Here is a 72,089-nt window from a genome sequence, read left to right on the forward strand (position 1 = left end):
TACCTCGCACAGAGACGGGGGTGGTGCTGTTACCGTGGATTGTGGACAGCATAAGGACATCCCTCTTGTCCTTATACCTGACCAGCAACAGGCTTCCACTGGTAAGGGCACGGGTCTCACCCCTGGGGATGGGTACCTGGAGGGGGTGGGCAGGGAGGCCGCGTTGATTTTTCCGCACGGTCCCACAAGCGAACGTGGATCTGGCGGCAAGGGACCTGAACAAGGGAATGCTGGTATAAAAGTTGTCCACGTACAAGTGGTAACCCTTATCCAGCAGTGGGTACATAAGGTCCCACACGAGTTTCCCGGTAACACCCAGAGTGGGGGGACATTCTGGTGGTTGAATCCGGGAATCTCGCCCCTCGTACACACGAAATTTGTAAGTGTACCCTGAGGTACTCTCACAAATTTTGTATAGCTTCACGCCATACCTCGCCCGCTTTGTGGGAATGTATTGGCGGAAACTGAGTCTCCCCTTGAACGCAACGAGAGACTCATCAACCGCGACCTCCCTTCCAGGTACGTAGGCCTCCATGAATTTGGCCCCAAAGTGATTGATGACCGGCCGTATCTTGTACAGCCGGTCATAGGCAGGATCACTTCGGGGGGGACATGCTGCATTATCGGAATAATGCAGACATTTCCGGATGGCCTCAAACCGGGAGCGTGTCATGGCCGTACTGTACAGTGGGGTCTGGTAGAGTATGTCCCCACTCCAGTATTGCCTGACACTGGGTTTTTGCACTAGACCCATATGCAGCACGAGGCCCCAAAATGTCCTCATCTCGGCTGCACTGACCGGCGTCCAGCCACCGGGTCTAGCCAAAAATGAGCCCGGGTTTTGAGCGACGAACTGTTGGGCGTACAGATTCGTCTGCTCCACCATCAGATTCACCAGTGGGTTACTGAAAAAAAAACTAAAAAAGTCCATTTCAGTAAACCCCACTGTGGGAATCTGGATTCCTGGATTGCCAGCAAAATCCGGAATCTCGGGCTCAAAGTCCACTGGGGGACACCAGCTAAGTTCATCGGCAGGGGGCTCCGATGGGCTTATTTGGTGGGCCGGGAAACCAGTACGAACCCCAGGGCGGCTCGTACTAGGGTGGGCCACAGGATCCCTAGCATGTGGGGCCCCTGGCTCCGCCTGGCGGCGTCTCCGCTGCCTTGGTGGCTCATCGTCATCCGATGATGATGAGGAGGATGCGGATGACAAAAGGAACGTGGGGTCATCCTCATCCTCACTGGGGCTCTCGGAGTCGGAGGCAATCTGGGCGTATGCCTCCTCCACCGAGAACATCCGGCGGGCCATGGGTGTGTGTGTGTGCGTGTGTATGTGCGTGCTTGTAAACCTTTATTCTATGTGCGTGTGTGTGGGGGCACGGGTGTTCACGTACTAAAAAGTCCAGGCAAAAAAAATGGGCAAATGTTAGAAAAAAAAAAAAAAGTTCAAACTTGCTGATCAGCGGTTCAACGCTGATCAGCGGTCGGTGGGGTGGTGGGGCGGGCGATGCGCTAACAGTGGCCGGACGCTAAGAGTGCCGGACAGTCAGCGCACGCAGAAAAAAAAAAAAGTGGTGGAGGGGGAAGGGTCTGGTGGGGGGGGGGGGGGGGGGGTTGGTGGGTGGATTGGGGGGGCTGGTGGGGGGGGGGGGGCTGGTGGTGGGGGGGATGCGGGGGGGCAAGTGGCAGGGGGGGTCTGGGGTCTGAAAGCTGAAACAAAAAAGTTTAGAATAAATGTGCTTTTTTTTTTTTTTTTTTTTTCTAACTTTTCCCTTCTTTCCCTGCCTAACGGTGCCTCTCCCTCACTGACCCTAACCTACCTGGGTGGCGATGGGTGCAGGAGGGTGATGGATGGCGATTAGGGGGACACAGGAGCTGGTGCTGGACGATGCTGCACGGTCAGGGTGCTGGACAGGAAGAGGAGGGGAGAGAGGAGCGCAGGAAGTTTGAATCTCGCGCCTCTCTCCCCTGCACCAATCAGCACCCTGGACAGCGGCATTCAGCACCAGGGCCAGCACCGCCTCTCCAAATCCTCGGACTGCGATAGGTGGTGTATAATTACGCCACCGATCGCAGTCTTTTTCCGGTTCATCGGGTCACAGGACACCCGAATGGACCGGAAACGCAGAAAACCGCAGGTCTGAATTGACCTGCGGTTTTCTGCGATCGTCGATGCGGGGGGGTCAAATGACCCCCCCCTGCATTGTTACAGGATGCCGGCTGAATGATTTCAGCCGGCATCCCGTTCCGATTAACCCCCGCGGCGCCGGCATCGCTATTTAAAGCCATGACGTACCGGTACGTCATGTGTCCTTAAGGACTCGGGAAACATGCCGTACCGGTACGTCATGTGTCCTTAAGGGGTTAAAGGGGTTTTTCAGTTGAATGGAACTGAGCTGCACATAGACCATATGACCAGTGTATAGACTTCACTGGCCTAGTGAAAGGTTGGGGCACCCACCAGAGTGCCATGGCCTCTTTAAACAGCTAATCAGTGGTGTGCCTGGAGTCAGACCCCCACTGATCAGATATTGATGACCTATTCTTAGGATAAAAGATCATGAATATTGTACCCCCAGAAAAAAAAACTTTAAAGGAGTTATCTGGGACTGTAGGCTAGGCCAGGTCATCAGTATGTGATTGTTGGGGGCACCCGCCAACCAGCTGATGTCATGGGTTGTGGGGCTTGGGCGAGGTCTTCTGTCTCTTCCTCGGCATGTGACTTTACATCCTATTCCAAAGCAAAATGTGAAATCGGCAACATTTCTGCTCCAACTTGACACCCTGGAAATGCCAGGAAAGGTCACTCAGCCAATCAGTGGCTGAGGTGGAACATTGCTAAGGCCAGTGATTGGCTGAGCAGGCCTCTCTTGGCATTTTTGGTGTGTTGAGCCAGCACAGGTAGTGGAAAGCAGCAGGGACCAGACAGTGGGGGGGGGGGGGGGGGAAATCGGTGTTAGGCCTCTTGCACACAACCGTATGTCTTTTTCAGTATGTTGTTGCGATCCGCAAAAAATACGGATGACATCCGCTTGCATTACGTTTTTGGCGGAACGGAACATCTGGCCCCTAATAAAACAGTACTATCCTTGTCTGTTATGCGGACAATAGGACATGTTCTATCTTTGAATGGAACGGAAATAGAAGGCATACATTTTTTTGGCGGATCCATTGAAATGAATGGTTCCATGTACGGAACGCAAAAAACGGAACGTAAACTGAAAAAAAAAACGTTTATGTGCAAGAGGCCTAAGTAAGTAATATTGTGGTATGTTTAATACTGTCTGGCCCCTTTTTTAGGCTATGTACACTTGGCTTTGCAACGTTTCTACGTTTTTAAAGGGGTTCTGCAGTTATTTTAAACTGATGATCTATCCTCTGGATAGTAACATAGTACATAAGGAGTAAAAAAAAAAGACATTTGTCCATCCAGTTCGACCTGTTATCCTGCAAGTTGATCCAGAGGAATGCAAAAAAAAAAAAAACTGTGAGGTAGAAGCCAATTTTCCCCACTTTAGGGGAATAAAAAATTCCCTCCCGACTCCAATCAGGCAATCAGAATAACTCCCTGGATCATCAGCATCTGATCAATGGGGGTCCGACACTCGGGACCCCCCGCCGATCAGCTGTTGGAGAAGGCAGCGGCGCTTTAGGAGCACTGCGGCCTTCTAATTTTTTACCGCAGGCCCAGTGACGTCACGACTAGTATCAACTGACCTGGGCGGGGCTAAGCTCCATTCAAGTGAACAGAACTCAGCCGCGCCCAGGCAAGTTGATACTAGTCGTAACCTCACTGGGCCTGCGATAAAAAATTAGAAGGCCGCGGCGCTCCTAAAGCGCCGCTGCCTTCTCCAACAGCTGGTCGGCGGGGGTCCCGGGTGTCGGACCCCCACCGATCAGATGCTGATGATCTATCCAGAGGAAATTCGCTTCCTGACGAATTACTTAATCACAAGTGCATTTCTTTGTAAGTAGTGGGTGCAACGACTGGAAGCGGCGATTGGGCCGCCTCGCCATTGAACCCCTCAGGTGCCACGTTCATTGCTGATCACGGCATCTGGAATAAAAAATTCTGGCTTTCAGGAGTTAATCGGTTAAAAAATAATAATACTCACCTTATCCATTCCAGCACAAAGAGGTCATCGCGGCTATCTTAATTGAAGACACATCTCTGCGCACAAGATTTCACACGGTATCTTCGGTATGGCCATGGCGGCCTCTTTGCGCTCAAATAGATGAAGTGAGTGTGATTTTTTTAATTTTTTTTTTTGTACCGCCATTTCAGTGAAAATCTATTTCATTACCATGAAGCATGAGGAAATTTGGCTTTGCGGCAAATCAAATTTTCTCTGAAATTCGGATGGAAGTCCACTTATGTATACTTCGATTCGCTCAACACTATTTTTAAGACCTAAGAATGGTAAAAATAATATTTCTTCTAATAATTTTTTTTATTGTTAATATTTTTTCTATCACATAAATGTTTAAGGCTAGAACAGATATACTCTATAGCTTTGAAGCGCTTTGCAATGTTTTGTATGAACCACCACAGTGTCATCTAGTGGATGACTGCGTGTACTACAGAAGCACAAGATCTATGCCCATGTCACATTTTGATTGCTGAGAACGTCCGATAGTGACTGGCATAGCATTAATCCATTATACTAATGAAAGTGACAATCTAACATCTGCAGAATTGACGGTTTGTGCCCTGTGCCCGGAGCACAGAGAAAAGCCAGGACGGACATTGCCAGCACATGATGCCAGTCAGTTAGGAGCCGGGGTTAAAGCAGTGTTAAACATGGTTTATCAATATGCCGCCATAAGCAGCGCTATATGTATATCACGTGCAGCTCTCATACCTTCTAATGAAACAACTAGTGGCGACTCATGGGCATAGTTCACACGTCGGTGATTGTGAGCCAAAACCAGGAGTGGAGCCTACACAGACATAGGGGGGAATTTATAAAAAAATTTTTGGGGGGGGGGAGGGGGACAGGCTTGACAGTGACTCACCATGCACCCCGATGCAGCCACTGACCCACACGCGCCTCTCTCCTCTGTTGCCCCTCAGTCTGCAGTGCAGTCCCCAGCCGAGCCTGAATGGAACTGAGGCAAAGTCATATTTATCAGATCTGTGTCACCATATATTATACATCCTGTGCCCCCAGCTCCCATATAGTGCCCAATATATACAGGGCCCCCATATATACTAGGGCTGCACGATTTGAGGAAAATGTGAAATTGCGATTAGGGAGGTAAATATTGAGATTTCAATATATGATTGCGATATAATAAACAAATTGTAAAATTCCACAATTTTTTCACATCAATCCCCCAACATTTCTCCCTCTCCTTTTTACATAATCCCCTCTGTCACCTTTCTCCCCCTTAGGCCTCATGCACACGACCATTCCGTTTTTTTCGGTCCGCAAATTGCGGATCCCCAAAACAGGGATGCCGCCCAAGTGCCTTCCACAATTTGCAGAATGGAACAGGCGGCCCATTGTAGAAATGCCTATTCTTGTCCGCAAAACGGACAAGAATAGGACATGTTCTATAATTTTTGCGGGGCCACGGAACGGAGAAACAGATGCGGACAGCACACAAAATGCTGTCCGCATCTTTTGCAGCCCCATTGAGGTGAATGGGTCCGCATCCGAGCCGTAATAACTGGGGCTTGGATGCGGACCCGAACAACGGTCGTGTGCATGAGGCCTTAATGTCACATTTCTCCTCCTCCATGTCAAATCACCTATGTGGGGGGGGGGCCAGAGGGGGCCACGGCCCCCCCTACATAACGCTGTGCCCCCCCCAACTAAAATGCCCCCCGAAGTGAGCCGCCGCAGTCGAGCACAGGGAGATGAGCGCTTCCATTGCGCTCATCTCCATAGTCATCTGCCTGTGCTGCGGCGGGGCAGGGGAGGGAGAGGCGTGTCCATTCTCCTTCCTCTGATAGGCTGCCGGCCTAGTGCCTGCAGCCTATCAGAGGCCTGCGCAGGTGGCGCGATGACGTCATCGCACCGCCTGAGCCATACAGCGCGGGACACAGGCCGGAAGAGGCCTGCATCGCATCGCTGACATGGAGGTAAGTATAAGTGTTTTTTGGGTTTTTTTTGCAATAGTTTTACAGGCACATTGGGGGGGCTTATTACTAGCACATTGGGGGGGCTTATTACTCACACATGATGGGGGGGCTTATTACTGGCACATGATGGGGGGGCTTATTACTGGCACATGATGGGGGGGCTTATTACTAGCACATTGGGAGGGCTTATTACTGGCACATGATGGGGGGCTTATTACTGGCACATGATGGGGGGCTTATTACTGGCACCTGATGGGGGGGCTTATTACTAGCACATTGGAGGGGCTTATTACTAGCACATTGGGGGGGCTTATTACTGGCACATGATGGGGGGGCTTATTACTGGCACGTGATGGGGGGCTTATTACTGGCACATGATGGGGGGGCTTATTACTGGCACGTGATGGGGGGCTTATTACTGGCACGTGATGGGGGGCTTATTACTGGCACGTGATGGGGGGCTTATTACTGGCACGTGATGGGGGGGCTTATTACTGGCACGTGATGGGGGGCTTATTACTGGCACGTGATGGGGGGCTTATTACTGGCACGTGATGGGGGGCTTATTACTGGCACGTGATGGGGGCTTATTACTGGCACATGATGGGGGGGCTTATTACTAGCACATTGGGAGGGCTTATTACTGGCACATGATGGGGGGGCTTATTACTGGCACATGATGGGGGGGCTTATTACTAGCACATTGGGAGGGCTTATTACTGGCACATGATGGGGGGCTTATTACTGGCACCTGATGGGGGGGCTTATTACTAGCACATTGGAGGGGCTTATTACTAGCACATTGGGGGGGCTTATTACTGGCACATGATGGGGGGGCTTATTACTGGCACATGATGGGGGGGGGCTTATTACTGGCACATGATGGGGGGGGCTTATTACTGGCACATGATGGGGGGGCTTATTACTGGCACATGATGGGGGGCTTATTACTGGCACGTGATGGGGGGGCTTATTACTGGCACGTGATGGGGGGCTTATTACTGGCACGTGATGGGGGGCTTATTACTGGCACGTGATGGGGGGCTTATTACTGGCACGTGATGGGGGCTTATTACTGGCACGTGATGGGGGCTTATTACTGGCACGTGATGGGCGCTTATTACTGGCACGTGATGGGCGCTTATTACTGGCACGTGAAGGGGGGCTTATTACTGGCACGTGATGGGGGCTTATTACTGGCACATGATGGGGGGCTTATTACTGGCACATGATGGGGGGCTTATTACTGGCACGTGATGGGGGCTGGGCTCTTATTACTGGCACGTGATGGGGGCTGGGCTCTTATTACTGGCACATTGGGGGGCTCTTGTTACTGGCACGTTATTGGGGGCACTTATTACTGGCACGTTATTGAGGGCACTTATTACTGGCACATGATTGGGGGCACTATAGGGGCATCTACTGAGGCCACAAAGAAGGGGTATTTTATATGGGGGGCTCTGTACAGTAGCATTTTATACTGGGACACATTATGGTGGGTACTATGGGGAAGGGGGAGAGGAGTACTATGGAGTCATCTACGGGGGGCACTAAGAAGGGGTATTTTATACTTGCAAATTATGGGGGACACTGAGGGCATCTACTGGGGCACGATATATGCGGCATTTTATACTGGTACATTATGGGGGCACTAGGAGGAAGGGGGGAGAGGAGCACTATGGGGGCATTTACTGAGGGCACTATATAGGGGTATTTTATACTGCACATTATGGGGGAAATTAGCTCAACTGGGGGCATTACAAAGGGGTATTTTTTGCACTGTCACATTATAAGGAGAATTATCACTACTGGGGGGGCATTAAGGTGGGCTTTATTACTCCCCCATGGTATGACCCCCTAGTAGCAGCACCAGCCTCTCCCTGCTCTGCTATCCCTCTGCCCTTTCTCCAAATCCTTATTATGAAATCTTTCTCATTAGGATAAAACACAACATCAGCTCCGCCGAGCCCCCGGCCAAAGTGTTGAAGTGGTGTCCGAGATCCCCAAGGGCCAAGCCAAGTAACAGTAAGTTTTCATGTGAAATATGTTTATGTTATACACATATAGCATACACTGTGCCACACAATATACAGTATACCTCTACACTGTCCCACACAATGTACAGTATACCTCTACACTGTGCTACATAATGTACAGTATACCTCTACACTGTGCCACACAATATACAGTATACCTCTACATTGTGCCACACAATGTACAGTTATATCAGTCTATCACATAAATGTTTGAGGCTAGAACAGATAAACTCTATAGCTTTGAAGTGCTTTGCAATGTTTTGTATGAACCACCACAGTGTCATCTAGTGGATGACTGCGTGTACTACAGAAGCACAAGGTCTATGCCCATGTCACATTTTGATTGCTGTAAAACTGGCACATGATGGGGGGGCTTATTACTGGCACATGATGGAGGGGCTTATTACTGGCACATGATGGGGGGCTTATTACTGGCACGTGATGGGGTCTTATTACTGGCACGTGATGGGGGTCTTATTACTGGCACCTGATGGGGGCCTTATTACTGGCACTTGATGGGGGGGCTTATTACTGGCACTTGATGGGGGGGCTTATTACTGGCACGTGATGGGGGGCTTATTACTGGCACGTGATGGGGGGCTTATTACTGGCACGTGATGGGGGGCTTATTACTGGCACGTGATGGGGGGCTTATTACTGGCACGTGATGGGGGCTTATTACTGGCACGTGATGGGGGGCTTATTACTGGCACGTGATGGGGGGCTTATTACTGGCACGTGATGGGGGGCTTATTACTGGCACGTGATGGGGGGCTTATTACTGGCACGTGATGGGGGCTTATTACTGGCACGTGATGGGGGCTTATTACTGGCACGTGAAGGGGGGCTTATTACTGGCACGTGATGGGGGCTTATTACTGGCACATGATGGGGGGCTTATTACTGGCACATGATGGGGGGCTTATTACTGGCACATGATGGGGGGCTTATTACTGGCACGTGATGGGGGCTGGGCTCTTATTACTGGCACGTGATGGGGGCTGGGCTCTTATTACTGGCACGTGATGGGGGCTGGGCTCTTATTACTGGCACATTGGGGGGCTCTTGTTACTGGCACGTTATTGGGGGCACTTATTACTGGCACATTATTGAGGGCACTTATTACTGGCACATGATTGGGGGCACTATAGGGGCATCTACTGAGGCCACAAAGAAGGGGTATTTTATATGGGGGGCTCTGTACAGTAGCATTTTATACTGGGACAAATTATGGTGGGTACTATGGGGAAGGGGGGAGAGGAGTACTATGGAGTCATCTACGGGGGGCACTAAGAAGGGGTATTTTATACTTGCAAATTATGGGGGACACTGAGGGCATCTACTGGGGCACGATATATGCAGCATTTTATACTGGTACATTATGGGGGCACTAGGAGGAAGGGGGGAGAGGAGCACTATGGGGGCATTTACTGAGGGCACTATATAGGGGTATTTTATACTGCACATTATGGGGGACATTAGCTCAACTAGGGGCATTACAAGGGGGTATTTTTTGCACTGTCACATTATAAGGAGAATTATTACTACTGGGGGGGCATTAAGGTGGGCTTTATTACTCCCCCATGGTATGACCCCCTAGTAGCAGCACCAGCCTCTCCCTGCTCTGCTATCCCTCTGCCCTTTCTCCAAATCCTTATCATGAAATCTTTCTCATTAGGATAAAACACAATATTAGCTCCGCCGAGCCCCCGGCCAAAGTGTTGAAGTGGTGTCCGAGATCCCCAAGGGCCAAGCCAAGTAACTGTAAGTTTTCATGTGAAATATGTTTATGTTATACACATATAGCATACACTGTCCCACACAATGTACAGTATACCTCTACACTGGGCCACACAATGTACAGTATACCTCTACACTGTGCTACATAATGTACAGTATACCTCTACACTGGGCCACACAATGTACAGTATACCTCTACACTGTGCCACACAGTATACCTCTACACTGTGCCACACAGTATACCTCTACACTGTGCCACACAATGTACAGTATACCTCTACACTGTGCCACACAATGTACAGTATACCTCTACACTGTGCCACACAATATACAGTATACCTCTACACTGTGCCACACAATGTACAGTATACCTCTACACTGTGCCACACAATGTACAGTATATCTCTACACTGTGCCACACAATGTACAGTATACCTCTACACTGTGCCACACAATATACAGTATACCTCTACACTGTGCCACACAATGTACAGTATATCTCTACACTGTGCCACACAATATACAGTATACCTCTACACTGTGCCACACAATATACAGTATACCTCTACACTGTGCCACACAATATACAGTATACCTCTACACTGTGCCACACAATGTACAGTATACCTCTACACTGTGCCACACAATGTACAGTATATCTCTACACTGTGCCACACAATGTACAGTATACCTCTACACTGTGCCACACAATGTACAGTACACCTCTACACTGTGCCACACAATATACAGTATACCTCTACACTGTGCCACACAATTTACAGTATACCTCTACACTGTGCCACACAATGTACAGTATATCTCTACACTGTGCCACACAATGTACAGTATACCTCTACACTGTGCCACACAATATACAGTATACCTCTACACTGTGCCACACAATGTACAGTATATCTCTACACTGTGCCACACAATATACAGTATACCTCTACACTGTGCCACACAATGTACAGTATATCTCTACACTGTGCCACACAATATACAGTATACCTCTACACTGTGCCACACAATGTACAGTATACCTCTACACTGTGCCACACAATATACAGTATACCTCTACACTGTGCCACACAATGTACAGTATACCTCTACACTGTGTAGTCTGTTCTAGAAGCACCCTTGTTATGTGGCGGCGGACAGAAAATAATCTGGAAGTGCCCCTCCCGAGACCAGGCTCTGGATCCGCCACTGGTCTGGACCGCTCTCAGGAGTGTACATTTCTTCTAAACTGTAATCCGTATCCTCCGACCTGCAGAAATCAGCGCTCGCTCGGTAACAACTAACAGGCAGTACCTGTAGGCTGTAGCCTGGCCCTGTTACCGAAGCTAGCCGAGTGGTGTAAGGTTAAGGTACTAGTAGAGATGAGCGGCCGCTGAATCCTGATTTAAAATTAAAGTTACTGCAGGATATGGATTACAGTTTAGAAATGTCAAATGTACACTCCTGTGAGAGGCAGGGAGGGGGATCTGTGGATGACACTGTTATGGAGGGGGAAATAGGGATGACACTGTCATGGGGGGGATCTGTGGATGACACATATAGCATAAGATGCTATATACGGTATGTGTCATCCACAGATCCCCCTCCCTATAAAAGTGTCATCCACAGGCAACTAGGACATGTTGAAATCTGAGCGATTGTTTTTTTTTTTTTTAAACCACAGACAGCAGGACTTTTCTTCCCTGTTGAGGTTTTAGGTATTGGGTAAAGTATCGCAGCATTTCTAAGCGTACTTGTGTAAATGTATCGTTGTTATAGCTGCCCCCCCTACTTTTGTCCTGGCCCCCAGTGTGCCCCCCCCCCAAAATTTGAAAGCTAGAGACGCCACTGCCTATGTCACATCAGCCCTCCATGTCACATGTCTCCCCCTCCTTTTTAGTTTACATCACCCCCTTCGTGTCACATCGTGATAACATCATTACCCCCTATTGTGTCACATTTCTTCCCCCGACCGGCCCTGGACCCATCCCCATGTCACAGACTACAGACATTGTCCCCCCTTCCATCATGTCACGGTCAGCCCCCACCCCCATTAATGATTGCTGTTTGTACAATAATTATTTTAAAACACATTTCCACTGTGCGCTCATCACCTACCCACCTGTCCTGCTGCTACGGCAGTCGGCAATCTGGCTGTGTGTGAGTCAGACTCACAGACACAGCTCCAGTCCCTGCTGCCGTCCGCCACCGCGCCACTCGCCAGTCACATCCCCCTGGCCTGGCCCCGTGACCGTGTTGCCGGGCCCGTGCCGATCTGTGAGTGGGAGAGAGAGGGACAGAGACTTGGGTCAAAAGTAATGACTGTCCCTCCAAAAGAGGGACACTTGGAAGGTCTGTCATATGATGTGATCCCTCTCAGACTGCTCCAAGACTTCTCACCGGACTGTCAGCTACATATAATGGAACCCTCCAGGCAGAGCCGATACATGTTATTTCCAGTGTATGAGGAGGGGGTGTGTAGGGTAGTGCGGTATTTTCCATGTTTACATGCACTCTGGCGCCATTACAGTGGCCGTGCAGTGTAATTACAGCTGCTTTGTCCCACGCGAGGTACAAATGCTCAGGTCTCTTTAAACGGAGCGGCTGGGGTGCCGGGAGTCGGACCCCCACCGATCTGATATTGATGACCTATTCTGAGGAAACATCATCAATATGGGAAACCAGCCAACCCCTTTCAGTGCACACCAGAGATCCAAAAAAAAAAAAAACACCTGTAGCAAACAAAACTGTGCCCTGCGTTTCGTATTTCCCATACACCTTCATCTATCATCTGGAACTGATACTTTAACCCCCAAAAAATGTGCCAAAAAAGCAAGTGCAAAAAAACGCCACTAAAACAGCAAAAGTTCACTAAAAAGCCAATAAAAACCTATGCAGAACCCACCCTTATAGGCTAAACTCCTTTTTGGGTCCAGTTGTGAAAACTCGTCTAGCAGTAAAACGCTGTGTTGTCCTTAGCCACCATTAGGCTAGGGCAGCGCGACACATAGGGCACAACTACACTGCAACATGTGTCGCGCAACACGTGCCACATTGATGTCGCGCAACAATTTTTATAATGATAGTCTATGGTGTCATACTGCAACGTGCGACAGTCGCAGAAAAATCCATCTTGGATGGATTTTTTGCTACTGTTGTGTCGCAGTGCGACACCATAGACTATCATTATAAAAATTGTCGCACGACATTGGCCTAGTTTACACCTCAGTGATTATCACCAGGTGCAGGTCAAAAATAAAAAACAGGGGCAAATCTTTATCCCTTGGGGCACAGAGCGTTTTTTTACGCAGACACTGTCTTAGTTTCCGCCATAACAGGTGTATGCCTCATCATAAATTAGGTGCATCTATGGCAGTCCTTGCCCCTGGCAAAAAATGTCCTCCTCCGCCTTACTATCTTATAGAGGGTGTGCCCTTTTCTTTCTTTGATGTCAGCTGCAGATTAGACAGGTGGCAATTTTCTTCTCACTGGTACAGACAAGAAGAGGGTAAGAAAGTATAATGCAGCTAATGACCGATGCGTTTCCTAGCGCACCATTTACATGCCACCGGCCTGAGGCGCCGCACGCCATAATGGTGGATGGAAATGAAAGTGACGGAAGAGGAGCGCTGCCATAATGCAAACCTGTTTCTGTCTCATTAGATATGTCTGCCGCTCCCTTCCCAGCTCTGCACTTGTCATAGCTTAAAATAGATGTTTACCAAGCGGTTTCTAAGTGCAGGCGAGGCGGGCGGCAGGAGAGGGATTATAATTAAGCCACACGAAAACAGGCTGCATGTTAACCCCACATGCCGGTGCGCACTGTGAGCCTCCGTTACAGAAAGGTAAGTGCTCATCCCTATATTATCCAGCTAAATGGTATTAGGAGAATGGACATGTTCTGTTCTGCTAATCACACACAGATGTAGCCGCTCTGAATGTATCAGATGCAGTAGTGCGGAGTTTGTCATTTGGCACAACTTGTCCTATCATAATGTGCTGTTGTCTGTGGTTTTATGTGGGACTGAAACCACATCCATACAATGCAGCCCTAAAGAGTTAAATGACAAATAAAGCTGCAGTTTTTATACTTTATCCTAAACTCCTGATACATTTTTATCATGCTTTTAACTACTTTATTCATTAAAAAGCGGGAGCACTAATCAGGTGCAATCCCTCCAAGACCGTCCGTACTAGGTCCCACAGCACTACGGACTATGGTGAAGGGTAATGGGCCCGCGTTTATTCACCCCAACAGCCTTCACCATACTCTGGAGCAGGGATCGGCAACCTGCGGCGCGCCAGCTGTTGTGAAACTACAATTCCCAGCATGATCCATTTATTTCTATGAGAGTTCTAAGAAGAGAGGAGTAAATATGCATGCTGGGAGTTGTAGTTTCATAACCGCTGGAGTGCCGGAGGTTGCCTACCCCTGCTCTGGAGTGCGGCCTCTTTTCTGAAAATTGATACTTTATTCTTCAGCTTCTTATTTTATGAATTAATGGCTAATTAAGGGTTCATGCACAGAACCATGATGGCTGACCGAGGCTCCCCTGACCCAACCTGACTGTATCCTAGTGATCTGTATCTGATCACCTCCTCATGTGCGTACACAGAAATAGCCCCCTGATCAGATAGAGACTGACTGTATGATAAACTACTATGATGCAGTCAGTTCGCGTCAGGGGGCAGTCACGGTCAGCCCGGGAGATGCGGCCGACACATGGATCGTGCTTGCTTAAGCCTCATTCACACGTCAGTGTTTCATGGACGTGTGGTGCATGTGTTCTCCACGGACAGCACACGTCGCCATTCATTATAATGTGTGTTTTCAGTTTTTTATCACGCTCGTGAAAAACGCATCAAAACGCATTGCACCCGCGCGTAAAAAACTGAATGCAATCGCAGACAAAGGCCTCATGCACACGGCCGTGACGTGTTTTGCAGTCCGCAAACCGCGGATCCGCAAAAAACGGAAGCCGTCCGTGTTGCCTTCCGCAATTTGCGGAACGAAACGGACGCCGGCAATATAAATGCCTATTCTTGTCCGCAAAGCGCAGACAAGAATAGGACATGTTATATTTTTTTAGCGGGCGCGCAGAACGGAGCCACGGATGCGGACAGCACACGGAGTGCTGTCCGCATCTTTTGCGGCCCCATTGAAGTGAATGGGTCCGCATCCGAGCCTCCAAAACGGCGGCTCGGATGCGGGCCCAAACAACGGTCGTGTGCATGAGGCCATAACTGAATGAACTTGCTTGCAAAATGGTGCGAGTTTCCCTGAACGCACCCTGAACGCATCCGGACACAATCCGTATCGTTTGTGTGAAAGGGGCCTAAGGCGTGACGGATTGGCTAATAGGGCCACAAAAGTCATTTTAAGGACTGGTATAGGTGTGCTATCGATAGGTGTGATACACAGAGGGGTGCGATATCCTTATAATATACTTTTATAATGAGTCAAAAACACATAGATAGATCTATATAGTGATCACCTGGAAGTCAGGGGCCTAGGGGCTAGGGGCTTACTAGGGCCATTTTTATATAGGGTTAGGTTCCGGACGAGGTCGCTCTTATCAGAGCAGGTGGTCTGTGGTTAGGCTATCAGGGCCAGAATAGCACCCCCCTGTAGGGCAATATCAGGGACAGTTTTTTGCCCACCCTGTCCTTCAATACCACATCATCATCTAGCCCAGGGATAGATGTTTTTTGCTTTCCCTCCGGGATTCATGGATGTGCACTGGAACCCCCCGGATTGTGGTAGGACATATGGTTTCTGATTTAGTGCCGCCGAGCAATTGTTATTGCCTACCACATCTATGCTTTTTGCTTAAAGGGGTTCTGCACTTTGTTTTAACTGATGATCTATCCTCTGGATAGATCATCAGCATCTGATCGGCGGGGGTCCAACACCCAGGATTCCTGCTGTCCGACACCCGGGATCAGCTGTCCGACACCCAGGACCCCCGCCGATCAGCTGTTTGAGAAGTCAGCGGCGCTCCAGCAGCGCCGCGGCCTTCTTACTGTTTACCGCTGGCCCAGTGACGTCACGACTAGTATCAACTAGCGTGGGCGGGGCTAAGCTCTGTTCACTTGAATGGAGCTTAGCCCCGCCCACGCTAGTTGATACTAGTCGTGACGTCACTGGGCCGGCGGTAAACAGTGAGAAGGCGGCGCCGCTGCTGGAGAGCCACAGCCTTCTCGAACAGCTGATCGGCGGGGGTCCCAGGTGTCGGACCCCCGCCGATCAGATGCTGGTGATCTATCCAGAGGATAGATCATCAGTTAAAACAAAGTGCAGAACCCCTTTAACTTTAATAATTTAATTTATTTTCACTTTGAGGGATATCTTTTCTATTCACACGTCCACAAAATGGGTCCGCATCAGTTACGCAATTTTGCGGAACGGGTGCAGACCCATTCATGTTCAATAGGGCTGGAATGTGCTATCCGCATTTGCGGATCCGCACTTCCGCATCTGTGTTTCCGTTTCCGCAGAAAATAGAACATGTCCTATTCTTCAATTGCAGACAAGATTAGGCATTTTCTATTATAGTGCCGGCGATGTGCGGTCCGCAAATTGCGGAATGCACATTGCCAGTGTCCGTGTTTTGCGGATCCACAAAACACTTACGGACGTGTGAATGGACCCTCATAGTAACATTATTAAAGGTTACGTTTTATCTTTATGTATATTCTAATGGATTGCTTTCCTTGTACAATGTTATAATATACTTTCTATGTTAGAAAGTATATTATAGTGCATTTGTATTGTGCGGCAGTTGTGTGTGGTTCTGCTGCGATACTGCAGGTATATAGAGGGACAAGCGTTATTGGAACAAATAATTTCTACTGGTGTGATATACTAGTCCCCCCCCAAAAAACTGATTGAAGCGGGGTGTTATATACCAATATACTTTCTTTATAGTGCATTTGGGTACTGTATAGTGCATTTGCGCATGCGTACGCGAAAATTATATTGCCGATATTTCGCATTAAAAAAATAATAAATGGAGATCGCAAATTCGAATAATACATCTGGTGTCACTGTCCATGTTGTGGGACTATTTGTGCACTTCTAGTAATTATTTCTGTTCAGATGTTCGTCCATCACTACCTGTGAGGCATTAGAACAGCACAAGAAGCCGCAATGACATCACTGCAACCTCCTGCACTGGGTCTCGCATGATGACGTGTTCCCGTGAGAGCAGGAGTGGTGATGTCATTGGGACCGCATGCATCAGGACTCAGCAACACAAGCCACAGATAAAACTGTGGTCTGCATTGCAGACAGCGGCGGGGAAATCGGGAGTGAGGTGAGTTTTTTTATTTATATTTTTTACTAAATGTCCGCACTGCTGGGGGCACCAAAAAAGGGGGGAAGGAGATCATTATATATCTGGCACTACTGGGAAGGAATGGAGGAGCATTATATACATGCTGACACTATGGGGGGGAGCATTATATATTGGAACTAGTGGGAGGCACTACACAGGTACATTAGAGCCACTGGGAGCACTATGGTTAATTATTACTACTAGGGTGCTGCCGATCAGCTGTTTGAGGAGACGGCATGCATACATGTCCTCTCCCTTCTCTCTCTTCCTGCTCACCGTTGTATGTCTTTGGGACAGCAGCCGTGAACAGCTGATCGGTGGGGGTGTTAGTTGTCAGACTTTTTAGCACATAATTACAAGATTTGGGGCCCCACTTTTGATTTTGCCCAGGGCCACATTTTGTCTAAAACCGGCCCTGGGTGGGTGAGGGGATGGGCCAACAGGCCCGTCTCATTTACCATTTTCTACAACTGTTTTAGGCATATAAAATAGTCTAAATGTAAGACAGCAAGGAAGCTGTCTTACATTTAGAAGCGGCGGTGGATCCCCCGAAATTATAAAGGGGACGGAGCCTCTACATAATTTGGGGGCAAAGACTTAGGCCTTATGCACATGTTGTGCGGCCGATCCGTGCATTGGGGACCGCAATTTGTGGTCCCCAATGCACGGGCAACATCCATGCGGTGGCTGGGACGGATCGAGACCCATTCAACTTGAATGGGTCCGTGATCCGTCCGCACCTCATCTCCCGGATTGTGGACCCATTTAAAGAGGACCTTTCATCTGGCAAAAAATTGTAAACAAAGTATCATGATCTGTATGGCGGCGCCCAGGGATCTCACTGCACTTGCTATTATCCCAGGGCACCGCTCCGTTCTCCCGCTATGCCCTCCGGTATGTTCGGTCACTTGGTTATAGTAGGAGGAGACTGCCCTTGTTCTCAGAGATGAACCCGGACATCCCTCCATCTTCACCCAGGCAGCCCCCATAACAGGAGCATCGGAGCAGTTCATGCTCCGATGCTCTCCTCTTCCCTGTGCTAAATCGCGAAGAGCAAAGGCATTTTTTGGAGATACGGTGACGTACAGGGGCTCTCCATGGGGCTGCCAGGAAGCCCGGTGACCTCACCGGCACTGATGGGCGGTATTTAGCGCTAACCTAGCCAGTAAAACGGCTAAGGCAGTGCTAAAGCCCGCCCATCAGAGCCGGTGACGTCACCAAACACACTGCCGGGCGGAAGATAAACAAAAGAGCCCTTGCCCTGCGCGATTTAGCATGAGATGCTCCGATGCTAGCCTCAGGGGGGCTGCCTGGGTGAAAATAAGGGTATGTTCGGGTTCAGCTCTGAACCCGGACAACCCCTTTAATGTCTTCAACTCAGTGGTGCCCAACACATCTATAAGAAACTATGAAACAAAGATATTTAAAATTCTACTGAAGCTGTTCCTTCAGGTGAAACAACGGGTTAACATGTTGGCTTGGTGCACCCTACTGCATCGAAATCCCTTTCCCCCATCAGAGCCAGTATACCAATCCGACTGAGGGTTACATTTCATTTAAGCTTCTATCCGTATAAGGCCTCATGCACACGACCGTTGTGTGCACCCGTGGCCGTTGTGCCGTTTTCCGTTTTTTTTCGCGGACCCATTGACTTTCAATGGGTCCGTGGAAAAATCGGAAAATGCACCGTTTTGCAGCCGCATCCGTGATCCGTGTTTCCTGGCCGTGAAAAAATTATGACCTGTCCTATTTTTTTCACGGCCAACGGTTCACGGACCCATTCAAGTCAATGGGTCCGTGAAAGAACACGGATGCACACAAGATTGGCATCCGTGTCCGTGATCCGTGGCCGTAGTTTAGTTTTTATACAGACGGATCCGAAGATCCGTCTGCATAAAAGCTTTTTCAAAGCTGAGTTTTCACTTCGTGAAAACTCAGAACCGACAGTATATTCTAACACAGAAGCGTTCCCATGGTGATGGGGACGCTTTTAGTTAGAATACACTACAAACTGTGTACAAGACTGCCCCCTGCTGCCTGGCAGCACCCGATCTCTTACAGGGGGCCGTGATCAGCACAATTAACCCCTTCAGGTGCGGCACCTGAAAGGGTTAATTGTACTATCATATCCCCCTGTAAGAGATCAGGGCTGCCAGGCAGCAGGGGGCAGACCCTCCCCCCCCCCTCCCCAGTTTGAATATCATTGGTGGCCAGTGCGGCCCCCCCCCCCCCTCCCCCTATTGTAATAATTCGTTGGTGGCACAGTGTGCGCCCCCCCCCCCCTTCCTCCCTCTATTGTAATAAATCGTTGGTGGCACAGTGTGCGCCCCCCATTGCCCCCCCCCCCCCCTCTATAGCATTAACAACGTTGGTGGCCAGTGTGCAGCCTCCCATCTCCCCCCCCCCCTCCCCCCCATCATCATTGGTGGCAGCGGAGTTCCGATCGGAGTCCCAGTTTATTCGCTGGGCCTCCGATCGGTAACCATGGCAACCAGGACGCTACTACAGTCCTCGTTGCCATGGTTACTTAGCAATAGTACAATAGTAGAAGATTAATACTTACCTGCTGCTGCGATGTTCGTGTCCGGCCGGGAGCTCCACCTACTGGTAAGTGACAGTGACAGGTCTGTGCGGCGCATTGCTAAATGAACCGTCACTTACCAGTAGGAGGAGCTCCCGGCCGAACACGAACATCACAGCTCCCAGGTAAGTATGAATCTTGTACTATTGCTAGTAACCCGCTGCCACCAATGATCGGGGGGGGGGGGGGGGGGGCGCAAGATGGGAGGCCGCACACTGGCCACCAATGTTGAAAATGCTATAGAGGGAGGGGGGCCAATGATTGCCACCAACGATTTATTACAATAGAGGGAGGAAGGGGGGGGGGGGGGCGCACACTGTGCCACCAACGAATTATTACAATAGAGGGAGGAAGGGGGGGGAGGAAGGGGGGGGGGGCGGGGGGGGGGGGGGGCACACTGTGCCACCAACGAATTATTACAATAGAGGGAGGAAGGGGGGGGGAGGCGGGGGGGGGCACACTGTGCCACCAACGAATTATTACAATAGAGGGAGGAAGGGGGGGCGCACACTGTGCCACCAACGATTTATTACAATGGAGGAAGGGGGGGGGGGGCCGCACTGGCCACCAATGATATTCAAACTGGGGAGGGGGGGGGGGGGGGGTCTGCCCCCTGCTGCCTGGCAGCCCTGATCTCTTACAGGGGGATATGATAGTACAATTAACCCCTTCAGGTGCGGCACCTGAGGGGTTAATTGTGCTGATCACGGCCCCCTGTAAGAGATCGGATGCTGCTAGGCAGCAGGGGGCAGTCATGTACACAGTTTGTAGTATATTCTAACTAGAAGCGTCCCCATCACCATGGGAACGCCTCTGTGTTAGAATATACTGTCGGAAATGAGGTTTCACCATCTAACTCATATCCGACAGTATATTCTAACATAGAGGCGTTCCCATGGTGATGGGGACGCTTCAAGTTAAAATATACCATCGGATTGGAGAAAACTCCGATCTGATGGTATAAAAGGGACTCCGGACTTTACATTGAAAGTCAATGGGGACGGATCCGTTTGAAATGGCACCATATTGTGTCAACGTCAAACGGATCCGTCCCCATTGACTTGCATTGTAATTCAGGACGGATCCGTTTGGCTCCGCACGGCCAGGCGGACACCAAAATGACTTTTTTTTCATGTCCGTGGATCCGCCAAAAATCAAGGAAGACCCACGGACGAAAAAACGGTCACGGATCACGGACCTACGGACCCTGTTTTTGCGGACCGTGAAAAAAAACGTTCGTGTGCATGAGGCCTTATTTTGTTGAATACTGGTGGCCCAGTGGATAAAGAAAATCCAGCCCTAAGTCGCCATGCAAAACACGGAGATAAGAAATACATATTATTTCTTTATAAAGTAACGCTTTATTGAGCAGAACCCTTAGGACGTTCAGTGCACAATAACTCGGCTGCTCCACAAAACTAGTAAAGAGATAGGCTGAGATGAGGCATAGCAGTTGGACAGGATGCAGAGATTGCCCTGCAGTTGTGCACCGCCTAGGCTTGCTCTGGCTATAATTAAACCCAGTCGGTGGCTGGTTGCCATCGCTGCGTGTCACTCCCTTATTATTTGGGAAAGCACCTGTTACCAGGAAGATTAGCACTGCTGTGTGATGCAGATAAGTGAGCTTTTAAGTATCGTTCTTTTCAGTGAAATGCATTGTCACCGAGATCACGTACAGCGGGGAGGAACGTAATTAAGAGAACAAATGGAAAATTTGTGGTTAGAAAATAACAGTTTACAGACTTGTCTTGGATTGCTGTGTGGGAAACCAAACTATATCCAAGAGGTTGCTTTCTGCTGACCTCGCATGGAATTGTAAGGAAGGAGCCCAAAGTACTTCCTTAAAGAGAACATGTCCCTGTGAAATGCAGAGCACTCTGCAGGCAGCATGTTATACACTGTATAGAGCAGGAGGAGCTGCGCAGAATGATATATCGTTTTGTGAGAAAAGATCCAGCAAAACTTAAACTCCAGCAAAAAATGTCGGACTTTCTGAGCTCAGTTTTACACGGGGCCATCTTAGGCTGGGTTCACATCACGTTTAGCTTTCCATTCTTCTAATCTGTCAGAGAGAAGAAAAAAAAAAACACAGGATCCTGTAAAAAAATTAATAAAATAAAAAAAGGGATCTTGTTGCATCGGTTGTCATCCGTTTGAACAATTTCAATCTCGGATCTGTTTTTTAGACAAAAAAGGACTTTTTTCTGTCAAAAATCATCTCGGACGTAAATGGCTCAAACTGATGACAACTGATGCATCGGGATCCTGTTTTTTTTCCCTCTCTCTCTTCTTCTGATGGATCAGAAGAACGGAATGCTAAACGGTGATGTGAATGCACCCTTATCAGTGACTGACAGCTATCTCTGTATGTACACCTATCAGTAACGGATAAGCAGGCCCCATATACAACTGAGCTCAGAAAGAGAAAAGATCTAAATGTAGAAATTACATTACTGAATCTTTTCCCATAAAAATATCATTCTGCTCAGCTCCTCCTTCTCTATAACTGCACTGCATTTCACGGTGACAGGTTCTCTTTAATTCAAGCCCACTGACACCTTCAAAGTAAAATAATGATATTCCCGATCGTCTTTCAGAGCTCATTCAGACGGCTGTAAGTGATTTGCGGTCTGCAAATTGCGGATCTGAAAAACACGGATACCAGCCGCGTGCGTTCTGCATTTTGCAGAACGCAGAGCGCCAGCGCTATATAGAAATTCCTATTCTTATAGGACATGCTCTATATTATTTGCGGGCCCGCGGAACGGAACTATGGAGGCAGACAGCACACTGTGTGTTGTGCGCATCTTTTGCGGACATTGCGGCCCTATTAAATGAATGGGTTGAACCCGTCCCGCAAAATGGCAGCGCGACAGAAGAGCCCTTAGGCTGATTTCACATAAGCTTGTCCAAGTTAAAATAAAACTGTCTAAAAGGCAGGCAAGGGGTTAAAATATTCAAACCCCCACCACATCAGCACCACTACGATCTTCCCAGTCAGGCTTTGTTTACATGGCTGCAGCTGTGACGTGCCCGTATACCGCATGTTACTGCCTCCACTGTATACGGCTGAGGCCTGTGACGTCATCGCTGCTGCTTAGTGGAGTATCAGATCGGAAACGGTGGCATGGAGGGGGTTTAAACTGATGAGTATAACTTGTTTTATTAATTTAACCCCTTCCTGCCGCATATTTTAACTCACACAGCCGCTTCAAATACCTGTGCCTTTTGGTGTCTGCATTATGGTTGCAAAGCACGGCCCAGCCTCAAGCCTAATGACCCATACTAACGGCACTGTATGGATCTGCAGGATGATGTTGTTAGATCAGGTCATTACCAGAGCAAAAATGTGTCCGTAATAAGCTTGTGAAAAACTGGCCCAATAGACGGTCTAACAAGGTCCACTGGGATCTGCGACCTCAGTACAGGTGGCTAAGTGTGTTATTTCTGTAAAGAATAAATCAAGGCAACTGGACTTACTGTAGATTTCTTGAAAACTTTTCACTCGTTCTTCCAATGAGCTTTCTCAATTCAGGAGTGACTGTACAAGAATTCTCTGGGAATAAATATGTAACTGAATCAACATCTGGTAATTATACCCAGCATGGGGTCAAAGGTGTTGATTCCATTATCCTAATTGGAGTCAGTAGGTAATAATGACCTCCCAGAAAAAGGTGTCAAGACAGCATTGTATGTGGCAGACAAACCCCCCCCCCCCCCCCCCCCCCCCCGCCTCTATTCAAGCTTGGCTTCTCCATTTTTACGTAGATGGCCTCATTCCCACCCAGAAAACTCTTGTACAGTCACTCAGAATTGAGAAAGCTCGTTCGTTGGAAGAACGAGTGAAACGTTTTCAAGAAATCTACAGTACGTCCAGTTGCCTTGATTTATTCTTTACAGATAGACCATGACCTGGATAAATGAGAACCTTCACAGACATAAGTGTGTTATTATTACACTGGTGTGAACCCCGCCATAGACTGCATGTAAGGATGGTGCTGTCACACGGCTGAGGGTTTCCTGGAGAGGGGGGCATAAGGTGCACTCTGAGTAGCACCCCATTCTCATCAAATTAGCAATTGGAAAGGGGCACACATATTGTTCTTGTACAGACACCAGCTGGTACTGTATAGCTTGGCATCGCAGATCATTTATGGCCATTAGGGCATATATTAAGCCTTGTTCACATGCACCCTGCCCTCCAGAGGGAACTAATGACACAACAGATCTTATACTTTCCTATGCCATGTTTCTCTGTGCACCTGTCCAACATCTGCAAGTGGGACCAAGTGCATTACTTTGATATTAGTTGTCATGCTGTGTTCTTATGCCATTGCAGTGAGCCCAGGAGAGGAGGAAAGGATAGGAGTGACAGCAGCAAGAATGGTGGTCATAGTACTCTCTGTCACTCCCCTGAGCCATGCACTGATGGAAAGGGCGCACCTGTTATTCCCTTTGGGGGCCCTCTCTGGTTATGGGATCCTCCTGTCTCATGTTGGTTTAGATGGCCTTGAAGTTGACCATGTTTAGGTGCAAGGCAGGATCCCTTGGTGCACCGTAGCGGTGCAGAAAATAATGATCCACAGAGGTCATACATGTCACTGACACTCCGGACACATGCCGCATACATCACTAAGGCTACTTTCAGACCAGCATTAGAAGACATCTGGCAGGTTGTTCCAACATAGAACTTTCTGCTAGAGTTTTCCGTATCCGGCATAGCCGGATAGTGCCGCCTGCCTGCTGGACCCCGTTGACTATAATGCGAACTGCCGGAGATCCATGGCATGCAGCAACTTTTGTCCAGCCAAATCCCAGCATATATGCCAGGGAGTTTCTGAATCTCTGCCAGTTCCCATTAGTCAATAACGTCATCGGGCAGTTGGCACTTTTAGGCTATGACGGATCCAGAGAACTCTGGCAGGCTGTTCTCTTCTGGACATACCGAACGCTGGTGTAAGACTAGCCTAACACACTGGATTCATGCCACACACATCCTCCTTCTTGTGCACATCTCAACACATTACTGTCCTTCTCCACATTGCTGAATCCAAAGCTGAAATACATTTTGCAAGGATCGAGAGACACCTAAATGAATACATGACCCTTTAGGTCAGGCAACTACAACTCCCAGAATCCTCCTTTCACATTTGTAGGAGTTACAAGAACAGCCAAGTAAGTGTGCATGCTGGGAGTTGTAGTTTCATAGCATCTGGAGTGCCGAAGGTTCATGATCTGTGCTTTAGGTAATGTCCCGGTGTTTAGCTGTATTTTACTTTCATGTTATAGTGCATTATGGGGCTGATATTATAGCTTATTCCCATGCAAGCTTTGACCATGTTCTAGGCTTGTGATGGTTGACCTTCGGCACTCCAGCTGTGGTAAAACTACAACTCCCAAGATGCACACTAGCTTGGCTGTTCTCAGAACTCCATAGAAATGAATGAAGCATGCTGGGAGTCGTAGTTTCACCACAGCTGGAGTGCCGGAGGTTAACCATCATTGGCCTAGGCATTACATGATAACTCTATTAACCACTTCCCGCAACTGTAACGCCGAAAGGCGTCATTGCGGCAGCTCCCCCAGGCTACGCTAACGCCAATTGGCGTCATCTCGCGTGAGCCGAGATTTCCTGTGAACGCGCGCACACAGGCGCGCGCGCTCACAGGAACGGAAGGTAAGAGAATTGATCTCCAGCCTGCCAGCGGCGATCGTTCGCTGGCAGGCTGGAGATGTGATTTTTTTAACCCCTAACAGGTATATTAGACGCTGTTTTGATAACAGCGTCTAATATACCTGCTACCTGGTCCTCTGGTGGTCCCCTTTGTTTGGATCAACCACCAGAGGACACAGGTAGCTCAGTAAAGTAGCACCAAGCACCACTACACTACACTACACCCCCCCCCGTCACTTATTAACCCCTTATTAGCCCCTGATCACCCCATATAGACTCCCTGATCACCCCCCTGTCATTGATTACCCCCCTGTCATTGATCACCCCCCTGTAAAGCTCAATTCAGACGTCCGCATGATTTTTACGGATCCACTGATAGATGGATCGGATCCGCAAAACGCACACGGACGTCTGAATGGAGCCTTACAGGGGCGTGATCAATGACTGTGGTGATCACCCCATATAGACTCCCTGATTACCCCCCTGTCATTGATTACCCCCCTGTCATTGATAACCCCCTGTAAAGCTCCATTCAGACGTCCGCATGATTTTTACGGATCCACTGATAGATGGATCGGATCCGCAAAACGCATACGGACGTCTGAATGGAGCCTTACAGGGGCATGATCAATGACTGTGGTGATCACCCCATATAGACTCCCTGATCACCCCCCTGTCATTGATCACCCCCCCTGTCATTGATCACCCCCCCTGTCATTGATCACCCCCCTGTCATTGATCACCCCCCTGTCATTGATCACCCCTCTGTAAGGCTCCATTCAGACATTTTTTTGGCCCAAGTTAGCGGAAATTATTATTTTTTTCTTACAAAGTCTCATATTCCACTAACTTGTGTCAAAAAATTTAATCTCACATGAACTCACCATACCCCTCACGGAATCCAAATGCGTAAAATTTTTTAGACATTTAGATTCCAGACTTCTTCTCACGCTTTAGGGCCCCTAGAATGCCAGGGCAGTATAAATACCCCACATGTGACCCCATTTCGGAAAGAAGACACCCCCAGGTATTCCGTGAGGGGCATATTGAGTCCATGAAAGATAAAAAATTTTGTCCCAAGTTAGCAGAAAGGGAGACTTTGTGAGAAAAAAAAAAATATCAATTTCCGCTAACTTGTGCCAAAAAAATTTTTTTTCGATGAACTCGCCATGCCCCTCATTGAATACCTTGGGGTGTCTTCTTTCCAAAATGGGGTCACATGTGGGGTATTTATACTGCCCTGGCATTCTAGGGGCCCCAAAGCGTGAGAAGAAGTCTGGTATCCAAATGTCTAAAAATGCCCTCCTAAAAGGAATTTGGGCACCTTTGCGCATCTAGGCTGCAAAAAAAGTGTCACACATCTGGTATCGCCGTACTCAGGAGAAGTTGGGGAATGTGTTTTGGGGTGTCATTTTACATATACCCATGCTGGGTGAGAGAAATATCTTGGTCAAATGCCAACTTTGTATAAAAAAAATGGGAAAAGTTGTCTTTTGCCAAGATATTTCTCTCACCCAGCATGGGTATATGTAAAATGACACCCCAAAACACATTCTCCAACTTCTCCTGAATACGGCGATACCACATGTGTGACACTTTTTTGCAGCCTAGGTGGGCAAAGGGGCCCATATTCCAAAGAGCACCTTTAGGATTTCACAGGTCATTTACCTACTTACCACAAATTAGGGCCCCTGGAAAATGCCAGGGCAGTATAACTACCCCACAAGTGACCCCATTTTGGAAAGAAGACACCCCAAGGTATTCCGTGAGGGGCATGGCGAGTTCCTAGAATTTTTTGTCACAAGTTGGTGGAAAATGATGATTTTATTTTATTTTTTCTTACAAAGTCTCATATTCCACTAACTTGTGACAAAAAATAAAAACTTCCATGAACTCACTATGCCCATCAGCGAATACCTTGGGGTGTCTTCTTTCCAAAATGGGGTCACTTGTGGGGTAGTTATACTGCCCTGGCATTCTAGGGGCCCAAATGTGTGGTAAGGAGTTTGAAATCAAATTCTGTAAAAAATGACCAGTGAAATCCGAAAGGTGCTCTTTGGAATATGGGCCCCTTTGCCCACCTAGGCTGCAAAAAAGTGTCACACATGTGGTATCTCCGTATTCAGGAGAAGTTGGGGAATGTGTTTTGGGGTGTCATTTTACATATACCCATGCTGGGTGAGAGAAATATCTTGGCAAAAGACAACTTTTCCCATTTTTTTATACAAAGTTGTCTTTTGCCAAGATATAATAATGTATTAGTATATTGCCCCCTCTGTATTATTAGAATATTGGCCCCACCGAGCGACCTCCCCTCCCCCCCATGCTACACTTCTTCTTCAGAATCCCTCCTCGAAGGTGCAAGTACTGCAAATACTTGCATTAGGCTTGTCAATAAAAGAAAAAAAAGAAGAGACCACTGTGGTACTCAGCAGAAGTGGCTAAAATCATTAAAAACAAAAAGATAGCATTTAGTAATTATATTTAAAAAAAAAGAGGATGACAGGCAAATTTATAAGATTAGGCAGAGAGAGGCCAAGCAAGTTATAAGAGCTTCTAAAGCGCAGGCAGAAGAGAAATTAGCTCAGTCAGTGAAAAAAGGCGATAAGGCATTCTTCAGATACATAAATGAAAAAAGGAAACTAAAACAAGGAATTACTAAATTAAAAACAAAAGAAGGAAGGTATATGGAAGAAGATAAAGAACTAGCTGACTGCCTCAATGAATACTTCTGTTCAGTTTTTACAAAGGAAAATAAAGGAGAAGGACCTCAGTTGCCTGCAGCCTCAAATCCCGCGCCTGCGCCGTACCGGTCGTCATTTGGCGCAGGCGCTCTGAGAGAAGGACGGCCGCTCCTTCCTCAGTGAGCCTGCGCCGATGACGTCAGCCATACACCCAGAAGAGAAGACCTCTCTTCCGGGTGTAGGGCTGATCTCATCGGCGCAGGCGCACTGAGGAAGGAGCGGCCGTCCTTCTCTCAGAGCGCCTGCGCCAAATGACGACCGGTACGGCGCAGGCGCGGGATTTGAGGCTGCAGGCAGGGCCAGCAAGAGGAGGAGAGCGCTCGCTGGCCCTGTCAATCAAGTGGAGGAGGGGGCATATTTTCAAACTGAGGATGCGGCGGCTACCAGCAAGTCCGCCCAACTTGCTGGTAGTGAAGAAATTTACATATAATAAAAGTAAGTTTTTTACTGTAATTACTGCACAGCTCGAGGTAAGAGGGGCATATATGGAATCTGCTTACATTAACAAATATAATAAGTCAAAAACTGGGGGTTGGGGGGTGACAGAAGCCCTTTAAAAGCAATCTTCTTTACATTGCACTTCTCTAGCTGACTTCGACGTAAGCATCCAGTCATGGGGTGCAAATCTTTCTCTCTGCGATGCAACCTTAGGGTGGTCCCTAAATGTCAGACTATGCTCTGCACCTTTTGTGAACAGGTTGCTGCACTTACAATGTACGCATCTACAGTATAATCTGCGGGATGTGGATATTCTTTATATGTAGAGGCACCGGAAGAAAGTGCCTGAACAAATATGGAGTAGAGCCAATTTGTCCTCTTTAGACACTTTGGGGGTCATTTATTTAGAAATATACGCCACAAGTGCGCAGATTTTGTCACAAAGGGGTGTTGCTGCAAAATTTTTGACTTTTCCCCACAGGCGCCATTTTCCAAGGTGGTGGAAAAAAGGGGAGTGGCGTGGGCGGGGAAGAGGACGGGCGGTCGGCAAGTCTCATTCATCATTTTCTATGTCAGTTATAGAGTGGAAAATGGTCTTAAACTACACCAGCAAGGGAGCTGGCATACACAATGTAGAATGGCCAGCGGTACCAAGCGGCAAAGTTATGTAAAGGCCTGCGCCTCTATATAACTTTGACGCATCCGCTGCCAGCGCATGGGGATTAAAACCGATGTATAAATCGCCAGTCTTAATAAATGACCCCTTTTATCTCTACAGAGCTTCTACTCTGCACCTCGCTCTCTTTTCTGGACTGTTTTTCCAGGTAAAGTTCTTTCTGGCCTTGCCCTGGCTGTTACCTAGGTCCAGTGGTGGCTTATGTGTCAGTACTACATTTTGCATCTTCCCTCACAGCTGTCCGGACGCTAAATCACATTTAAAGTGTTCTAAACTAGTCCTTACCTATGGCGAAGGTAAACAGCGCCACCTAGTGGTTGGAGGATGTAAATAGGGACTATGAATACCTTGTGCACAGAAATGCAAGAAATACATTAGTTGCATGAAAACATAGCTCTACAGCCCTTTTGCAGTGTACCTCTGCACTAATCTCGGCTGGGTCAGTCAAACTGTATCTTCCTGACTAAACATGATGGCAGGGGACAAAATATCACACCCACAAGTGTTACATAAAATATATTCCACCACATAACATCCAGAAAAAACTGTAGTCCCAACTATAATGGAAAGGAGTTGTTCTCCACTACTTTACATAGCAATATTAAAAAAAAAATGCTAACAAAAAGAGATTTCAAGCTATTTCAGCATTTTTAGAGCAATTTTTTTTAGTGGGTGATAAAATGCCTAGATGTAACCCTAACCTAATAGTTCAAGGAATTCTCTTGTCCCTCTCATGTAAATAAAGTCTATAGTTCAGTCAAAAGCAAGGAGAATGGTGCTCTAGGAGCTGCTTCCTGGGCTTCTGCAGCAGTACACCAAAGGATCTGACAGGGTCATAGGGATAGATAGGTTGTGAGCATCAACCACATCCCAGGCTGATGGATGTGCTAGCAAAACAAAGCAGCAGCAGTGACAGGGTTTTTTAATTATTAGCATTAGTGCAGCGTACTCAAGTTGTGTGCAGTAGGTGTTTCTGGGTGATGTAGTGCAATATACACTAACCTGGTACAGCTGACTCTCTGCAAGGGCAGGTATAGGTAGAAATAGTTCGTGACGCCAGTGCCAAGTAAACGGTGGCACGCCGTTTGCGGATGCAGGAATAATTTGAGGAAACGTGGTGTTAAAACAGAACTTCAACTTTTAGTAGTTTGCAGGCAGAGACAATATTGGAAACGCAGTTCCTCAGCATACAGTCGATTTTGCAATTCGGTCGATGCAGGCAATTCAGTACAGCAGGGTAATTACAGAGTGTTGAACACAGGACTTGCAGCAAAGGAGCTTGCACTCTAACTCTGTCTGATCCTGGAATGTAGCAATTCTTCACCAAGGCCCATTAACCTAGTTCTGGCTTTATATCCTTGGCTATGGCTTCTATAAGTACCTCCTCTGTCTTTCTGAGTACCTCTGGCTTTCCTGATCTTTGCCTCTGTCTCTCTCAGCTTCTGGAAACTTCCTCAGGCTCTAGAAACTTCTGAGCTGTGGTCTAGACTGACTTCTGCACTCCACACTAGATCAGGTTACACTGACTTTCCCTTCCTTGTCTGGCCCTTATATAAACTAGGGCTCCCTAGCTCCCTCTAATGCCTAAGAGCTGGAATGACACCCCTAGCCGGCCTGTAAGTGCAAGTTTCAGTGACAGGGAAATACACACATTACATTACATTTTATAAAACTGGCATACAACAATTTCCCCATAATTAGGAGGGACGACAGCACACCAAGTGACACTTTGGTAGTGACGGGTATTACAACTCCCGTACACTACATACCCCACTGCTTTAAGCTGAGTACGACCTCGTACTCCATCATGGGTCGCCCAACTGGAATCTCTACCTGAAATAGAAAATAGAGACATGCAGGCATACATACATGTAATTCATCTGCATTTACATTTGCATCAGGTCCAATTGGCAAAGGTGAAGGGTAGTGACAAGGGGCGTCGTTCTCTTCTCTCAGGATAGTGAATGGAACGGGGGCGCTGACCTGGCACAGCGTAACATTAGAACCAGGATAGTCCATGACAATGAATAAGTCCATGATAAAACAGTAGAAAACGGTATAAAAGTTCTTGGAGGCTCAAATAACAAACATGAGTCCGTACCCAGGTTATTTCTTATTAAATCACAGAGGCTCTCATGCGGTGGAGTCCATCTCTGGGCACAATACTTTTAAAAGAGTAAGAATCTCAGAGGCTCAGGTACTTTTGAGTCTGTCTCCGGGCACGGTTCCTTGGTAACTGGTTGCACAATAAAATGGACAGCAAAGACAAGTGCTGTAATACCCCTGATCAACCTGAAAAGGGGGTGAAGGGTAAAAGGTGCAACAAAGGAACAGGCACAACTTGGTGTGGGGTAACAAAAGCAGGCAGGAGGTCCTGGAAACAAACGTGGCCTTGCTGACTTTGTGATTTCAGTGGTCAACACCTACCACTGAGCCGTGGACAAACTGGCAGCTGCAACAAAGGACCAGCAACATAGGACTCCTGTCCTGGAAGGGTTAACATCACCTTCTGAAGAAATAAATCAAAGGCCTAGCAGGCTGATCACAGTGGCATATTGTAGCTGCTTGGCTCTGCTGGCAGGTATCTTCTGTAGTATTCCTCTACAGGAGGATGCGCCCACATAACAGTATCAGGGGGCAGCTGCAGGGTAAAGGGGCCCCTAATAGGTATTGGCCCCATAGGCCTAGGGGTGAACCCTCTGATGGACCGTGCCGGCCCTGGCATGATCACTGCAGGGTGTGACGTGCTTGGCACCGCCGCAGCAAGCGGTCCGGTGCTCTGGGTGCAGCAGCTTACGGCAATCGCGGGTCCGGTCTGGGGCACTAACGGAGCGGTGGCAACAGAAGGCGGTCTACGGGTGGTGACAGGCACCCTTACCTCATCCTTCCTCGGCGGCGTCTGGATCCTGGCGGTGTATGTCCTGCGCAACTCCCGCAACTTCTCCTCCAGCCGGACGATCTGCTCACCGATGCTGTCTGTGTCGGAGTCGCTGTTCTCTGCTGGCGCCGCCGGCGCAGGTACAGTCACCGAGGACGCAGACTCGGCCTCTTCAGGTTCTGGACTTGCATTTGGTCTCCGTCCCATCCGGATGTTCTCAAAGGTAGCACTAAGTCCTTTTAACTGTTCCAGCTCAGATATTGTCTTCTCCCGACGAGGCAGCTCGGGGGAAGGATAGGGGCTCACCCATTTCTCCAACACGGTTGGCTGCCAGAAGACGTTCGGCCCGATGAAGGAGCTCCGCTCCTGAAAGGCATGATGGGCCGGCTCTGGAGAGCGTTCCGGTTCTCGCTCGCAGCCAGAGTAGTCTTCTCCTTCTTCTGCCTCCCAATCCTCAGGTCCTCGCTTCGGACGGGTCACAGCAGTCGCATAGGGGCCGCGCAGGCCCTCGGCAGGGGTGTACTCCACTTCCTCTCCCTCGCGGAGGCTGTGCTGGTACGAAGGGAGGTAGTCTCTCTTGACAGACCTTCGATTCACATAGAGGTCTCTGCCAGTCAGATAGTCTTGAATAAACCCGTAGCCACGGGATTTGTCAAACGACAGCACCACTCCCTTTCTCCTTTCCAGGCGGGGTTGGGTGTGCGTATGCTTCTCGTGGATGGTCTTGGTCAATTCCTCATACACGATCTTAGTCTTTATGTTCCGCTTGATAGCGGCCTCTCGGATCTCCGCCATCAGGGAAGACCATTTGAACGATGGCTGGAAAAAGTCCCTCCATGAGCCATAGTAGGGCTCGGGTTCTTTCTCCCTGGTGCGGCAGGCGGGTTGCTCCGGTCCCGGAGCGTAGGCCGGTGGAGCCTTCTCTGGCTCTACACCGGTGTCAGTCATCTTTTCAATCCTTGGTGCGGACGCTGCAGCAACACTCTGCTCACAATCCAACATGCTCGATCCTTCTGAGGAGAGCGATAGGGTCGCGTCAATTAGAGTAGCCAGCTTCTCCCACTGCACTGGGGAGCCGCCCCCCAGGTATTCTAGTATATGGAAGGCGGTGTCCATGCTGGCAGACATGCAAATGTCCAGATAAGCCGTGGCGCCTGCCCTTGACCTTCTTCCCGCTTTTTCCTCAGAAAGGCGCCAATTTTTCCCGCCTTTTCGGGATGAAGGTGACGCAGCAGTAAATTCAGCAAGCCCAGCGGCCATCTTTAGGTACAAACGCTGTCTATTCACTGACGGCAAGCAGGAATGTTTAAAGTCCACAAAACCACACTCCAATGCAGCGATTTTATTCCTCTGTGCAGCGCAATACTGTACAGCGTTTTTTAGAAGTTTTTGACACACTTTGGGTATGATTTTTAATCCACAAAGTCCACTTGAATAAAACAGGAAAATGTCACTTTGGTCACAGGGCAACGGTATAAGGCACAAAGTTCACGCTTCTTGCACTAGAAAGCGTGCGTATCCTGTTCGTGACGCCAAAAGAGACGTGCAGCGTACTCAAGTTGTGTGCAGTAGGTGTTTCTGGGTGATGTAGTGCAATATACACTAACCTGGTACAGCTGACTCTCTGCAAGGGCAGGTATAGGTAGAAATAGTTCGTGACGCCAGTGCCAAGTAAACGGTGGCACGCCGTTTGCGGATGCAGGAATAATTTGAGGAAACGTGGTGTTAAAACAGAACTTCAACTTTTAGTAGTTTGCAGGCAGAGACAATATTGGAAACGCAGTTCCTCAGCATACAGTCGATTTTGCAATTCGGTCGATGCAGGCAATTCAGTACAGCAGGGTAATTACAGAGTGTTGAACACAGGACTTGCAGCAAAGGAGCTTGCACTCTAACTCTGTCTGATCCTGGAATGTAGCAATTCTTCACCAAGGCCCATTAACCTAGTGCTGGCTTTATATCCTTGGCTATGGCTTCTATAAGTACCTCCTCTGTCTTTCTGAGTACCTCTGGCTTTCCTGATCTTTGCCTCTGTCTCTCTCAGCTTCTGGAAACTTCCTCAGGCTCTAGAAACTTCTGAGCTGTGGTCTAGACTGACTTCTGCACTCCACACTAGATCAGGTTACACTGACTTTCCCTTCCTTGTCTGGCCCTTATATAAACTAGGGCTCCCTAGCTCCCTCTAATGCCTAAGAGCTGGAATGACACCCCTAGCCGGCCTGTAAGTGCAAGTTTCAGTGACAGGGAAATACACACATTACATTACATTTTATAAAACTGGCATACAACAATTTCCCCATAATTAGGAGGGACGACAGCACACCAAGTGACACTTTGGTAGTGACGGGTATTACAACTCCCGTACACTACATTAGACACGGGCGTAGCTATAGGGTAAACAGGGGAAGCTGTTGCTTTGGGACCCGAACTCAGAAGGGGCCCATCCAGGAGGAGAACTGAAAGATTTTATTGTCAGGGCCCCCTTGACAGTATTATATAATGACATTATATACAGTGACACTGTAGGAAACGGACAGAGCGGCTGCCAGGCTTTGTCTGAGAGCACGATCTTGACTAGCTATGGGAGTAGTGCCTGCACAGGAGTCGTGAAGAAGTTACTAGGGAGGGGGCCCCTTTCAAAAATTTGCTGTGGGGCCCAGTCATTTCTAGTTACATCCCTGCCTTTTAGAGTTTATTTGAGCAATATGGGGATAAATATAAGTAGGGGAGGGTACACTGAGTGATGTATGGAAAAAGGGTTTTAGTGGCCAAATGGAAAATATGGGTTAACCATAAGCCGACCTTCATCAGCGTCAATTTGAATTGAAGAGTAGAGATGAGCGGAATAGGCAATATTCATTTTCACGATATTTCCAGAATTTTTCACATAATATTCGCAATAAATTCACGAATTCTAGAATTCGTGATCTCCAGTCATTATTTAATAAGTTATATAATATCGGCACTAATGATGCGCATATTTTTAGCGCAATACATGCAACTTCACATTTTATCAGGTCTGAGTAGATATTACTGATTGTTGTGACATCACAGCACTATGTCTGTAGCATGTATGTATGGACAGCAGAGAAACAGTAATCCCTATCACACTACCTAACACCCTGCACTGGAATCGGCTACACTATATCACTATCTAACCTACACTGACTATCTCCCACTAACTATCTGTATTATATATATGAGCTAACTATCTATCTAATGTAATTGGATAAGGAATAGGATCCAGATGAAAGCACAGAGCACAGCAATGTCACTGTTCTCTCTCTCAGAACTGCAGAAAACTGCAGAAAATGGCTGCTGGGGAGGTTCTTATATAGTAAAGGGTTGGCAACTTTCCTATTGGTTGCTAGGGATGTTGCTAAGCTTTTACAAATATATTGCAGCCTTCTCATTGGCCCACAAGCAAGAAGGAAGGTTACTGATGAAAAAGAAATCTAGAATATTCGCAATTACAGATATATAACACTCTATTCTACATCTTCGCGAATTCTCGAAGTGCTGTTATTTGCAATAAAAATTAGAATATTCGCGATCAACACTACTGAAGAGCGTCCTGTGACGTCACAAGAGCTTACTGGAGCCTGGAGAAATAAAAAACCAACGCGTTTCGGAGTACCAATTATTAGAATGTAGCAGAGTTTCACTTTACTACTGAAATAGACAAGTGAAGACAATGCTTTAGTATCACAGCAGCCTCTGTGGATTCAGCGCAGTCACACGGGCACCCGGGCCCCTGACTGTGATGCTCACACCCTACAATTAGGGATTCAGCACAACAGAAGGCTGGGAGACCAAAGAGATGTCATTTTTCAGCACATAAACAACCTTTCTTCACAGCGTTTTGCTGAGAAATGTATAGAGATCTGTTATTACAGAGACAAGCTCAATTGTTCCCATGGTTATAGAAGTAATGCAGCATTTTCAGCACAAAACACAACCATTTGCTGACTTGGCTTCTAGGTATGGCAGCTTTATTCTATTTTGCTGTTATATAAATTAACAGGCAAGATAATGATCTGCTAGCATTTAACTTGAAAAAGGGAAACCCTGACAGAATACATTAGGCCTCAATTCTCTGATAGACTCTCACAATTCTATGCACAATTGGTCTCCTCCAGAAGGAAGAAAACTGTCTAGTGCCACCTAAAGGTAGTGACCTTCAAGGCAGTGCCACGACGTCATGCTAAAATTGTACCGTTAGTCATAAGTGGCCTTGCAACATTTTTGGATATTTTGTGCTGATCACAAGGCCATTTGGACGTTTTTCTTCTATAGGGAATTATTAAAGAGGACCTTTCATCAGTTTGTACTTTCTAAAATCAATACCTGGCACTGTAGGCCTCGATTAGGAGGATGAGATATAGCTATTTTGTTTCTGATCCGCTGCTCCGTTGTGTTGCTGTTGCCCGCTTCTGTTTTACCACCCTGTATGCTAATCAATATCATCGGTACACAGAGGAGGAGACGGGCGTGCTTCTTAAAGGACGTCTCCTTCTCCCCGGCTGTGGTGCAGTCCAATCACAGCCATTGAGAAAAAACAGCTCCCCTTTTCCCTGGCTGTGACGTGGTCCGCTGCGATTGGACCACGCCACAGCCAAGGAGACGCCCATTGACAAACGCGGCTGTCTCCTCCTCCCTGTAACTATGCTATTGATTAACATACAGCGCGGCAAAACAGAAGGGGAAAATAACAATATCGCCCAATCTTGGCCTACAGTGCCCAGTATTGATTTTAGAAAGTACAAACTGATGAAAGGTCCTCTGTAATGTTCAGGTGCAGTAGTTGTAATACTATGATTTTACCATGACTTGCGGGCTATGCTGTGTATCCCCATTGCACTCTAAAATTAAAGGGGTTGTCGAGGATTTTTTTTTTGCTTGTTCACTTCCAGCAGTATCTGTAAAGAGATCTATACTTACCAGACTTTCTGACAATCTGCTTTCTCATACAGTGGGTAGATGAAATCAAAATAATATCCTGCTTATCTGGTGCTTGGTCAGCAGGACCTACCACCACAACCAATCCACCAGACCCCGTTACCCAGGGGCGTAACTACCATAGCGGCAGACCATGCGACTGCTATGGGGCCCAGGGCAAGTCTAAGTTGGGATTATTCCCTTTTCTACTGAGGGTGAAAACTTGGTCAGGACTCTACCCTCTAAAGGAACAACTTTTAGCAAATGAGGCAGTGGAAAAATGGCCCAAGGGTCATTAAAAAGGGTTTAGGCAGAAACCCCTCTGTCCTCTGTGGGGGGCCTGGTTTGATCCTTGCTATGAGGCCCTTACTTCTCTATGTACACCACTGTCCTTACCAATTGCACTTGTTTGAACTCCCTGGAGTTGGTATCTGGAGACCTGCATGGAGTAAAGTATGACACAGCATTCCCTGCCCAGTCTTACACTGTCATTGTCACAGTGTGTAGGGTTCAAAAGGGATGACGGTAGAACAATTATATACTGTTCGAGAGAATTACATGGGTTGTCAAGCCACCAATTTTTTATTTTATTTTTATTTTTTAGAAGAAAAAACTCTTAGGAGACATTCACACTGCAGGTTTTACAACAGAATTTCGGAACGGAAAGCCACCCCGACATTTCACCAAAGACGCACCTGCAGCTGCGTCCTTTCTGCCTCCCTTTCATTTCAATGGGAAGTAGTGCTGGAGATTGCGGAGCGCCGGCTTAAAGTGTATCTGTGTATGGGAGGTATCGTATCTACTAATCTTTATTCACTAACTCGGGAAGAACTGACAATTAGAGAAGGAGCCTGAGAGGGAAAACTGCAAAGATCTGTAATGGTGATTAATAGTGCTATCACTCATGTACACAAACATGACAGCTTGTTCTGAAAAGTCATTGGTTTAACCCCCAGGGGAGCTGGGTCTCACAGGATTACATGGAAGACAGCACGATGCCTATGGAAGGCATCAGGCTGCCTTCCCAGCCAACAAGGACCCAACAAGGACATTGCACATGACAATGAGCGCTGACCGCTGCATAGCGAGGGTTAATGTGCCATAATCAGTGTTTTCACCCATGCAGGGGCCCTGCTATCATTGACTGCTGGACCCCTGCTGCTGATCGGGCGGGTGCAGCTGTGTGTGGCACTCCTCTAGTCTCCTTTCTTGAGGATACATTACTTCCGCAAGAAGCCTTAGGGCGAAACAGCTTTGGGAAGAGGACGCTGCAGAGTCGGTCTGTAATCCATAGCGGCAGACCATGTGACTGCTATGGGACAAAGGGCAAGAGGGGGCCCAGTTGGGATTATCCCCTCTTCTACTGGAGGTGAAAACTTGGTCAGGACTCTATCCTCTAAAGGGACTTTTAGCAAATGAGGCAGTGGAAAAATGGCCCAAGGGTCATTGAAAAGGGTTTAGGCAGAAACCCTTCTGTCCTGTGTGGGGGGCCTGGTTTGATCCTTGCTACGGGGCCCTGACTTCTCTATGTACACCACTGTCCATATGTAGTTGTTATATGCTGTGTAATGACATTATCCCCATATCACTATGTTTAAGTTATTCAGTTGGCTCCTTTGAGCTTTTTATATGATTGTTAGTGTTGGGTGCACAGTAATTTACTTGATTTTTGACATATGGGGATTTGTGGAGACTGACCCTACTGCGCCCATTATGTCCTCTTTTGGAGTATCAACTGCTGCTATACATATGTCGATGTATTTTTTTGTATTGAATAAAGCTTATTTTTTATAAATTTATGGAGGTATTTTTGTACTGGAGCCAATAAAAAAAAATTTATAAGGAGAGAGGCAAAAACAATTCGACAATTTTTTGTTGTTTGGGTCTGTTTTTATGATGTTCACCATGCGGTATAAATGATATATAATAAAGAATATAAACATGATAAATGATATAATGGTGTATGATTATGGCAAAAACAAATTGATATCTTTTTTTATTTTATGTCTTAGTAGTTAATAAATAAAGTAGGCCTCCGGCTGCCATGACAGCCTATTAGCTTCTCATGGTCACATTGTGACAGAGGGACGAAAATGTACATCATGGATCATTAACAGACAGCTATCCACGACCTACATTTTCATTAGGTTCATGAAGGGGTTAAAAAGCACCAGTCGTGGCAACTCTTCCTAGAACTGTGTTGTGCCATTTGTGTTACCATTCCCCTAGGGGGGAAGCACTGTGGACACTTGCTCTGACCACTGTACAATGGACAGAGCTGTTCAGTTGTGGCACATACTCTACAACAACTAATTGGGCTGTCAAACCCTAGCCGATCACATATTGATAGCCTATCCTCTAGATAGGCCATCATTGTTAAAATCTGGAATACCCCTTTTAAGGACCTAGGGAGGCTGGTTTTTGCTGATCGGTGGAGTGTCAGACCTCACCATTACGATATTGATGACCTCTGCTGAGGATAAGTCATCAATATCTGGAGCCTGGAGAACCCCTTTAACTTCCCAATGTGTAAAGCATTGTACATGCAAAAATGTTACTTAGAATTTTTTTAACATACCTAAATTTCAGAACGATATAAACTGTTACATTAACCCTTTCCATTCACGTTACAGAGACCATCATGACTTCGAGATATTCTTATCGCAGCTCATTGCTTAGGGGACCATTACAACGAGCTAGCCATCCAATATTAAATGTGTATGAACTGGAAAAGATTCTGCATACTGGGAAAACTCTACGGAACCATGCGGATGAGGTGTGGCCAGGACTCTTTTTGGGAGATCAGTAAGTGATACTAACGGAAGTGTAATATATAGAGAATACACACTTTATTACAGGACATTGAACAGTGCAAACATATCCACCAATGCAGCCTAATAGGTAGAGAAGCTCACCTAGTTTGTGAAACGTGAATTCAGGGAATTTATTTCTCTCCGGATCCCTAGATGTTATCTATAGTCTAATTACTCTTATTTTATTCGTTTCAAAATTCCTTCATATGGCGAGAGCTGTGTGTGGCATTCCTCTAGTCTCCTTTCTTTAGGATACATTCTTCTCTTTCTTGATGGACCCATTTCTGACTTTAGCTTAAAAAAACTGCATCAAAAACTACAGTGTTTTTTTATTATTGTATTTTACTCATTTTTTTTTTTTTTATTATTGGCCTTTATTAAAAATTGTCACAAAGGGTTAACCGTTTTTCTAGCTGTGTGACTGGTGCTTCCACTTTGTGCCAATGTAGAATCTGTGTCTCTGCTATCTAACCTATCGTGGAATCGCTTTAAATGATCAGAAGTCCAGACTTGAAAGCCAGTGATTTTGGTCATTTAATAAACATTATCTCCTAACTGAGAGGTCATAAATACCTATTTAAGCCACATTATTATCAGTAAGATAAGAACTGAGCTACAAATGAGTGTTTATAATGTCAGAGAGCAGAGATAAGGAGTCCGTCTGCTCCTGGTCTGACAGAAAATCCAAAGGGTACTACTAGAGCATCTCAGCTCTGTACAGAAAAGAGGGCTCCATATTTTTAATAAAGACCAATGTAATACAATGTACAATGTAATAATAATTTTAAAAAAATTGCACTCAAAGGTGTATATAGCCTTTAAAGGGGTTTTAGACCTTTCATGAAACCAAAGTATGGCATGCATATGGGTAAAAATAGCAGTGTCACTTACCTTTCAAATAATTCCTGCTGTTCCCTAAATCCTGAAAAATATGATTCTGATTTGCAAGAAAATCCATGGCAAAAATTCTAAGCTCGCCCATGGAAAGCATATCTAGAAGTGACAGTGTATAACTTCATTTTTACTACAAATACTGAATGTATTTGATGTTGTACGTTTTCCTTAGTAAAAGAAACTTTGATATGCTTTATTCTGGCCTCATTACTCAATACTGTCTTTCCACTGCACCGACCCCCAGGGAGCATTGGCCTGAGAGAATACACGGGACAAAACAATTCATCAGGGCCACTACCACTCCCATCTTCTCATTGCTTCTCCCTGTGCTCGCTGCACTTCACACGACAGAATATAAGCCAAAATCCACATTATATCTTCAATTTCTGAACATAACCTTACATAGTCACCCACTGAACCTTTTTACTAGCCCTGACATGCCACACTTGACACATGACCCAGTCCCTGGGCACATATGTGACATGCCATCCAAACTAATATCACTGCTGCGGACAGCGATTACTACAATTTTACATTGTAAGCTGCAGTTTAATTATAAAATGGCTCCTATATTAGCACCATATATCTGTGTAGAAGTAGAATTCTATTCATTATCAGATATTATTTTTTGAGAGGCTTTTCTTATTCTGAGTCCAGGGAGATGGCGGCCAATAAAGTTGAACTACATCGGATACGCATCACTCACATCCTGAACGCTATACACAGTCGCTTGAGAGGAGGAGAGGAGTACTACAAAGGAATGCACATTTTATACATGGGAATAGATGCTCAGGACTGCCCGACGTTTGATATGAGTGTACATTTCTATCCAGCAGCAGATTTCATTCACCGGGCCCTAAGAGAAAGAGGTAAGAGACTGGTGGAGAAATATTCTTTACTGATCACTGGCAATGCCGGGTGGCAATCTCTACAGGAACAATAATAGTTGTCACTAGAGTTGAGCAAATCTATTTCTAAACTAATCAAATCTGTCTCAAATTTCCCAAGAATTTGGATTCTAGCTGAATCCAAATCTTTTACAATTTGATGTGGATGAATCCCTGAACAAACTCGCCTAAACTGAAATATGACATTCTGCAGCATTACAGTCATCTTAAAGAAGTTATCTGATGAGTAATGTAAAAAATGAGAATCGCATATGATACAGTACATGACAATCTCTTTCTAACAAAGCTAGGACCAGCCCTGTACCTCACATGGATCCAGAGATCTCCACCTTCATTGCTTTGCTAGATTTATATCAAGATGGCAGCTCAAGGGGAGGACACTCTCCCAGGGGGTGCATCCTTTCTGCTGCAGCTGGTGGCAGTGGAAGGATGGAACCGAGCCTGTGTGTCCACCTCAATGAGCTGGACAGAGAATTTAGAAAAAGGGCAAACAGCAGGTGGCGCTATACAGATAGATTTTATTGAATAACTCTGTGGCTATAGTAAACGTTTAATTACATGCAATTACAAAAGTATTCAGATCCAGTTGCTGGTTTGAAAAATGTAGAGTATTTTTCACAGGACAACACCTTTAAGATCCTAACCATAGTGATAAATAATTCTGTACCCAAAGGTGTTTTTTCCAAATGCCTTTATAGTGCCAACATATTCTGATGCATTGTGCAAAGATTGTCACCATTCTCATCGGTCCTTGTCTCTAATGGGTCACATTCTACTTTCTTTATCTTTGGCACATCAGGGATAATTTCATAGGAAGCCAATTAACCTATCGATATGTTTTCAGAGGTTGGGAAATTCTCTTTAAATTATTATATTTTCATTATCACTAAATGAGCAACAAGTCAACGTCCTGGACCTTCACTACAGTCCAAAGTATCAGGATAATGTTGGCATGGATATTTCAGTAAACTTTGTCAAATCTGAAACAGTTCCTATAGATCAGGGGTGCACAACCTTTTCTGGTTGGGGGCCCCGTTGTCAGCCTGAGCCAATTCCAAGGCCCGAAAATAAAACTTAAAGGGGTATTACCAACGGAAATACTATATTTATCGCATATTGCACATACAGTATATATCATTAATGTCTAGTTACACTTCTAGTACTACCATCTATTGGGAGGATGCATGAAAGATACAGTGAGGAACAGAAGTATTTGAACACCCTGCGATTTTGCAAGTTCTCCCACTTAGAAATCATGGAGGGGTCTGAAATTCACATTGTAGGTGCATTCCCACTCTGAGAGACAGAATAAAAATATAATAATCAGGAAATCACATTGTATGATTTTTTTTATAATTTATTTGTCTTGCACTGCTGAACATAAGTATTTGAACACCTGAGAAACAGCAAGAATTCTGGCTCTCAAAGACCAGGTTACTGTGCATTTAAAAAGTCTACCTCTACTCCACTGATTAATCTAACTTAGTAGCACCTGTCTGAGCTCTTTAAAGACCCCTGTCCACCCCACAGTAAGTCAGACGCCAACTACTACCATGGGCAAAACCAAAGAGCTGTCAAAAGACACCAGAGACAAAATTGTGGACCTCTACAAGGCTGGAAAGGGCTACGGGGCAATTGCCAAGCAGCTTGGTGAAAATAGATCAACTGTTGGAGCAATTGTTAGAAAATGGAAGAGGCTAAAGACGACTGTCAGTCTCCCTCGGACTGGGGCTCCATGCAAGATCTCACCTCGTGGGGTATCACTGATGATAAGAAAGGTGAGGAATCAGCCCAGAACTACAAGGGAGGAGCTGGTCAATGACATGAAGAGAGCTGTGACCACAGTTTCGAAGGTCACTTTCGGTAGAACACGTCATGGTTTCAAATCATGCATTGCACGGAAGGTTCCCCTGCTCAAGTCATCACATGTCCAGGCCCGTCTGAAGTTTGCCAATGACCATCTGGATGATCTAGAGGAGGCATTGGAGAAAGTCATTTGGTCAGATGAGACCTAAGTAGAACTTTTTGGTCTAAACTTCACTCGTCGTGTTTGAAGGAAAAAGAAGGATGAGTTGCATCCCAAGAACACCATCCCTACTGTGAAGCATGGGGGTTGTAACATCATGCTTTGGGGGTGCTTTTCTGCGAAGGGGACAGGACGACTGCACTGTATTAAGGAGAGGATGAATGGGGCCATTTATTGGGAGATTTTGAGCAACAACCTCCTTCCCTCAGTCAGAGCATTGAAGATGGGTTGTGACTGGGTCTTCCAACATGACAACGACCCGAAGCACACAGCCAGGATAACCAAGGAGTGGCTCCGTAAGAAGCATATCAAGGTTCTTGAGTGGCCTAGCCAGTCTCCAGACCTAAATCCAATAGAACATCTTTGGAGGGAGCTGAAACTCTGTGTTGCTCAGCGACAGCCCCGAAACCTGACAGATCTAGAGGAGATCTGTGTGGAGGAGTGGGCCAAAATCCCTGTTGCAGTGTGTGCAAACCTGGTCAACAACTACAGGAAACGTTTGACCTCTGTAATTGCAAACAAAGGCTTCTGTACCAAATATCAACACTGATTTTCTCAGGTGTTCAAATACTTATGTTCAGCAGTGCAAGAGAAATACATTTTTTAAAAATCATACAATGTGATTTCCTGAATTTTTTTTTTTTATTCTGTCTCTCAGAGTGGGAATGCACCTACAATGTGAATTTCAGACCCCTCCATGATTTCTAAGTGGTAGAACTTGCAAAATCGCAGGGTGTTCAAATACTTCTGTTCTTCACTGTACATGTGAGCAGCCACAAGACATAGACATACATGTCTGTTACCAGATTGTTGGGGGCCGCACAGAATGGTATCTAGGTCCGCATGTGGCCCCCGGGCCACAGGTTGTGCACCCCTGCTATAGATAGTTGTTGTCTTAGTGCTTAAGAGAGTACTGGGGCTCACTACAACTGCCAACCACTTGAGTCTTAATAAAAAGGACCCCCGACATTCTTAGGGTATGGCCACACGGTCAGGTCTCCTGATGTAGTTTTGGAAGCCAAAATCAGGAGTAAATCATAAAAGAAGAGAAAGTATAAGGCTACTTTCACACTAGCGTTCGGGACTCCGCTTGTGAGCCCCAATGCATTCTGAGTGGATGCGGATCCGCTCAGAATGCATCAGTTTGGCACCGTTTGTCCTCCGCTCAGCAGGCGGACACCCGAACGCTGCTTGCAACGTTCGGGTGTCCACCTGGCCGTGCGGAGGCAAACGGATCCGTCCAGACTTACAATGTAAGTCAATGGGGACGGATCCGTTTGAAGTTGACACAATATGGCTCAATTTTCTAACTGATCCGTCCCCCATTGACTTTCAGTGTAAAGTCTGGACGGATCCGTCTGAACAACTTTCACACTTAGAATTTTTTCAAAACTATAATGCAGACGGATCCGTTATGAACGGATCCAAACGTCTGCATTATAGGAGCGGATCCGTCTGTGCAGACACCAGACGGACCCGCTCTGAACGCAAGTGTGAAAGTAGCCTTAAGCACAGACACGACGACTCCTCTTTTTTTGAATTCACTCCTGGCTTTGGCTTCCACAACTGCATCAGAAACCTGACCATGTGGCCGTACCCTTAACATTTTCATTATCCACAAACAAGTAAGAACAGAAAATCTAAGCTTCTTTATGCTGTTTTATGTGTTTTATGCGATGACTTTTTTTTATACTTTTTGTTTATAAGAAAGAGCCCATAAGATAAGTCAACTCGTACATCTGGCATGTGTGTACTTTTATTAGAAAAATTTATTGGAACTGCTATTTAGACCTATGGGATAATATGCACAATATTAGAATTGTTTGGAATGATTCGCCTGATACTGTATGTTGTTTACCTTCTTAGGCAAAATCTTGGTCCATTGTGCAGTAGGGGTGAGCAGATCGGCAACGCTGGTGCTTGCATATCTCATGATTTACCACCACATGACTTTGGTTGAAGCAATTAACACAGTAAAGGATCGAAGGGGAATCATCCCTAATCGTGGATTTCTTCGTCAGTTACTGGATCTGGACAAAAACTTGAGGGGGAAATGCTAATGCATAGCTATGTACGTCATCCAACCAGGAAACAATTGGCCTTCTTTACAGACAATCTTAGTATATATTCCGGGACTATACAGCTTGTTATGGGTTTCTTCATGCTACATGATGGGTATATCCTTACCTTGGGTGGTTTTTCCATATGTAAATTGGTTTTGATAGGGTTAATACTTGAAAATAAAGCAGACCTTACAGCACTTATATTAGTACTTTTGTGCCACTGGTGCCTGCCTGTCCTCTGTCGTTTATGTTTACTTTCCTTACGTCAAGACATCACATCATAAGGTGGTGGGGCTCTACTTTAATCATGTAATGTTTCATGGCCTTTATGGCATCACATGCAGAAGAGTCTATATCTTGGAGAATGGTCACTTCTTAGTAAAATGACAGGTGCACTGGGAATATTACCAACAAGATGTCCATTAGGAATTTAATTAGCGTGATCCCAAACCAAAACTCTTGCTTGGTGGTCTTACTATGGACATTTGACTCTTTACAGCCTCATTCACACGTCAGTGATTTCCATCAGTGAATGTGAGTCAAAACCAGGATCCTCCACAGGCATAAGGTAAAGGCCCCTTGCACACAAACGTTCTGCATCCGTTCCACGCAATTTGCGGTCCCCAATGCATGGGCAACGTCCATGCGGCGTTCGGAGCGGATCGAGACCCATTCAACTTGAATGGGTCTGTGATCCCTCCGCACTGCAAAACAATAGAACAAGGTCTACTTTTTTTGCGGTCCGGAGGCACGGACGGAAGCACTCCGTAGTGCTTCCATTGGGGTTCCGATCCATGCTTCCGTTCCGCATCCGTGATGCGGAGTGCACACGGCCCGGTGCCCGTGTATTGCGGACCCGCCGTATGCGGGTCGCAATCCGGCCAGGGGCACACAACGTTCGTGTGGAAAAGGCCTAAGGAAAAGATCTGCTCCTGTTCTGTATATAGAGGTTCGAAGACGATCAGATACCGCTGTAGTTCCGACCATAAACGATGATGACCGGCGATCTGGAGGCGTTATTCCCATGACCCGCCGAGCAGCTTCCGGGAAACCAAAGCCTTTGGGTTCCGGGGGGAGTATGGTTGCAAAGCTGAAACTTAAAATAATTGATGGAAGGGCACTACCAGGAGTGGAGCCTGCAGCTTAATTTGAATCAACACGGGAAACCTCACCCGGCCTGGACACGGAAAGTATTGACAGATTGATAGCTCTTTCTCGATTCTGTGGGTGGTGGTGCATGGATGTTCTTAGTTTGTGGAGCGATTTGTCTAGTTAATTCCGATAATGAACAAGACTCCTCCATGATAACGAGTTACGCGACCCCTGGCGGTGAGGATTGTGTTGACCAGACTCTTGGATAGTGAGACTGGACTTGTAGGTGAGGGCCTGCTGGTGAGCTGACCCTTTAAAAAATTATATGCGAGGGCCTGCTGGTGAGCTGACCCTGTAAAAGATTGTAGGTGAGGGCCTCATGGTGAGCTGACACTCTAAAAAATTATATGCGAGGGCCTTCAGGTGAGCTGAACCTGTAAAAGTTTGTAGGTGAAGGCCTGCTGGTGAGCTGACCCTGTAAAAAATTATATGGGAGGGCCTGCTGGTGATCTGACCCTGTAAAACATTATATGCGAGGGCCTGCTGGTGTGTTGACCCTGTAAAACATTGTAGGTGAGGGCCTGCTGGTGAGCTGACCCTGTAAAACATTATATATGAGGGCCTGCAGATGAGCTAAAACATTATATGCGAAGGGCATATATGCGAGGGTATTATATGCGATGAATAAGCATGCTGATATGATGGAAGAGGAGGAGGATGAGAAAAGGAAAATTCAACCATATACCCTTGTTTGTGGTGGAAGGGGTGCATGGGAATACAGTGTATTCAGTACATTATAAACAACACATTTAAAGTGCCTTTATGTTCATCAGCTTTCCTCTGGTGGAGTCGAGAAGTCATGGTCAATCCAGGCCTTTTTATAAGAGTCAACCGGTCAGCATTTTCAGTTGACAGGCAGATACGCTTATCTGTTATTATGCCACCAGCAGCACTAAATACACGCTCAGAAAAAACGCTGGCAGCAAGGCAGGCCAGCACCTCCAAGGAGTAGAGCGCCAGTTCATGCCACATGTCCAGCTTGGATACCCAGTAGTTGTAAGGCACTGAGGGATCACTGAGGATGCTAACACGGTCTGCTATGTACAGTTGCAAGAAAAAAGTATGTGAACCCTTTGGAATGATATGGATTTCTGCACAAATTGGTCATAAAATGTGATCTGATCTTCATCTAAGTCACAACAATAGACAATCACAGTCTGCTTAAACTAACAACACACAAAGAATTAAATGTTACTATGTTTTTATTGAACACGCCATGTAAACATTCACAGTGCGGGTGGAAAAAGTATGTGAACCCCTAGACTAATGACATCTCCAAGAGCTAATTGGAGTGAGGGGTCAGCCAACTGGAGTCCAATCAATGAGATGAGATTGGAGGTGTTGGTTACAGCTGCCCTGCACTATAAAAAACACACACCAGTTCTGGGTTTGCTTTTTACAAGAAGCATTGGCTGATGTGAATGATGCCTCGCACAAAAGATCTCTCAGAAGACCTACGATTAAGAATTGTTGACTTGCATAAAGCTGGAAAGGGTTATAAAAGTATCTCCAAAAGCCTTGCTGTTCATCAGTCCACGGTAAGACAAATTGTCTATAAATGGAGAAAGTTTAGCACTGCTGCTACTCTCCCTAGGAGTGGCCGTCCTGTAAAGATGACTGCAAGAGCACAGCACAGACTGCTCAATGAGGTGAAGAAGAATCCTAGAGTGCCAGCTAAAGACTTACAAAAGTCTCTGGCATATGCTAACATCCCTGTTAGCGAATCTACGATACATAAAACACTAAACAAGAATGGATTTCATGGGAGGATACCACAGAGGAAGCCACTGCTGTCCAAAAAAAACATTGCTGCACGTTTACAGTTTGCACAAGAGCACCTGGATGTTCCACAGCAGTACTGGCAAAATCTTCTGTGGACAGATGAAACCAAAGTTGAGTTGTTTGGAAGAAACACACAACACTATGTGTGGAGAAAAAGAGGCACAGCACACCAACATCAAAACCTCATCCCAACTGTGAAGTATGGTGGTGGGGGCATCATGGTTTGGGGCTGCTTTGCTGCGTCAGGGACTGGACGGATTGCTATCATCGAAGGAAAAATGAATTCCCAAGTTTATCAAGACATTTTGCAGGAGAACTTAAGGCCATCTGTCCACCAGCTGAATGTCACGGAACCATGAACCAGACGTACAACAAGAGATAAGTGAAAATAAGAAGGCTTTATTGAAAATAAAGCTGTAAAGCAAAAGTCCAAACGGATGGTGAAACCGAGCAGAGTCTTTGCGAAGCCAGAGATCAGGAACCAGAAGGGTAGTCAGACGAAGCCAGGATCAGGAACCAGCAGGGTAGTCAGACGAAGCCAGGATCAGGAACCAGCAGGGTAGTCAGACGAAGCCAGGATCAGGAACCAGCAGGGTAGTCAGACGAAGCCAGGATCAGGAACCAGAAGCAGCAGCAGTCTTAGAAGCATGTGAACACAAGAGGACCAAGCAAGGAACTGAAGCCACAGACCTCTATATATGAGCTAGGCATCCAGCTCCTACCAGGGGAAGGAGGAGCCGCAGGGTGGAAGGCTACAAGAAATCCAGAAACCAAGATGGCCGCCAGCACATGTCAAACGAAGGAGAGCAGCAAGCAGGTAAGACCATGACAGTACCTCCCCCTCAAGGGCCCCTCCTCCGCGGAGCACAAAACGGTTTCTGAGGGAAACGTGCGTGGAAGGCTCGGAGCAAGGCAGGAGCATGGACATCTGTGGAGGGAACCCAGGAACGCTCCTCTGGACCATAACCCCGCCAATGGACCAAAAACTGCAACCGACCGCGGACCAGGCGTGAGTCCAGGATATTGCTCACCTCATATTCCTCACGATTGCCCACTTGGACCGGACGAGGCCGAGGAACCGAGGAAGTGAAACGATTACACACCAGTGGCTTCAACAGGGAGACATGAAACACGTTGGAGATCCGCATGCCAGGAGGAAGCGCAAGGGCATAGGCTACCGGGTTTACCCTGCGAAGCACTCGGAAGGGACCAACAAAGCGAGGCGCCAGCTTGGGAGTGGGCACTCGAAGGTTGAGGTTGCGGGTGGACAACCATACACGGTCTCCGACCTGGTAGGAAGGAGCAGGCGCTCGTCTGCGATCAGCCTGGAGTCTCTGGCGCTGCGCAGAGACCTCTAGGGACTTCTGGATCTGTACCCAAGAAGCGCGTAGGACGGAAAGGTGATCCTCCACAGCCGGAATATCCTGGGGAGAGAATACCTCCGGTAACACGGCAGGTTGGAACCCATAATTGGCCATGAAGGGAGACGTCCCAGAGGAAGAGTTCACCGCCGTGTTCCTGGCAAACTCAGCCCAAGGCAGGAGGTCAACCCAATTGTCTTAGTGATCGGAGACATAGCAACGAAGGAATTGCTCCAAGGCCTGATTGGATAGTTCTGCGGCCCCATTGGACTGAGGGTGGTAGGCCGAGGAGAAGGAGAGATGAATCCTCAACTGGGAGCAAAAGGCGCGCCAGAACCTGGACACAAACTGACTCCCCCGATCCGACACAATCTCCTTAGGCAAACCGTGCAACCGGAAGACCTCCCTGGCAAAAATCGTGGCCAACTCTTGTGCAGAGGGTAACTTCTTGAGAGGAACACAGTGGCACATTTTGGAAAACCGATCCACAATCATGAGAATGACCGTATGGCCTCGGGATGCAGGGAGGTCCACAATGAAATCCATCCCCAGGTGTGACCATGGGCGCTCCCCGGTGGCTATGGGTTGCAGAAGGCCCAACGGAAGGTGCCGAGGGGACTTACTCTGGGCACAAACGGAGCATGCCGCTACATATGCGGCGATGTCGGAACGTAGGGAAGGCCACCAGAACAGGCGTGAAACAGCCCAGGACAGCTGATTCTTTCCAGGATGCCCCGCGGTCTTGGAGTTATGGTAGGTTCGCAACAACCGAGTGCGCAACTCCTCAGGCACAAAACATCTGCCGTTGGGTCTCCCAGAGGGAGCACCAGATTGAGCCTCCAAAATCTGCTCACCCAGGGGAGAGGTCAGGCTGGTGCGAATGGCGGCCAGGATCTGATTCGGAGGTATGACCGAAGTCGGAATCGACTCCTCCCTGGACAGCTCGGAGTACTGCCGTGATAAGGCATCCGCCCTGATGTTCTTGGAACCGGGTAGGTAGGAGACCACGTAATTAAAACGTGACAAGAACAGAGCCCATCTGGCCTGACGTGGTGTCAATCTCTTGGCCTCAGAAAGGTAGGTCAGATTCTTGTGGTCCGTCAGGATGAGAATCGGAACCACCGAACCCTCGAGCAAGTGCCTCCATTCTTTAAGGGCCTGCACGATGGCCAATAACTCCCTGTCACCAATCTGATAGTTGCACTCCGCGGAAGACAGTTTCCGGGAGTAAAACCCACAAGGAAGCAGAGGACCCTCTGGTGTTCTACGCTGAGACAGAAGGGCGCCTACTCCCGTCTCAGACGCGTCCACCTCGAGGACAAAGGGCAACCCAGGGTTGGGATGCGACAGAATCGGAGCCGACACAAAGGCGGACTTTAGGGCCTCAAAAGCTCGGATGGCCTCGAGCGGCCAGACCTGGGAATTACTGCCCTTCCTGGTCAGATCCATGAGAGGCTTGGCCAGCATGGAAAAGTCCCTGATGAACTTCCGATAATAATTGGCGAAGCCCAAAAAGCGCTGCAGGGAACGAAGACCACTGGGCTGGGTCCACTGTAAGACAGCCGAAACCTTCTCAGGATCCATGGAGAACCCCTCAGCGGAAATGATGTAACCTAAGAAGGTTACCTGGGATCGGTGAAATTCGCATTTCTCAAGCTTACCGAACAGCTTGTTCTCTCGTAACCGTTGCAACACTCGTCTGACATCCAGAATGTGGGCCTCCATGGATTCAGAATATACCAAGATGTCATCCAAATAGACTACCACACACTGCTGCAACAGGTCACGGAAAACATCGTTGATGAATTCCTGAAAGACTGCGGGCGCATTGCACAACCCAAAGGGCATAACCAAGGATTCGTAATGACCGGTCCTGGTGTTAAACGCGGTCTTCCACTCATCGCCCGCCTTGATCCTTACCAGGTTATATGCCGCCCTCAGTTCGAGTTTGGTAAAGACCGTGGCCCCTTTAAGGCGATCGAACAGCTCGGAAATCAAGGGTATCGGGTAAGCGTTCTTGATCGTGATGCGATTGAGACCCCTGTAATCGATGCAAGGCCTCAACTCACCGCCCTTCTTTTTCACAAAGAAAAATCCAGCCCCTGCCGGGGACGAAGATTTGCGAATGTGTCCGCGTGAAAGCGCCTCCCTCACGTACTCCTCCATGGCCTCATTCTCCGCTACCGACAGTGGATAGACTTTGCCACGAGGAGGAACGGCACCAGATTGTAACTCTATGGCACAATCGTATGGGCGGTGCGGAGGTAGGGCAACCGCGCGCACCTTATCGAATACATCCCGGTACTCCTCGTATTCAGGAGGCAACAGAGAGTCTGAGGAAGTACACAGCAACTTGACAGACCCATGGATGCAACTAGCCCCACACTGCGGTGACCACGAGAGGATCTCGACCGATCTCCAATCGAAAGTCGGATTATGCTTCTGGAGCCAGGGGTACCCCAAGACCACCGAGTAGTGTGGAGACGAAATAACCTGGAGGCAGACCGACTCTCTGTGAACGGCACCAATGGCTATCCCCACTGGAAGGGTCTCATGAGTCACGTGTGGCGGCAGAAGGGGTCTGCTGTCTATCGCCTCAAGAGCCAGTGGGGAACCTCGAGCCTGCAGAGGAATGGAATTGGCGGCAGCGAACACACTATCAATGAACAAACCACCAGCACCAGAGTCCACCAACGCCTGGGTCGTCACCGAGCCCCCGACCCAGGAGAGGACAACAGTGATCAGTGGTTTGTCAACACGGGAAACCGGGGACGAGGAGACTCCACCCAAGATCTGCCCCCGACAGGATCTCAGGGTACGAGCGTTTCCCGGACGGTTCGGACATGCCAACCGAAAATGCCCACCGAGACCACAGTACATGCATCGGCCCTCGCGTCTCCGGAGTGCCCTCTCCCCCTCGGACAGGCGAGCAAACCCCAGCTGCATGGGTTCACCCCCAGACAAGTCATCCCCAGGAGGCGTGGGAGGAGAGGGAGGCACGGGTGGGACAGCAAACGTAGGCACCAATCTGTTAGAAGACCTCCGCAGGTTCTCCTTAAAGGAAGGTCTCTCCCTGAGTCTGGTGTCAATCAAAATCAGGAAAGAAATAAGAGACTCGAGCTCAACTGGTAGGTCCTTAGCTGCAACCTCATCCTTCAAGGCATCCGAGAGACCATGAGAGAAAGCAGCGACCAGAGCCTCATTATTCCAGCCCACCTCTGCTGCCAGGGTACGAAACTCAATGGCGTATTCAGCTACGGATCGTGAACCCTGTCTGATGGACATAAGGAGCTTCGCAGCAGAGGCAGCACGAGCCGGCACATCGAATACCTTCCGAAGAGAAGCAACAAAACAGGAAAACTCGGCAACCACAGGATCGTTGTTCTCCCATAAAGGGCTGGCCCAGGCCAAGGCCTTGTCCGAGAGCAGCGAGATCAAGAAGCCCACCTTTGATCTCTCAGTAGGAAAGGCATGTGGCAGCAACTCGAAATAAATGCCCACCTGGTTAAGGAAACCTCGGCACTGAGTTGGCTCTCCCCCAAAGCGCTGTGGAAGAGGGGCAGAACCGGTCATACCCTGAAACACCGCAGGCGCAACAACAGGTGTCGGGGTAGACTCTGGCGCAACAACCGGAGCGGCAGTAGGAGCGAGCCCAGGAGCGACAACCGACCCATCGGCAACGGGAGCGATATGAGCCGTGCGTTCAAGCAGGGTTTGCAACGCCACAGCGAACCGACCCAACAGGTGATCCTGCTGATCAAGTCTGGCAACCAGCGTGGGTAGCGAGGATGGCCCTGTACCGTCAGAATTCATGGCTTGGTCCTAATGTCACGGAACCATGAACCAGACGTACAACAAGAGATAAGTGAAAATAAGAAGGCTTTATTGAAAATAAAGCTAGGCATCCAGCTCCTCCCAGGGGAAGGAGGAGCCGCAGGGTGGAAGGCTACAAGAAACCCAGAAACCAAGATGGCCGCCAGCACATGTCAAACGAAGGAGAGCAGCAAGCAGGTAAGACCATGACACTGAAGCTCAACAGAAGATGGGTGTTGCAACAGGACAACGACCCAAAGCATAGAAGTAAATTAAAAACAGAATGGCTTAAACAGAAGAAAATACGCCTTCTGGAGTGGCCCAGTCAGAGTCCTGACCTCAACCCGATTGAGATGCTGTGGCATGACCTCAAGAAAGCAATTCACACCAGACATCCCAAGAATATTGCTGAACTGAAACAGTTCTGTAAAGAGGAATGGTCAAGAATTACTCCTGACCGTTGTGCACGTCTGATCTGCAACTACAGGAAATGTTTTGTTGAAGTTATTGCTGCCAAAGGAGGGCCAACCAGTTATTAAATCCAAGGGTTCACATACTTTTTCCACCTGCACTGTTGGAATAAAAACATGGTAACATTTAATTCTTTGTGTGTTATTAGTTTAAGCAGACTGTGATTGTCTATTGTTGTGACTTAGATGAAGATCAGATCACATTTTATGACCAATTTGTGCAGAAATCCATATCATTCCAAAGGGTTCACATACTTTTTCTTGCAACTGTATGTACTCCTTCACCATCTTCCAAAATGTTTCCCTCCTTGTGACACTAGGCCGCGCATCAGGGTGAGGGTGCTGGTGGGGTGTCATGAAACTGTCCCAGGCTTTGGAGAGTGTTGCCCTGCCTCTGTTGGAACTGCTGTGTGTTCCCCTTGTCTCCCCTCCTCGGTTGGCCAAGGAACTACGGACTCTGCCGCCAGCGTTGTCAGATGGAAATTTTTTGAGCAATTTTTCAACAAAGATCTTCTGGTATTGCACCGTTTTGCTCGTCCTCTACACCAGAGGAATGAGAGATGAGAAGTTCTCTTTGTAGCGGGGATCGAGAAGGTGAACAACCAGTAATCCGTGTTGTCTAAAATGCGTATAAAGCGCGGGTCGCAGGAAAGGCAGCCTAACATGAAGTCAGCCATGTGTGCCAGAGTACCAACAGGCAAGAATTTGCAATCGTCATCAGGAAGATCACTCTCAATCTCCTTATCCTCTTCTGCCCACCCACACTGAACAGATGGAATTAAACTTCCATGGGTACTACCCTCTGTAGTGGAGGCAACCGTCTCCTGCTCCTCCTCTTCATCGTTCAATTCACGCTGATAAGACGAACTGAGGGTGGTCTGGCTATCACCCTGTGTCTTCCCCTATTTCCACCTCTTCCACATGCAAAGCGTCGTCCTTAATTGTGAGCAGCGAGCGTTTGAGTAAACACAAAAGTGGGATCATTACACTGATAATAGCATTATCGCCGCTCACCATCTGTGTTGATTTGTCAAAGTTTCTTAAAACCTCACAGAGGTCAGACATTCATGCCCACTCCTCGCTTGTGAATAGCGGAAGCTGACTGTTAAGGTTACGACCATGTAGCAGCTGGTATTCCACTACTGCCCTTTGCTGCTCACAAAGCCTGGCCAACATGTGGAACGTCGCACAGCTGGTGAGCTGTCAATTTCAAGTGCTGCTGCAGCGTTTACAGACCGGCTGAAGCTGTCGATGACTTGCGGAAATGTGCACACATGTGGCACACCTTCACCAGTAGCTCAGGCAAATTGGGTTAGGTTTTGAGAAACCGCTGAACCACTAAGTTTAAGACGTGGGCTAGGCATGGGATGTGTGTGAGCTTGCCGAGCTCCAAAGCTCACAAAGCCTGGATTTCCCCACCCTCTTAGACATGAGTATGCCAGTCATTTGAACAACCTGCCTCCTTGTTTCTGCCCTGGATGCGTGTGCAATCAGTTTGTCCAAATGACCGATGCACTCCATCTAACAGACTGGGGCAAGACGGAGGGGAAGTCACATGATCAGTAGATGGAACGTCAACTGTAAATATCGATCTGTTCCAGTCACATGACTGTCGGGCAGACGGGGGAGTCACAGCAAAAATCTAAAAAGAATAGAGTGTAATTGGTAAGTTTCTTGTATAATGCAGACAAGAATACACTTGATGGCACCTGTGTGAACACAGGCTTATCTTATATGAGCACAGTATCATAGTGTAAAAAAGAAACAGATAAATGACACATTCAACCTGCCACGTGTAAGTACACATCTGCTATTACTAGTGTAGTAATGGGCTTGAGTTCTATATAAAAGATGAATGGAGGCATCGAGATAAATATACACACCTAAAACTCAGATGAAACCACTTTTAATGGAATTAACTCATTTTTTTCTTAATTTATTCAGAAAATTTTATAATAATGGCAGAGAAGATGAATATAAGATCATTTGTCAACTTCAGTATTCATTTCCGAAGTGTTAGTCTCCTCGCCACATGAAGCAGGGGTAGATTCTTCATCAGATCTTTAGGAAATGAATAGAACATCAAATTACTGGGTAACATAATAAGATGACTGTACTACTACTACTACTACTACTATTATTACTACTACTACTACTACTACTACTATTAATAGTGTGTTTGACAAATAAATAAAAATGGGTTAATAAAAAGTAAACCACACTCACCATCATCGATCTCCTGCCATTCAGTTGCGTTGCTGGTCTGGTCCCCTCTGCTCTTTATTTCTTGGTCCTGGCTGAATACCCCCAAACCACTAGGAAAGACCTGCTCTACCAATCACTGGCTGAGGCGGGTCACCACCATCAGTGTGTCACGGTAGGGAGTGGGGGAAACGCCCCACCGTACAATGTCACCAAGTACTAGGCCATAGGCAGGGAAAAGGGAGCTGGTCACCTGCTATAGCTTCCCTAAAATAGCCCTAGTCTCCTGACTGTATGAGCCGCCTTCAATGGTAAGGGGGCTCATACCCACGAACCTAGAAGTCTAGGAATCCCTGCATCGCACTCAACATCGTGACAGGGCAGAGACCTCCTGTTCATCCATCACCACGGATGAAAGCTGTCTCCAGCGGCCCAGTAGCTGACAGGGAGAAAGACAATGCAGCAACTACACGGCAGGTAGGAACACAGTGTAACAAGTGAACATCAAACACCTGCCGCAGCAAAGATGGAAAAACACCAAAACAACCTGGACCCCCATGCGGACACCGATGCAAGGTGGCACCAGGCAAGGCTGCATATATCTTTAGGTTCACTCCTCCAGGAAACCAATGGGACCCCCTTTCGGAGGTAACACACAAAGGGAGACGTCTTGCACACATGCAGGGACAAACACCAACAACATCCCAGACATGCAACCACATACAAGACGTACAACAAATCTCCAACTTAAACCCACACCGTAAACGACACACCAGGAGGGGAAGGAAGACAAGGAGGAAACACTCAGGGTGACATCGCAAATAACATTGATGTCAAACTTGGACGGCCCTCAGATTTCATCCAAGGCAGACAAACCAAAACTGATCTCAGTCTCCAAGCCAAAGTATATAAGGAGACCTGAGACCACACCCAACTCACCACTTTGCTCCAGCCAGTGAATTAACCCCACACACACCACACAGCAGGGAGACACTACTTAAAGGGGAATTGCACACACAAGCAAAAGGCAACAGGTTGCCGCAGACAACAGCATGCGTGGTCAGCAAGTCACGGCGCAAAACATGCCAAAACAGCAACATGTTGCCACCGGCAACAGCAGGCGTGGCAGCAGTGTCACGGCGTACACCATAGGCCGTGACACAGTGATTAGCTGAGTGGGCCTTTTCTGGCATTTCCAGCCTGTCCAGCCAGGACCAGAAATTGAACAGCAGCCTCAGAATGCCAACAGTGGAGGGATCAGTCAGTACGGTATAGTCTCTGGATCAGGTAGAGCCGGGTAGTGCCGCATGCCCACCACACCCCATGGGATCTGGTGGGAATCCGGCCACTCCCTGACACTAATGCTGGGATTTGGCAGGACAAATCACTGCATAAATGCCGAGGAGCGCAGGGTCCTTGCTGGTTCCCATTATAATCTATGAGTTCCAACGGTAAAGGGCAGTATCTGGCTTGGCCAAATCTGGAGGACTCCGGCAGGTTGTTCCTCTGCTGGAAGAGCCTACCGGATTGCTCTGCCGTCTGTGTGAACCTAGCCTTAGAACAATTACATGTAAACAAAGGGATGGCTTAAAGGGGTTCCAACTTCAGCAAATATCATTTATCATGCAGAGGAAGTTAATACAAGGCACTTACTGATGTATTGTTATTATCTATATTGCTTCCTTTGCTGGCTGGATTCATTTGTCCATCAACTTATATACTTGACCACCCTGCAATCCATCAGTGGTGACCATGCTTGCACACCATAGAAAACAGTACCAGCTTATGTGACCTCCCACCATCCCGGCCACCAAAGAGACCAGCACTTTTTCTATAGTGTGCAAGCACGGCCACCGCTGATGGATTGCAGGGTGGTCGTAAGCATGGAAACAATCAGAGTAAAATGTGATGGAAAAATGAATCCAGCCAGCAAAGGAAGCAATATGGACAATCACAATACATTAGTGTCTTCTATTAACTTTCTCTACATGATAAATGCCAGTTGCTGAAGTGAGACAACCCCTTTAAGTATTCCGTTTTGATTTTGCAGCAAGCAAAGGTTCCCCTTTTCTTGTGCCCAGGAACGTTGTCTTGTCTTTTTTTCTTTGATTGACTATCCACACGGACTAGGTAATCGGCCAGTGATTTACCTTTTCTATATATGTATACATTTTGGAGGTTCATGAAAAAGCATTTCAAATGTAGTATTATATGTCCAAGTATCCCAATTAGAGATGAGCGAATTTATAAAAAGTTCGATTTCGCTGATTCGTCTAATTTTACAAAAAAATTTGCTTCGTGATGAATAACTTTGTCACAAAGCGCATTTTTTTTAAAGTAGTGGGTGCAATGATAGGGAGCTGCGATAACGCCCCCCCCCCCCCCCCCGCCAGTCATTGTACCCCTCAGATGCTGCATTTATACATGATCGCGGAATCTGAATGTAAAAACTGTGTGAAATTAACATAAAAAAAATTTCAATCAAACTTACCGCCTCCATTTGCTCTCGACAGGCCGGCCGCCGCCATCTTGCTTGAAGATCTGGAGCGAAATCTAGCGCTGCACGAGATTACGTCATGATTATGTCATACATCACCACCCACGGGATTTCGGCCAAGATGTTCATTCAAGATGGAGGCTGGTGGCCCATTGTGAGCAAATAGAGGAGGTAAGCATGAATGTTTTCGTTTTTCACACTATTTCAGGTTAAATCAATTCTCTAACACGAAGCACGAGGAAATTTGGCTTCTAGGCGAATCTAATTTATCCTGAAATTCGGATCGAATTCCACTTCATGGGATTCGATTCGCTCATCTCTAATCCCAATGTTTCAAAATAGTTTCTAATCAAAGATAAATGGCAGTCATATGTAGAAGTGAACATTGGATCTAAATTATCCTTCCTTTTTTTTTCCCTGTCTGAACTGTTCCCAAGGAACTTCTTATTTTCTTCACCAAACCTTTAGAATAACCTCATTGTACAAACGCATTTATCATTTTCTTTAGGTTTAAAATATTCTTCATCTGTGCTACATATTCTTATTGCTCTCGCACACTGACCTCTAAGAATCCCTTAAAAAAATCTGCGGAGCATGATAACGGTCTTGTCTCAACAAATGATTTCTTTCAGCAGGTTTAGAATGCGGTGTAGTGATGATATTATCTCCTTGCTTTTTCAATTCAGCATCCAAGTAATATCATATTCAGCAGAAAACAGAATCAGTTTACTCAATTGTTCCTCACTATCTACTATTAACACAGACATCAACTACAAGCCTCACCCGGCTCTTAAAAAGATGTTTATATTCCCTGTCTATGGCATCACTTTTTTTTTCTTCAAAAGATGACATATATATTTATATACAGTACAGACCAAAAGTTTGGACACACCTTCTCATTCAAAGAGTTTTCTTTATTTTCATGACTATGAAAATTGTAGAGTCACACTGAAGGCATCAAAACTATGAATTAACACATGTGGAATTATATACATAACAAACAAGTGTGAAACAACTGAAAATATCTCATATTCTAGGTTCTTCAAAGTAGCCACCTTTTGCTTTGATTACTGCTTTGCACACTCTTGTCATTCTCTTGATGAGCTTCAAGAGGTAGTCCCCTGTAATGGTTTTCACTTCACAGGTGTGCCCTGTCAGGTGGGATTTCTTGCCTTATAAATGGGGTTGGGACCATCAGTTGCGTTGAGGAGAAGTCAGGTGGATACACAGCTGATAGTCCTACTGAATAGACAGTTCGAATTTGTATTATGGCAAGAAAAAAGCAGCTTAGTAAAGAAAAACGAGTGGCCATCATTACTTTAAGAAATGAAGGTCAGTCAGTCAGCCCAAAAATTGGGAAAACTTTGAAAGTAAGGGCTATTTGACCATGAAGAGAGTGATGGGGTGCTGCGCCAGATGACCTGGCCTCCACAGTCACCGGACCTGAACCCAATCGAGATGGTTTGGGGTGAGCTGGACCGCAGAGTGAAGGCAAAAGGGCCAACAAGTGCTAAGCATCTCTGGGAACTCCTTCAAGAATGTTGGAAGACCATTTCAGGGGACTACCTCTTGAAGCTTATCAAGAGAACGCCAAGAGTGTGCAAAGCAGTAATCAAAGCAAAAGGTGGCTACTTTGAAGAACCTAGAATATGACATATTTTCAGTTGTTTCACACTTGTTTGTTATGTATATAATTCCACATGTGTTAATTCATAGTTTTGATGCCTTCATAGTCATGAAAATAAAGAAAACTCTTTGAATGAGAAGAACTTTTGGTCTGTACTGTATTTCCATAACTTATTTCCAAATGTGAAATAATTGTTCCTTAGGCCTCATGCACACGACCGTTGTTTTGGTCCGCATCCGAGCCGCAGTTTTTGCGGCTTGGATGCGGACCCATTCACTTCAATGGGGCCGACAAAGATGCGGACAGCACTCCGTGTGCTGTCCACATCCGTTGCTCCGTTCCGTGGTCCGCAAAAAAAATATAACCTGTCCTATTCTTGTCTGTTTTGTGGACAAGAATAGGCAGTTATATCAATGGCTGTCCGTGCAGTTTCACAAATTGCGGAACGCACACGGACGCCATCCGTGTTATGCGGATCCGCAATTTGCAGACCGCAAAACACACAACGGTCGTGTGCATGAGGCCTTAGAATAATGTCTATTTTGAACCATTGAGATACTTGGAGATATGATACTACATGAAATGCTTTTTCATGAACCTCCTAAATGTATATATTGAAAAGGTAAATCACTGGCCGATTACCTAGTCCGTGTGGATATTCAACCAACTTAAAAAGACAAGACAACGTTGCTGGTCTCAAGAAGAACCTTTGCTTGCCTGGGTCTCAGAATTGCAGCTGCACAATTAAGGGTCCATTCACACGTCCGTATGTGTTTTGCGGATCCGCAAAATACGGACACCGGCAATGTGCTTTCCGCATTTTGCGGACCGCACATCACCGGCACTCTCATAGAGAATGCCTTTTCTTGTCCGCAATTGCGGACAAGAATAGCACATGTTCTATGTATTTGGGGAACGGAAGTGCGGATCCGCAAATGCAGATGCAGATGCGGACAGCACATTCCGGCCCTATTGAAAATGAATGGGTCCACACCTGTTCCGCAAAATTGCGAAACGGATGCGGACTGATTTTGCGGATGTGTGAAAAGGTGAGTATTTGAGCCATCCCAGCAAGGGATACAAAATTCCTATTAGAGGTTTTTATACATGTAATTATTTTAAGGCTAAGTTCATACAGGTGGCAGAGCAATCCATCAAGCAATCCATCAAGCTCTTCCAGCAGAGGAACGGCCTGCTGAAGTTTTTTGGATCCACCCTAGCCGGATATTGCCCTTCACCGCTGGAACCCATTTACTATAATGGGAACTGAGGGGGATCCGGATGCTCCCTGGCATTTATGCTGGGATTCAGCTGGACAAAAACTGTTGTACGCAGCTATATTTGTCCGGCTAGGATCCCGGCATAAATGCCAGCGAGCAGCTGGATTCCCGTTATATACCATTATAATCTATGTGGTCCTGCGGGTATGAGGCACTAACCGGCTATGCCAGATCCAGAGACCTCCGGATGTGAAAGAAGCCGAACCTTATTTATTTGGTAAATGCCCCTGCGGGACAGCATATGCACAACAGACTTCTAGATAAGTTTGTACCCGCATTAATGAAGAGAAGTCAGAAATACGGAGTTGTATTAGAAAGGAATCACAAATATGGGGAGACTTCCATAGAAGAGAAGGGACATAAGAGGTAAAATCATGTGTACTAGAGGAGATAGAAGGGAAGGAAGTCCATCATGTTCAGCAAAAATAATTGCAGAGAGAGACTTATTGGATTTATAACTTTAGATACTTAGGGGGTCATCTATTAAAGGGAACCTGTCACCGTGATTTTTTGGTATAGAGCTGAGGACATGGGTTGCTAGATGGCCGCTAGCACATCTGCAATACCCAGTCCCCATAGCTCTGTGTGCTTTTATTGTGTAAAAATGATACATATGAAAATTAACATAAAAGAGTCATATCTTACTTGTGTGACCAGAGAAGAGTCATATTTTCAAGCTTTGACTCATCTCAGGTTTATTTGCATATGTATCAAATCGTTTTTTTTTACACAATAAAAGCACACAGAGCTATGGGGACTGGGTATTGTGGATGTGCTTATGTAGTGTCCCACTACGTAAGGGTGGACACTTCTCAAGGGTCAATTTGGTCACGCTATTAGGCATTTGGGCCTTGGAGAAAGTCAGACAGGATTCTGCAGAAAGTACAGCCTGATCTGTGAGTTTATTCCCTCTGAGTTATCTTGCCAGGATTATACCTGCCATTAATGTAAAGCCTGCCTGTTATCAAATCTATTTCATATGGAACTGTCTGAAGCCTGTATATAGTTGAACTGTTCAGTAAAGAGGAGTTCAAGTTCACCATAAACGTGTGTACCTCAATTATTCCTACCACAAATCGGTGTGCCACCGTTACCGTTACTGGCGTCACAAACTGTAAGGGATCTTGCCACAGGCACGCTAAACTTTCAACACCCAGGGCACCTCACCTATCACCTGGCCTGGTCCCTATATCCAGAGAGTGCCCCAGAGGATCTACGTGCCAGCCTCTCCATCACTGCTGTACGCCTGCCCAGGGTATACTACAAACCGGTGAGTACAAAGAGCAACCCTCGGTCTGTTAACTGACCCCCGTGACCTCACATTCGCTCACCCTGCAGGACTGGCGTACTGCATATTTTGGCGTCATGAACAGGATGCGAATACTTCTACGCCATAGTGGAATCTGAACTGTGTGCCATAATTGCCTATTAAGTGATAAATGCCCGATCTGTTTATTTGAAAATTGGGGCCAAAGAACTGTGGAAAAATCGCAGTGTAAAACTGTACATTGTGGACTGTTTGCTGGTTTCTGAGTCACCACTTGCTGTCAGTGAATTGACAGCATTATGCTGCAAGATGGCCGCCTAAGCTGACTGGAATTATTGCTGCGCCATCACTACCTTTTGTTGGCGGGAAAAATTGGCGCCTTCCACTGAGAGAGCGGGAAAGACTGTATGTTCGCGCCACCGCCTCTTCATTTAATCTACATGTATGTTAATATGGACTCCGCCTCCCCCATGTTGGAGTACCTAGGGGGCGGCCTCCCGGAGCAGTGGGAGGTCCTGTGCGAAGTCCTGTGTGCCGCCCTGCTGTGTGCAATAGAGGGATCGGACATGTCGCAGAGTGGAGATTCTCCTGCCGGAGTGGCATTACCTGCGGACAAGACCCCGGAGCCTGAGATGGTCAGAGAGGGAGAAGAGCCAGCCACTTATACTCCGGGACCGGAGAGGCCACCTTGCTCCCCACCACGGTCGCAGCCCGAGCCGTACCCTGGCTCGCGCGGAGGATTTGTTAAGCCTTCGGCGCAATGGCCCCTGCTGATGGCCGAGATACGCGCCGTCGTGATACGCAAGACTACTGCCAAAAAGACATACTTTGAGGAGCTTGCGAAGACAGTATTCGAGCACCATGCAAATACCCAGCCCCGTCTGGAGAGAAGGATGGGAGTAGTTGTGACTTTCGATAAAGGCCAAGGTTTCGGGTTTATAAAGGACTTCTCTACCAGCCGAGACCTTTATGTAAATCGGAGGTCCGTGAAGCGCAGCTACTTACCCGAATATCTACATAATCTCCGGGAAGGAGAAGAAGTCAAATTTACCCCCGCTGAGGGCCTGAGGGGTCCCTATGCGATGGCAGTAACCCGTCCCAAGCTGGAACCGGAGGACTGGGAAGAGACTGATGAGCCCACCAGTCCAGAATGCGAGCCAGAGGTTCCGTCCGAGCCAGCTCGCAATACCTACCAAGAGAGGGGTTCGTTCACAGGCCCCAACATCTTCTGGCAGCCTACAGTATTGGAAAAAAGGGTGAGTCCATATCCCTCACCTGAATTACCTCGCAGGGAAAAGACGCAAGTGGAGATGGAGAATATGCACAAGTTCCATGAGGCCCTTGATGACCTGCACCGAGAAAAGAATCGTGACTCAGCACCTGTACCTGCAGCGACAGCACCGGATCCCTGCAGCGGAGCAGCTCAAGAGACTCTGGAGGAACAGATCGCCAGGCTGGAAGTACACCTTGATGGCCTGCGTCAAATTGCTGCGTCCAAAGCCGCACAAATAGAATCGGATGATGTTGTCCCCGGGCCTGCAGCGAAAGCTCCCGTCGCCACCAGTTCGGCGACCACCATGACTGCGCCAGCAGAGAAACTGTGTTATGTCAGGAGTCGGGTCCGTCGTACGGGACAGACGACACCCAAACTTGTGGAGCCTCCTGCATCATTAACCCCCAGACTTGCGGAGCCTGTACAATTGACAGGCCCATTTGCATTACAGTTGCCTGATACTATTTTGTGGGCCCAGCCAAGTGTTAATCCACGTCTCAGGCCAAGACTCAGAGCAGAACCAGGTTGCACCACTTCTGATGATCAGGACGAACTGGACACATACCTGTGAGTAGGCCTGCTAGGCCATGATTGCTGAGGGACCCTTACAGTGAATTTAAGTGTTTCAGGACAGGAGTCCTATGTTTTGGCACAATGAGCTGCTGCCAGTTTACCCACGGCCCAGTGGTGGTTGAAAGGCCACTGAGAATTCCATTGCTCTTCTGCCATGCTGTTTTCCAGGACATCCTACCTGCTTTAAGTGCCATTCCAAGTTGTGCCTGCTGTTTTGCACCTTACCATTTTTAACCCCCTTTTCAGGTTGAGCAGGGATATTACAGCACCACTTTTATCTACCAGGACTTGCCAGGGGAAAGTATCCCTGAGATGTAGAGTTCTGTGCTGTGACTTTTATATGCAATATTAGTTCAAGAGATGACCACAACGCATGTGGGCCTCTGAGATGTTGTTTTATGGGACTATTGTATTTTATTATGGACTATCCTGGTTATTCCTGATACGCTGTACCAGGTCAGCGCCTTCGTTCCATGTACCAACTTAGGAAGAGAACGACGCCCCTTTTCACCGCACTTGTCCTTTGCCAGCGGAGCTGCCTGATATTTTCCTTGCAAATGTAGTCATTGTTGTATATGCCTGCTTTGCATTTTTGTCTTTCAGGTCACAGTGTCCAGCTGGGCGGGCCCCCTATGTTGCGCCAAGGTCGGGCAACCTCAAAGTAGCGGAGTATGTAGTGTCCCACTACAAGGGTGGGCACTACTCAAGGGTCAATTTGGTCACGTTGTTCTCCACCTCCTGTGGAACATGGTTATGGTATTTTATATTGGATTGTAATGTATAATTTCATGTTATTTCCCGTGTACCAGGCCTGCTAGGGGTGTAGTTTCTCCTCCCAAGCTGTAGAGGGAGCTAGGGAACCCCCTAGTATATATAGACAGGTCCAGTCCAGGGAAAGGGTTTTCAGAAGCCAAGAATCACTTCAGCCAGGCAGGAGCTGAGGTCCAGCTTCTAACATGCAGCTAGATAGCCCAGGATCCTAACCTGCTTCCAGGAGAAGAAGTTTCCTCCTGAAGTTATCCTGCATCAAGCAAAGTACAGAGCAGTGCTAATTGAGTCCAGCCAAGTAGAAAGCTGAAGGGCAGAAGTTTATTGTACAGCAAGTGGATTTATACCAGAGGAAGGTTTCCCTACCCAAGGATAAAGCCAGCTATTAGGCATTCGGGCCTTGGAGAAAGTCAGACAGGATTCTGCAGAAAGTACAGCCTGATCTGTGAGTTTATTCCCTCTGAGTTATCTTGCCAGGATTATACCTGCCATTAATGTAAAGCCTGCCTGTTATCAAATCTATTTCATATGAAACTGTCTGAAGCCTGTATATAGTTGAACTGTTCAGTAAAGAGGAGTTCTAGTTCATCATAAACGTGTGTGCCTCAATTATTCCTACAACAAATCGGTGTGCCACCGTTACCGGCACTGGCGTCACAAACTGTAAGGGATCTTGCCACAGGCACGCTAAACTTTCAACACCCAGGGCACCTCACCTATCACCTGGCCTGGTCCCTATATCCAGAGAGTGCCCCAGAGGATCTACGTGCCAGCCTGCCCAGGGTATACTACAAACTGTGAGTACAAAGAGCAACCCTCGGTCTGTTAACTGACCCCCGTGACCTCACATTCGCTCACCCTGCAGGACTGGCAAACTGCATTAGCGGCCATCTAGCAGCCCATGTCCTCAGCTCTATACACAAAATCCAGGTGACATATTCCCTTTAAGTCTTAATAAGCCCCTGCACTGGCGGTGGATCCTCTGAAGTTATGTAGAGGCACCGGCCTCTACATACCTTCGGCGCATCTATCACCGGTCTAAATGTAAGCCAGCTTCCTTGCTGGCTTAAATTTAGACCATTTTTAGGTGTAGAAAATAAATGAGACTGGCCTGCCAGCCTGTCCCCTTACCCACCCATGCCGCACCCCCTTTTTTAGACTTGGTGTGAGTGGGGAAAAGTTGCAGATTGCGGCGCAAAGGTTAAAACTGGCGTAGATATCTGATAGTAAATGTACCCCTTAGAGCCCTAATGGGTTGAATGAGTCATGTCGTTTCAATGTGATTTTGTGTGTCGGGAGCTGTTCAGACTGTATTTTACATGCATTTAAATGAACGTGAAATGTCGAGATAATTTCATTATTATATGAGACTAATTTATTCATATGGTATGAGGTTAGTTCTGATATGAATAACCTTGCAAGATGGTCATATCATATGGTAATTAATCCTTATTTAACCCCTTAAGGACTGGACCTATTTTCATTTTTAGATAATATAGTGGCTGGCACTCACTATCTGGTGCTGCATGAAACAGACACAAGCCCATGGATCAATGAGTTACAACATTTATTAGGCTACTTTCACACTAGCGTTCGGGGCTCCGCTTGTGAGTTCAGTTTGAAGGGTCTCACAAGCGGCCCCGAACGGATCCGTCCAGTCCTAATGCATTCTGAGTGGATGCGGATCCGCTCAGAATGCATCAGTCTGGCACCGTTTGTCCTCCGCTCCGCTCAGCAGGCGGACACCTGAACGCAGCTTGCAGCGTTGGGGTGTCCGCCTGGCCGTGCGGAGGCAAACGGATCCGTCCAGACTTACAATGTAAGTCAATGGGGACGGATCCGTTTGAAGTTGACACTATATGGCTCAATTTTCAAACGGATCCGTCCCCCATTGACTTTCAATGTAAAGTCAAAACGGATCCGTTTGCATTATCCGTTTGCGGATCCGTTTGCATTTTGTTTGTTCATGCTAATGCAAACGGATCCGTTCTGAACGGATCTAAGCGTTTGCATTATAGGTGCGGATCCGTCTGTGCAGATACCAGACGGATCCGCACCTAACGCAGGTGTGAAAGTAGCCTTAATATACATAAAACTGTCTCAAATAGAAGCAACAAAAATGCTATAGTTGTTATATGTCATCCAAATATCCTAAAATCATATATTCAGGTGATGTGCAACAAGTCTCGCATCTCATTAGGTTCCACTCCGAATGTGACTCTATAACGTATATCAAGTAGGAGTCACCATTTGTTACTTTCTTATTAGTAGCGGTTAGTGTTTGTTAGGAAGTATTAAAGTCCTGCTTCATGTTACATGGGGCTTCCAGTGTAGCAGGTAAACTTCACCGATGATTCCTTTCCTGTTAGTTTAAAATTAGTATATAAGAGGATCCTAAAGTCCCCTCTTCATATGCTATAGTGTTAGACCACAAGTTCGATAAGTCCTGAAGTGATCAATGGCGCAGTATATATTTATATATGAACGTTGTATAAACTATTCAGGTTACGTTACTGCTCCTAATGTCTGCGCTGTGGTGCAGTCTATTCCCCGCTGTGTTTGCCGGCCTAGTCCGATGGCGTCCCACGTGATCGGGAGGCAATCTCTGTGCTGTATCACCGGGCCCTAGAGCGGGTAGGGTAGCACCCTATGTATAGGATTAATACAAGAATTGTAGTCCTTAGTAACATGAGTGTTACAGTCCTTGTGGATCCACAATGTCCATGAATTTGAGCATATTGAGGAATTTCCGAAATCTCATTAGATGCCAGATTACTGTTTACAAAACTCCAACGCGTTTCAGAGATACTTTCTCCTTCTTCAGTGGTGAGTTGGGTGCTACCCTACCCGCTCTAGGACCCGGTGATACAGCACAGAGATTGCCTCCCGATCACGTGGGACGCCATCGGACTAGGCAAGCAAGCACAACGGGAAATAGACTGCACCACAGCGCAGACATTAGGAGCAGTAACGTAACCTGAATAGTTTATATAACGCTCATATATAAATATATACTGCGCCATTGATCACTTCAGGACTTATTTAACTTGTAGTCTAACACAGAGGATAACTATAACATATAAAGAGGGGACTTTAAAGGGGTTCTGCAGTTTGTTTAAACTGATCGGCGGGGGTCCGACACCCCAGACCCCCGCCAATCAGCTGTTTGAGAAGGCTGTGGCGCTCCAGCTTCGCCGCGGCCTTCTCACTGTTTACCGCCGGCCCAGTGACATCACGACTAGTATCAACTGGCCTGGGGGGCTAAGCTCCATTCAAGTCAACAGAACTTAGCCCCCCAGGCCAGTTGATACTAGTCGTGACGTCACTGGGCCAGCGGTAAACAGTGAGAAGGCCGCGACGCTGCTGGAGCGCCGCTGCCTTCTCAAACAGCTGATCGGTGGGGGTCCCAGGTGTCGGACCCCTGCTGATCAGATGCTGATGATCTATCCAGAGGGCTTATGTCTGTTTCATGCAGCACCAGATAGTGAGTGCCAGCCACTATATTATCTAATTTTTGCTCTGACATTGGGTACGTCTGTTTGGAGTGAGCACCCATTCCCTGCTCAGGCTGAGTTAGAGCCACTGATCACAGTTCATTTTACCCTATTTTCATTTTTCAATTTCTTATTTTTACTATTGATTTTTATAGCCATAACTTTTTTCATTTTCTGTTAAAAACTGCTTTCTAATCACATAAAGCTAGGCAACAAAATTAAACTGACCTGTACAGAAACTTGTGTAACAAATTCCTTTTGCAAGATATGAGTATGATGACCATCAGAGGCAAAACCAACACAAATAGTATTAAAAGCCAGCTCCTTAAATATATGTCTGCCCTGCTGGAACATTTGCCACTGGTTTCACCTGCATAAAGCATAATAAATATATGTTCATGAGTGCTAGCATGCACCCTACATTGTAAAAGAAAACATGCCAAGACACATGTCCATCAAGTTCAACATTTCACTGACCTAGCTGTTTAATTGAGAGGCAGCCAAAATGGCCCCTTCCTCAGGGCAGTTGTAGGCCACTTTGCATCGTGAGGCAAAATAAAATTTCAGGACTCCACAAAAGTAGTCGGACCTTATCCTCAGATCCAATTAATAATATCCTTTCCCGCTTATTAAATATGACTTCCAGTATTGTTAGTTATGAGATGTTTAGGACATTTAAAATCCTATCTTGGCACAAATCTTGGAATGAATGCTTCATGCACAAATTCCTTGTGTCGTTTTTTGTGTATAAACTTCTACATATTACTCACATTAAGGAGTCTATTTTCTGATCAAACCAAGCCTAATTATTCTAGCCTTATGTTATGACAGCAGTCACCCATTCCATTTATTAATCCCTTCGAGTTCTCTCTAGACTGCATGTGAATATGATGCAGTATATCCACTGAATATCAATTTTATATATTAACCCCTTCAAGAACCTGAGATTTTCATTTTTTGCGTTTTAGTTTTTCCCATAGTCCTAACTTTTTTATTTTTCTATTCACATAGCCTTATGAGGGCTTATTTTTTGTGGGACAAGTTGTACTTTCTAAAGGCATCATTACCGGTTGCATACCATGTAGTAGGAAGCGGAAAATAAATTCCAAATGGGGTAAAATTGGGAAAAAACGCAATTCTGGGTTTTTATTTATTTATTTTTTACACTGTACACTGTGCGGTAAAATTGACCTGTTATCTTCATTCTCCAGGACAGTACGGTTACAACGATACCACACTTGTATATTCTTTTTGGCGTTTTAATACTGAAACAAAAATGAAAACCTTTGAGGAAAATTTTTTTTTTTATAACCATATTCTGACCCCTATAACTTTTTTGTAGTTATGTGTATGGGGTTGTGTGAGGGCTCATGTTTTGCGGGACGATCTGTTCTTTTCAGTGATACCAATTTGAAGTGTGTGCAACTTTTTGATCATTTTTTATAAAAAAAATATTGGGTAGTTGAAGTGACAAAAAAAGGCAAATTGGCAGTTTTTTTTTTCCCCCTTACACCATTTGCCGTATGCCATTAATATTGTTATATAATTGTATGGGCATTTTCGCACACGGCAATGCCCATTATGTTTATTTTTTTAATGGTTAAGTATGTTTATTTTAAGGAAAAGGGGGTGATTTGAACTTATGTTTTTTTATTTTTTTATATTTGTAAAACCTTTTTTTAAGTCACCTTGGGTGACAATAACTGGCAATCATTAGATTGCCCATTCTGTTCATTGATGGCTAAATAGCCATCATTGAACACTTTATTTGCAATATAACATCTAGTGGCCTGTATTGGTATATTCCTGAAATAGACTCCGAAGCCTGCTTGCGGCTTCGGGCTATTTCAGCAATGTAACAAGTTTCCCAATCTCAGCCAGGGAACGCTGTTACCGGAGCAGAAGTGCGCGACTTCCGATTCCGGACTGCAAAAATGCTGTAGTCACATTTGACCACGATATCTGAAGGGGAAAATGTATGCGATCAGCCTTTTGGCTGATCGCATACATGTGCCACATGTCTCTGCTATTTAAAATAGCAGAGACCCGGCAGCTATGGCGCCCGCTGCAAATGCGAGCGGGCGTCATGTTTAAAGACCGGACTTTCGCGGTACATATACAGCGGAGGTCCTTAAAGGGTTAATATGCAACGTTATGCATTAATCACGTTTTCATCTCTTTTTTACAAAATGTTAAATTTAATTTGCTTTTGCAGCTACTACTTGGCATTGAGTGCTGCTTAGCTTGCTGTTAATATACACACCCAAATCGTTCTCATATACAGTTGCAAGAAAAGGTATGTGAACCCTTTGGAATGATATGAATTTCTGCACAAATTGGTCATAAAATGTGATCTGATCTTCATCTAAGTCACAACAATAGACAATCACAGTCTGCTTAAACTAATAACACACAAATAATTAAATGTTACCATGTTTTTATTGAACACACCATGTAAACATTCACAGTGCAGGTAGAAAAAGTATGTGAACCCCTAGACTAATGAAATCTCCAAGAGCTAATTGGAGTGAGGTGTCAGCCAACTGGAGTCCAATCAATGAGATGAGATTGGAGGTGTTGGTTACAGCTGCCCTGCCCTATAAAAAACACACACCATTTCTGGGTTTGCTTTTCACAAGAAGCATTGCCTGATGTGAATGATTCCTCGCACAAAAGAGCTCTCAGAAGACCTACGA

The 72,089-nt window shown here is 46.8% G+C and overlaps 1 protein-coding gene across 3 annotated transcripts; it reads left to right on the forward strand.

Moving 5' to 3' along the window:
* Window positions 1-13,325: 13,325 nt before the first annotated feature.
* DUSP26 (dual specificity phosphatase 26) lies at window positions 13,326-46,049 on the forward strand. 3 transcript variants are annotated; one of them, XM_040414390.1, is made up of 5 exons: window positions 16,935-16,945; window positions 22,569-22,574; window positions 39,764-39,935; window positions 41,495-41,706; window positions 45,638-46,049. In XM_040414390.1, the coding sequence occupies exons 3-5, from the start codon at window positions 39,772-39,774 to the stop codon at window positions 45,829-45,831; spliced, it is 570 nt and encodes a 189-aa protein (XP_040270324.1). In that variant the 5' UTR covers window positions 16,935-16,945; window positions 22,569-22,574; window positions 39,764-39,771; the 3' UTR covers window positions 45,832-46,049. The 3 variants fall into 3 exon arrangements, with proteins under 3 accessions (XP_040270325.1, XP_040270323.1, XP_040270324.1); XM_040414391.1 differs by lacking the exons at window positions 16,935-16,945; window positions 22,569-22,574 and adding an exon at window positions 13,326-13,372; XM_040414389.1 differs by lacking the exons at window positions 16,935-16,945; window positions 22,569-22,574 and adding an exon at window positions 13,482-13,709.
* The last annotated feature ends 26,040 nt before the right edge of the window (window positions 46,050-72,089 follow it).

This window comes from Bufo bufo, chromosome 1 (assembly GCF_905171765.1).
Source record: "Bufo bufo chromosome 1, aBufBuf1.1, whole genome shotgun sequence".
Lineage (NCBI taxonomy): Eukaryota > Metazoa > Chordata > Amphibia > Anura > Bufonidae > Bufo > Bufo bufo.

What these genes read in the sequence shown, in the direction of transcription:
- DUSP26 (XM_040414389.1), top strand. Translation starts at nt 13,661, where the DNA reads ATGTTAACCCCACATGCCGGTGCGCACTGTGAGCCTCCGTTACAGAAA. An exon ending in GGACTCTTTTTGGGAGATCA is followed by an intron (nt 39,936 to 41,494) that starts GTAAGTGATACT and finishes TTCTGAGTCCAG; the next exon opens with GGAGATGGCGGCCAATAAAG. An exon ending in CCGGGCCCTAAGAGAAAGAG is followed by an intron (nt 41,707 to 45,637) that starts GTAAGAGACTGG and finishes TTACCTTCTTAG; the next exon opens with GCAAAATCTTGGTCCATTGT.